The sequence below is a fragment of the Heterodontus francisci genome, chromosome 20 (genome assembly GCF_036365525.1).
Source record: "Heterodontus francisci isolate sHetFra1 chromosome 20, sHetFra1.hap1, whole genome shotgun sequence".
NCBI lineage: Eukaryota > Metazoa > Chordata > Chondrichthyes > Heterodontiformes > Heterodontidae > Heterodontus > Heterodontus francisci.
Window position 1 is genome coordinate 59363051 of NC_090390.1, and position 72089 is coordinate 59435139.

The 72089-nt window shown below is 44.6% G+C and overlaps 1 long non-coding RNA gene across 1 annotated transcript; it reads left to right on the forward strand.

The window, feature by feature from the left end:
* Positions 1-9851: 9851 nt before the first annotated feature.
* On the forward strand, positions 9852-39749 carry LOC137380950 (uncharacterized). Its single transcript, XR_010977095.1, has 3 exons — positions 9852-10577; positions 38357-38471; positions 39560-39749. It is a non-coding gene; the product is annotated as an uncharacterized lncRNA (long non-coding RNA).
* Positions 39750-72089: the final 32340 nt, after the last annotated feature.

Here is a 72089-nt window from a genome sequence, read left to right on the forward strand (position 1 = left end):
CATTATGTACCAGAGTGGATCCAATCCTTCCACTTTGTTTCACAGGTTCTATAAATTAATTACACGCAACACATGAGAAAATTGAGTCCACAGCTATATATTTCAATGTATAACATTTCCATCACAGTTCTGAATGTTAGACCTTACTTATTCTGTAAGTAGGACAGTGCTGATTTTCCTTGGCATTACACCTAACTATTTTCAGTGTGTAATGCAGAGGAAAATGGAGTGGAGACCAAATGCTCAGAGACCATGAAACTACTGGATTGTTATAAAAACCCATCTGGTTCACTAATGTCCTTTAGGAAAGGAATTCTGCCATCCTTACTGTTATATATTGTTATACTATCTGTAAATTGCTAGGAACTAGTTGTTAGGTGTAAGTGTTCCAGTGGGGCCACATTCATGGCTGCACTGGAGAGTCAGGGGATATGTAACACAAAACCAGTTTCACCAGTCCTACAGCAGGCAGCATGGTGGATGAATGATTAAACAAAGACTCCGGCCTTTCCAAGTTTAAAGTGTAATTATTTCCAACATCTGGGAACCAGAAAACAAGAAGACATAATATGGTGGCAGCGAGTGTCTGTGAGTAAACCTAGAACATTTTAAAAGAGCCAGATTGGGAAAATTGACCCAAATTAGTGCCAGAGAGAGACGAAGAAAAACTGAGTTACTTGTGTGTAAACAAAATTCAGCCGGGACAGGAATTAATGCATAGCTACAGCCCATAATGAATTGGGAAGCTGATGATGTCGTAGAGGCATTTGAGAAGTTTAAACAAAAGTGCAGATTGATATTCAGTAGTTTCCTAAAAGGCACTAGTAAAGAGGAGAGGGTCAGCGATATCCTTCTGTGGGCTGGAGATGAAGATTAAATGTATTTAACAGCTGGGACCTTAGTGAAGAGGACAGAGAATCCCAGACAAAATTTTTGAAAGATTCAGCACCCATCTGCAGCCAAAATCAAATTATCGGATATACCAATATGAATTTCAAGGCCTCAGACAGGAACTAAGTGAGCCTATTGACAATTTTGTAACCCTAAGGTCATACATCATTGAGACTGAAGCCGGTAACTAAATGAGAAGGAACAGAATTCATATTCGACCTACACCTGAGCTGGAACAACAGAAAAGACCATCAACAACACCAGTAACATCACTATCCAGCGAGACAACATTAACAACATCACCAGCAAGTGACACAACATCGCCTGTGCAGTGTGCCAACTCACCACTGAGAGCAACAAATGCCAAATCTACAAGATGGAGGTACATCTTACCGCCCAAGCGATACCGTAAATAATTTTTAAAAAAAAAGTAAACACGCTATTAAAGACTCAAAGAAGGGGTTCAGATTATTTCCAAAAGTCGGTTGATAATCTTTAGTTATATTGACAGTTATATTGATATAGGAGCATTATGTTTTAAAGAAAGAAGGATGCTATATATTGTTATACGATCTGTAAAGTGCTAGAAACTAATTAGCTAGGAACTAGTTGTTAGGTGTAAGTATTCCAGCGGGGCCATATTCACAGCTGCACTAGAGAGTCAGGGGATATGTAACACAAAACCAGTTTCACCAGTCCTACAGCAGGCAGCATGGTAGGTGAATGATTAAACAAAGACTCCAGCCTTTCCAAGTTTAAAGTGTGATTATTTCCAACATCTGGGAAGCAGAAAACAACAAGAAGACTTAAGACTTACCCAGATCTCTGCTCCATTTGCACTACACATACATTTCTGGTCACACGTTGAACAGAGAAGGAGTAACTGCACTTGAAATAAGTTTTACTATTTGAATGAAATTTTAAAAGGCTGCAAATGACATTATTTGGGCCTGCTACCCGACCTGAACCCGAAGGGACCCGACGACAGGTGTCGGGTTCGGGTCGGGTCAGGTCAGGTCGCTCCTCCAGGTCTGGCTTTTGGGCTCGGGTAAAGTCCGGGTCGGACACACACAGGAAGTCTTGCATTTTGCTCTGCTGGAGTGGGGAGTGTAAAAGTTGAAAAACGTATCTGAGCTACGAGACCGGGACGTCAAGGAGGGAAACTCTGAGTCTGCGTAGTGAGCGAGTGAGCGTCTCAATGACATCATCACGCTCATGCTGCAGCTTCCTTAATCCAAAAGTGGTACAGTGAGTGAATGCACTATGGAATCAAGGTAGGTAACTATTCCGGCAGTCGGGCCGGGTCGGGTCGGGCTCCAGTCGGGTCAGGCGCGGGAAAACGTGGAAGGACTTGGGCTCGGGTCGGGCTCGGGTCCGACGTGGTTCTGTCAGTTTGGGTTGGGTTTTTATTTCCTGACCTGAGCAGGCCTTTAGTGCAAGCACACCGATATAAACCATCCATTTTAGTTATCAATGTCGCACTTGAAATACTCAGTAATTTAAAGAGAAAAGAACCAGCTTCTATGCAAAGTGCAAAATCATTTTTTGGGCACTGAAGTGAGAACATTTCTAAAGGTTGCTATTGCTGCAGAGCTGCACTGATGATAGGACTTTCCAAGGAAATCTGGGGAGTTCTGTGCTTCCACCATGAATATACCACTTGGAGACCATCTGTACATATATGCTTCCTGTAGGAGAAGGAGGAAGAAGTGTATTTGAATGGCAAGAATTGAAGCTACTTTGTAGGAGGAAGGTTCCTATTCGCCAAATAAAATGGCCCAGCAAGAAATATCTGAACCTTTTAGAGGAGCAATGCCTTCAGAGTGTAGGACTCATCAAGGAGGCAGTGATAGAGCTGTACACTATTGTCATGCAGACCCCCACCTGCCAAGAATGAGGCATATTAATTTTGTCATTTGAACATTGATTTTAAACTGTTGCTGGAGCGAGGAAATGACTTGTTAAACAGATCTGCCGTTACTGGAAAAAACATTTACATACTAACAGACAGTGCTTCTGGAGACTAAGGACCATTCCCTGACACATTCAACCCACAATGGACTTTGATCACCAGACATTGAAGGTGACGAAGCTCACATTCCAGGATGACTGCTAAGATGGCCGAATCCACAAACAGACGTGGTCAAACCAGCTAGTCACATGACTAACCTGCTGGGCAACCTGAGTTTTTTTGAATTGTACGAACAGTTTGAGAGAGAGAGACTGTTTGCTCATGGACTGAGAAGACCTCTCCTGTCTACTCCCATCTATTTCTCACAAGCCTCTGGACCCACTGAGGTCATGTGACCCTCGAGAGAGAAGTCTCCTACATTGAACAAAGTTTAAGACGGATTCTGGGCCCCAACGAAAAGCAAGACCTACCTACAATCAAGGACTCTACAGTGAGCTCGAAGAACAGTAACCAAAACCATCTTCAGATATTGCCTCAAACTTTTCCACTTTATTTCTTCTGCTCTTTTATGTGTCTATCTGCATGTGTGTATTGCGTATGCATGCCAGTGTGGGCGCGTCGCATATCCGAAGGGTTAACCGAATTAGAGTTTCAGTTTAATAAAGTTCAACCTTTCTTCTTTAAACCTAAGGAAACCTGTTTGGCTGGTTTCTTTGCCTTACAACTGGAAAGCAGTGAACAAGGATTCACAACAAGGGGGATCTAAAAACATGGTGTCTTTAAAATTAAACCCAGTTACGGTAAGACCAGGTGAAGGTTGAGAGGGAACCCTAGACCCGTTTCTCACCAGGTTGTAACACTACGCTGCTGCCTGATTTGCAGCTCATCTTTAGGCAGCAACAGCAGTGGCAGTGAAGATGACTGCACATGATCCTTTGTGCCTTGGGATCTTACAAGGGGACCAGTCAATAACTTGAGTCAGTTTGTAATACATCACTGCATAAAGCAGATCAATAAGGTCTTGTTTGGCAGAACATGCCAGTCTATAATATTCCCCAGGGGATAACAGAGAGCAACAGGAAAGCATGAGAAGTTTTATTGAAAGGCAGGATTTCTAAAGTCCAGGATGTCATTGATGGGATCAATTCAGCTCTACGTGATGGGTCCCAGAGATCTGTACCTCAAATGTGGATGGAGGTGACCTCACCCTCCAGCCAGGTGCTTTCTACTCCTCGTGGGCCACCTCCACCTGCTCTGGCACACACATGTCCAGTGAATCATCTGGTGTGCACACCTGCAAACCAACTTTCTAAATTTCCTTGGTAAATGGAGCTGTGCTGGAAGATGTGAGGTTACGTGATGACTTGTCAGTTGAGATGCCGTGAGAATATAAGTATGAAAGTCCTGAACCAACTTATTCTGCTAGACCTGCAGAGATGGAAAGAGAAAACATGTTAGGCATGCCCTTATAATTTTATTGACAAGCAGTTTAGGTCAAACAGCTGGCATTTCGCAGCTGATCCATGCAAGTTTGTTTATTGGTGATTGTGTGACTGGATAAGATGGGGTGCATAGAAAGGTTAAATGTAATATTACCTTGGTTTGGGATAGTCCTTCTTGTTTCTCCATCTCCTGCTTCCTTCTCTCCAAGTCCCAACTATGAGTTTAGCTCATTGGCTGAGGTCAGAGATTACCAGATTGTTGTCAGCACCTTGCAGATCCCAGCCTCCACCCTTGGGTTGCCAACAGGTCTTTTGATGAGCTGCCTCCTCTTACAGAAGCAGAGGTAGGCATTGTTTATGTGGTATTGATAACACGGCATCTCCCACTCTCATGTCTGAAGGTGGCCTCTGTAGCTATTATGAAGACAGGAAGATGTAGCATGAAGGAGTTGGCAGTGGCATGTGCTGAAAGAGATGGACCTAGGTAAAGGGGATCCTGGAAAGCGCGCAGTGCAATGTCATGGACACCCATGGGAAGATGGAGAGAATGCATTGATTAGGATGAAAAGCTCAGGATTGTCATCATTTATACAGGCCATTATTAGGAGCTGATGTTGCTGGTATCTTCCCTCTCCTACTAAGGTTGTTGACTGTTTACTGACACTGCAGCAACAGTCCCTGAACAATACAGCTGGCAGTATTGCTGTCCATCACCTCCTGCCATGTTCCTTGACCTGCAGCTTTAGAGACCTAATGGCTAGAACTAGTGTATACAAATGAACTGAATCTGGTAATACAGATAGCTTCAGGTCCTTAGCCAGTTGAGTAATGCTAGGGTGGACGGATGCAGAGAAATCAAACCAGTTTGGCTGAATTTAGTGGGTCCACCGCAGGTCCCGGCAGTGGACCTGGAAGTCGGTGCCATTTCCGCTAGTCATGTGGGCAGCTGGCCCATCCAATCATGTGGCAGGGGCGGGATGCAAGTCCGACAGATGACTCTGGAGCAGGTGCTGGTGCTATATTTAAAGTCCTGCCATCCCTGTTTGCATAGCTTTTTTGCGCTCATTTGCTGCTAGCTCGTCTAAACTGAGACCGGTGTTGCAGTGACTCTGAACCTCCCCACAAACCCCCGAGGAGGACCCTGCAGAGGCAAGACACAGGGTGGCCCCACAGTTTAGTGATGCCTCCCTCCAGATGCTCCATCAGGCTGCAAGGGAAAGGCAGGAGGTCCTCTTCCCCAGTGATGGCAACAAGAGGTTCTCCCGACTGGCAAGGCAACCTGGATGGAGATGCGCTGAGAAGGTCAGCAGCTGTGGGGTCACCCCCTGGACATGGGTTCAGTGCCTCAAGAGGGTCAAAGACTTCCTGCGTTCTGCCAAGGTGAGTTCTCCATAACTCTCTTCTTTTAAGTGATTGCAATTGCCTATGCAGGAGAAAGTGGGAGGGAAGCACCATAACAGTGATGGCAGAGGAAGTTAGGCATCAACTCATCCTGACAGATGCATGGCTGCATCTCGGCCACAGACTACCTTCTTTCACAACTCAACCTCATTAACACCCCTGAGAGTGGACGGGAGCATGAGCTATATAGGATACCCCAGGACGAGGAGCTGACACTTGCAGAACTGTCATGTTGATCTCTGTGCGAAGTATGACTATCTCCCTCTTTCCACTTGCAGAACAAGAGGGCCCATAACAGGAGGCATCCCAGATCTTCGGCCTCTCTCCACAGCAGAGGAGGAGGCACTAGAATTGACAGGGACCCAGAGCAGCCGCTCCATATCAGATGGAGAGACTGGAATCTCTGTGCAAGAGAGTGAGGATTGGCTTCCATCGACATACAGTTCACTTCTGGAGACCCACATCACGTATGGTTGGCATGCATAGCATAACCCACACGTGTTTGTGTTCTGTCATGCAGGTCGGCGTCCGCAGGAGACTCAACTAGAAAGGGGACAGCCGTTCAGTTCTGAGGAGGAGGAGCACTCAGAGAATGCATCATCCCATGACTCTCCTGCACCTTTCACCAGCACAGATACTTTCACCTCGGTGGGTTTCGCTCTGCTGTAGAGTCAGGGTTACAAGCTGGAGAGAGCACTGCACATGCACCCAAGCAGCTGGCTGGGGCTGAGACAGCTGAGGCCTTTGACATTTGGAGGACTGTGGGGGGGGCAGGCCCATGCTGAGTCCCAGGCTGATGATGAGCCTCTTGTGTTGACAGCACAATACATGCTGGAGTTCCAGAGAAGGGGTAAGGCAACATGTGGTGGAGATGCCAGAGGCAATGCGCAGTCATGAACAGACGATGAAGGAGTTCATTCATGCTATGAGTGCTACTATGTCTCAGGCATATGAGTGCATGCCTTCCTCCATTGAGAGACTGTTGACCCTCATGGAGAGCCAGATCCCACAGATGTGCGCAGACCTACACATCATTGCCTTGGCCATGAGTGACCTCAGTGTAGCATTGGCAAGGCAAGAGCAGGACGAAGCCCCTGGAGTCTTCTCCTGCTCCTCGTATGGTCAGCAGGGTGGTTCAACTGAGACTTGAAAGGGAGGAGATGTTGGCCTCCAAAACTGGGGGCTCCTCAGAGTGCACCAAGTGTGGACACCGGCTCCTCAGTCCCTCCATCAGTGAGCCAAGCTCCAGTAGCTGCGACACCTGAGGAGAGTCCTGCACCTGTGCAGGAAACCCTTTGGCAGCCGGGGTCTTTCAGGCCTTAGGCAGCTAGAGGATGGCCACTGAAGTCATCACGGGCCAAGGGGCAGTCTGATCAGGAGCCTGTCTCCAACCCAGCTGTTAGAGCGTAGAAACACTGGCAAATGTATAAAGAAAACCACCGAGAGACACCTGGGGGTTCACAGGTGTTTGAAATTTGACATGTGCTGCTATATAAAGTTATTTTGTTCAAGCCATTAACCTTCATTGTGTAAAAGTTATTATTCAATCATGCATTAATTGTGAGCTGTTTTTTTTTATTCTTTCATGGGATGTGGGTGTCGCAGGCCAGGCCAGCATTTATTGCCCATCCCTAATTGCCCTTGAACTGAGTGGCTTGCTAGGCCATTTCAAGGGCATGTAAGAGTCAACCACATTGCTGTGGATCTGGAGTCACATGTAGGCCAGACCAGGTAAGGACAGCAGATTTCCTTCCCTAAAGGACATTAGTGAACCAGATGGGTTTTTACAACAATCGACAATGGTTTCATGGCCATCATTAGACTAGCTTCACCCTTCCCACTTAGTGGAATGCCAATGTAGGCACAGTCCTCATTTGAATATGATCTGCCATGGGCACGAGAGCATTTTTCAGCTGGGCACTAGGCATGGAACACAAATAAAAAGGAAGCGACAGACTGCTTGTTTTGAGGTGAGTCTGTATTGTTTTCTCTGACTGGACATCAGGGCAGCTAGAAGTGGGTAAGTAGAGATTGTCTCCTGCCTCCTTGGCCTGTTGCTCAATCTGCCTGGCCTTTGGTGCAAAGGCTTCAACATCCAGTGCTGCTTGCTCATATCCCTTCTCCACGTCCTCCTCGTCAGTGGAGGAGAGTTGCTCAGACATGTCAGCATCATGCAAGGCCTCCCCCCTCTGCAGTGCTGGATTGTGCAGGGCAGACTACAAGGATACGCGAAACCCTCATTGGGGCATACTGCAGGACTCCACTGCATCGATCTAGGCAACAGAATCTCATTTTCACCCCTGCTGATAGCCGACCCTCTCATCCAGCAGTATGGACAGCCAAACATCTCGCCCAACAGTTTGGTCATGCGATACAGCCACCCAAACCCAAGCCCCCAAGACCCCGAGCCCCCCCCACCCCGCACCGCCCTTGCAGAACGCACAGTGACAATGGCCTCCGTACCCATCCCACCACCCCCCCCCCCCCCCTTTCCCCTATGCAGTGCTGGACATGGCTGCCTATCTGTCGCTGCACTGAAGCCTCGCTCGAGTCAGAAGGCACGTGAGGGCCGCCTGTCGTCAGCTTAATCCCAAGCTCCCCATTTAATCATGATGAATTAGATGCAAATGTATTAAAGTAAATGTTCAGCCAGTTAAAGTACATTCCCATTGCATCGGGGTGGCAGTGTCGCCTTGGTGCTTCCCGCCGCTGACTAAATCTGGAACTGACGTCACAACGCTGGATTTCTGAGCGGACGCTTCCGACGAGATTTTCTGTTCCCCACACACCACCATTCCTTCTCCAAATGGCTTCACTTAATATCAGCCTGTCGGGCAGAATTTTATGGGCCCCGCCCCCAGAGATGGGCTAGGAGGTGGGGTGGACCCATAGAATAATGGCAGGAGGTGGGGGCAGAGGGCCCATTGCCTTCCCATCACACTGTAATTTAGTTGGGGGCGGGATAGACCAAAGATGGCCTTCTCACGCAGAGGCCATCTTTGGCCCTTAAGAAGTCTATTAACAGCAACTTAAGGGCCTCTTCCCCCACCGCCGCTGCCGCTGGCATTCCACATGGGACGGTCACCCAGTAAAACGAAGCAACGTCCCTGCAATCTGTGGCCCACGGAGAGCCCCCCCCCACCAGCCAACAACCCACTTGCATGGACACCCCTCCCCTTGTACTCAATGCCGACCCTCCCCCATCCCCCCCATCGCCAGGGCCTGCCAGACTGGCTCCAGCGACCCCGTTTCACTTACCTCAGGTCCCAGTCTCCAGCATTGGACTTGGATCCAAGGCCTGGTGCAGTACCGGCAGTGGCCACTGCTCCTGATGACATTGCAGAAGCTACTGAGCTGCCAGCCCTGTGATTGGCCGGCAGCTCTTGGAGGTGGGATTTCTGTCTTTAAAGGGACAGGGATCTCAGTGCCGGGCTGTTAATTGGCCTGGTGCCATAGAATCGCACTCATGGGGCCTCCAAATGGCCAAAGTGGGTTGCCCACCCCCCCACCCCGCCTTTTCGGCCTGTCGCCACAAAATTCAGCCCATTTAGAAAACAAAATAAAACTGTTTTTGAGCCATGAGGTGGTAATAGAGGGCCAAAATGCCCTATAATTTTAAGAATACATCTTTGGTTGGTTTGCTCTGCTTAGCCAGCTGGATGGAGATGCAGCCTTTATTTCTATGTGATAGTTTACAAGAGAAAGCCACATGTAATTGAGGGTGCAGTTTCAGATTCTGCTTTTTTTCCCTTCCACATCAGCTGTGGGACAGAGTCCAGAGTTTTGTTACTCAAGCTGCCAATAGCCCACGGCTTAGTCCTGGCACCTGGCCCATTGGTCACAGGGAAAATAGCTGCCTGTCATCCTGAACTTTTGTTGAGCTTCTATAACAAAACAGTATTATCTACCAGTAACTTGGGATGAACTGTGTTAGAAATATTTATTTGATTCAAATTGCCTTGCTTAACTCTGTAACAGAGCGAGAGACAGGAGCACAGCGGGAGCAGAGCTTAAAAAAGCACGCCAAAAGCCCAGAGTCGGAGACGGGAGACAGAGACAGAGCGAGTGACAGAGGAGCACAGCAGGAGTGGAGAGAGAGGGAGGAGCAAAGTGGGAGTGGAGAGAGAGGGAGGAGCACGGCGAGAGCAGAGCTTAAAAAAGCACGCCAAAAGCCCAGAGTCGGAGACCAGAGACAGAGACAGAGCGAGTGACAGAGGAGCACAGTGGGAGTGGAGAGAGACAGAGGAGCACGGCGGGAGTGGAGAGAGACAGAGGAGCATGGCGGGAGTGGAGAGAGAAGGAGGAGCACTGTGGGAGCGGAGAGAGACAGAGGAGCACGGCGGGAGTGGAGAGAGAGAGAGGAGCACGGCGGGAGTGGAGAGAGAGCGAGGAGCACGGCGGGAGCAGAGAGAGAGAGGAGCACGGCGGGAGTGGAGAGAGAGGGAGGAGCACAGTGGGAGCGGAGAGAGACAGAGGAGCACGGTGGGAGTGGAGAGAGACAGAGGAGCACGGAGGGAGTGGAGAGAGAGGGAGGAGCACAGTGGGAGCGGAGAGAGACAGAAGAGCACGGCGGGAGCGGAGAGAGAGAGGAGCACGGCAGGAGCAGAGAGCGAGAGGGAGGAGCACAGTGCGAGCGGAGAGAGACAGAAGAGCACGGCGGGAGCGGAGAGAAAGAGGAGCACGGCGGGAGCAGAGAGAGAGAGGGAGGAGCACGGCGGGAGCGGAGAGAAAGAGGAGCACGGTGGGAGCAGAGAGAGAGAGGAGCATGGCGGGAGCGGAGAGAAAGAGGAGCACGGCGGGAGCGGAGAGAAAGAGGAGCACGGCGAGAGCAGCAGGAGCGGAGCAGGGAAAAATTGAAAAGTGACATCAGAATGACGTCACAATCAACAATGACAGCAGGGAAACAGAGTGCCGCCGGGGTGAGTACACAGGTAAGATTTTAACTTAATTTAATTTAAATCAAACATAGCATCAAACATCACAGGCAAGCAGGTAGGTGATTGGTTTGGGAAGAAGCTACCTGTTTGGTGAGTATCTGGTAAGTGATTAAGGTCCATTCTAATCCTAACGTTTAAAATAGTAAAGGAACAAGTGGTAAGCTTAATAAATATTAAAAAAAAGGAAAATAAAATAAATAATTGAATAAAACAATTAAGTAGTTAATTAAAACACATTAAGGATGGCAGGACAGGTGATGCGTCACGGCTGCAGCATGTGGGAACTCCTCGATGCCAGTGTGATCCAGGGCAAACACGTCTGCAGTAAGTGTTTGCGGCTCAAAGAGCATCGGCTCAGAGTCATTGAACTGGAGTCCGAGCTGCAGACACTGTGACACATCAGGGAGGGGGAAAGTTACCTGGATATTTTGTACCAGGAGGCAGTCACGCCCCTTAGGATAGGGTCTTCTGATTTGGTCAGTGGTCAGGGACAGGAGAGTGTGGCTGCAGCTGAGGCAGATAAGGGGACCCAGAGGGCAGGAGTGCAGGAGCCTCAGCCTTTGTGATTGTCCAACAGGTTTGAGGTTCTTTCAGCTTGTTTGGATGAGAGTGGGGGCTGCAGGGTGGATGAGCAACCTGACCATGGCACCATGGTACAGGAAGCCATTCAACTGGAAGGAGAAAAAAGGAATGCAGTGGTAGTAGAGGACAGTATAGTTAGGGGGATTGACACTGTTTCTGCAGCAAAGAGCGAGAGTCCAGATGGCTGTGTTGCCTGCCCGGTGCCAGGGTTTGGGACATTTGCTTAGGGCTGGAGAGGAACTTACAGTGGGAGGGGGAGGATCCAGTTGTCGTGGTCCATGTAGGTATCAATGACATAGGCAGGACAAGGAAAGAAGTTCTGCATAGTCAGTATGAGGAACTAGGCACCAAATTAAGAAGCAGAACCTCAAAGGTTATAATCTCTGGATTATTACATGAGCCATGTGCAAATTGGCATAGGGCAAATAAGATGAAAGAAATTAATGTGTGGCTCAAAGACTGGTGTGGGAGAAGTGGGTTCCGGTTCGTGGGGCACTGGCACCAGAACTGGGGATAATAGTGGCTGTACTGTTGGGACGGTCTACACCTGAACCATGCTGGGGCCGGTGTTCTAACATGGGGCATAACTAGGGAAGTAGAGAGGGTTTTAAACTTAATATTGGGGACAAGGGATCAAATTTGGGAAGATATGGTAAATCAAGGAGTAGAGACAAGGTAAGAGAGAAAGGTATTAATATGGGAAATGATAAGTAGACTGTGACAGGAAGGGACAGAGCGTACAAATCTAAGAGTAAATCAACAGATAAGGCTATAGGTTACAAAAATAATAAAAGGACAAAACTAAAGGCTCTGTATCTGAATGCACGTAGCATTCGAAACAAAACAGATGAACTGAGAGCACAAATAGAAATAAATAAGTACGATCTGATAGCCATTACAGAGACATGGCTGCAGGACGACATAGATGGGGACCTGAATATTGAAGGGTACATGGCATTTAGGAAGGACAGGAAGCTAGGAAAAGGTGGAGGGATAGCTCTGTTAATTAATGATGTTATTAACGCAATAGAGAGGGATGACCTAAGTTCAGGAGGCCAAGGTGTAGAAGAGGTTTGGGTAGAGATGAGATATGATAAAGGCAAGAAGTCACTTGTGGGAGTGGTGTACAGGCCACCTAACATTAACCTCACTGCAAGACGGGGTATAAAGGAAGAAATAATGGCAGCTTGTCAGAAAGGCAGAGCGATAATTATGGGGGATTTTAACGTACATATTGACTGGAAAAATCAGATGGGCAGAGGTAGCCTAGATGAGGAGTACATAGAATGTTTTCGGGATAATTTCTTGCAACAATACGTTCTGGAGCCAACCGGAGAGCAGGCTATACTAGACTTGGTCTTGTGCAACGAGATAGGATTAATTAATGACCTCATAGTTAAGGCGCCCCTAGGTAGTAGCGATCATAACATGATTGAATTTTACATTCAGTTTGAGGGAGAGAAGAGTGGGTCCAAGACCAGTATTTTAAACTTAAATAAGGGCAATTATGAGGGCATGAAAGCAGAGCTAGCTAAAGTGAACTGGCAAATCAGGTTGGGGTAGGGCAATAGAGATGCAGTGGCAGACATTTAAGGGGATATTTCAGAATACACAGAATAGATACATTTCAACGAGAAAGAAAAATTCCAAGGTGGGACCCACCATCTGTGATGAACTAAAAACGGTTAAAGATAGTATCAAACTTAAAGAAAAAGCCTATAATTGCACAAAGATGGGAGGCAGGTCAGAGGATTGGACAGAATATAAGAACAGCAAAGAATGACTAAAAGATTAATAAGGAAGATAAAATTAGAGTGCAAGCAAAAGCTAGCTAGAAATATAAAGATAGTAAGAGTTTCTATAGATATTTAAAAAAGAAAAGAGTTAACAAAGTGAGCACTGGTCCAATAGAAAGTAAGTCTGGGGAATTAATAATGGATAATAAGAAGATGGCAGATGAATTGAACAGATATTTTGCATCGATCTTCACTATTGAGGACACAAGTAAAATCCCAGTATTAACTGTAAGTCAGGAAATGGAAGGGAGGGAGGAACTCAAGAAAATTACAATCACCAGGGAAGTGGTACTGAACAAATTGTTGGAGCTGCGGGCTGACAAGTTCCTGGGTCCTGATGGACTTCATCCTAGGATGTTAAAAGAAGTGGCTAGTGAGATAATTGATGCGTTAGTTTTAATTTTCCAAAATCCCCTAGATTCGGGGAAAGTTCAGTTAGATTGGAAAATAGCGAATGTAACTCCTTTATTCAAAAAGGGAGGGAGACAGAAAGCAGGAAACTACCAGGCTAGTTAGCTTAACATCTGTCTTAGGGAAAATGTTAGAAGCTATTATTAAAGATGTTACTGCATGGCATTACGAAAAATCCAAAGTAATCAGGCAGAGTCGACATAGATTTGTGAAAGGGAAATCATGTTTAACCAATTCAGTGGAGTTCTTTGAGGGAGTTACATGTGCTGTGGATGAAGGGGAACCAGTAGATGTATTGTACTTAAATTTCCAGAAGTCATTTGATAAGGTGCCACATCAAAGATTATTGCAAAAAATAAAAGCTCATGGTGTAGGGGGTAATATATTGGCATGGATAGAAGATTGGCTCGCGCACAGGAAACAGAGAGTAGGCATAAATGGGTCCTTTTCTGGTTGGCAAGATGTAACAAGTGGTGTGCCATAGGGATCTGTGCTGGGGCCTCGACTTTTTACAATTTATATAAATGACTTAGATGAAGGGACCGAAGGTTTGGTTGCTAAATTTGCTGATGACACAAAGATAGGTAGGAAAGTAACTTGTGAAGAGTACATAAGGGAGCTACAAAATAAAGGCCTGCTACCCGACCCGAACCCGATGGGACCCGACGACATGCGTCGGGTTAGGGTCGGATCAGGTTGCTCCTCCAGGTCCGGCTTTCGGGCTCGGGTCAGGTGGGGCCAGAGCCAGGTTGGGCCGGGTCGGGTTGGGTCAGGGCCGGACATACACAGGAAGTCTTGCAATTTGCTGTACTGGAGTGGGGAGTGTAAATGTTGAAAAACTTACGTGAGCTGGAGTCCGGGGCGTCAAGGAGGGAAACTCTGAGTCTGCGCAGTGAACGAGTGAGCGTCTCAATGATGTCATCACGCTCATGCTGCAGCTTCCTTAATCCAAAAGTGGTACAGTGAGTGAATGCACTATGGAATCAAGGTAGGTAACCATTCTGGTGGTCGGGTCGGGCTCGGGTCGGGTCAGGCGCGGGAACAAGCGGAGGGACTCGGGCTCAGGTTGGGCTCGGCTCCGATGTGGTTCTGTCGGGTTCGGGTTGGGACTTTACTACAAAGGGATATAGATAGGTTAAGTGAGTGGGAAAAGACTTGGAAAATGGAGTATAATGTGGGAAAGTGTGAAATTGTCCACTTTGGACAAGAAGAATAAAAAAGAAGCATATTATCTAAATGGTGAGAGATTGCAGAGCTCTGAGATGCGGAGGAATCTGGGTGTCCTAGTGAATGAATCGCAAAAAGGTTAGTATGCAGGTCTTTTTTTTCTTTCTTTGGCCTCCTTGTCTCGAGAGACAATGGGTAAGCACCTAGAGGTGGTCAGTGGCTTGTGGAGCAGTGCCTGGAGTGGCTATAATAGCCAATTCTAGTGTGACAGACTCTTCCACAGGCGCTGCAGATAAAATTGGTTGGCGGGGCTGTTACACAGTTGGCTCTCTCCTTACACTTCTGTCTTTTTTCCTGCCAACTGCTAAGTCTCTTCGACTCGCCACTCTTTAGCCCCGCCTTTATGGCTGTCCGCCAGCTCTGGCGATCACTGGCAACTGACTCCCACGACTTGTGGTTAATGTCACAGGACTTCATGTTACGTTTGCAGATGTCTTTAAAGTGGAGACATGGACGGCCAGTAGGTCTGATACCAGTGACGAGCTCGCTGTACAATGCATCCTTGGGGATCCTGCCATCTTCCATGCGGCTCACATGGCCAAGCCATCTCAAGTGCCGCTGGCTCAGTAGGGTGTATATGCTGGGGATGTTGGCCGCCTCGAGGACTTCTGCATTGGAGATACAGTCCAGCCACCTGATGCCAAGGATTCTCCGGAGGCAGCGAAGATGGAATGAGTTGAGACGTCGCTCTTGGCTGACATACATTTTCCAGGCCTCGCTGCCATAGAGCAAGGTACTGAGGACACAGGCTTGAAACACTTGGACTTTTGTGTTCCGTGTCAGTGCACCATTTTCCCACACCTTCTTGGCCAGTCTGGACATAGCAGCAGACGCCTTTCCCATGCGCTTGTTGATTTCTGCATCGAGAGGCAGGTTATTGTTGATAGTTGAGCCTAGTTAGGTGAACGCTTGAACCACTTCCAGAGCGTGGTCGCCGATATTGATGGATGGAGCATTTCTGACGTCCTGTCCCACGATGTTCATTTTCTTGAGGCTGATGGTTAGTCCAAATTCGCTGCAGGCAGCCGCAATCCTGTCGATGAGTCTCTGCAGATACTCTTCCGTGTGGGATGTTAATGCAGCATTGTCAGCAAAGAAGAGTTCCCTGATGAGGACTTTCCGTACTTTGGTCTCTGGTCTTAGACGGGCAAGGTTGAACAACCTGCCATCTGATCTTGTGTGGAGGAAAATCCTTCTTCTGAAGGCTTGAACACATGTCAGAGCAGCAGGGAGAAGAAGATCCCAAACAGTGTGGGTGCGAGAACACAGCCCTGTTTCACGCTACTCAGGATAGGAAAGGGGACTGATGAGGCACCGCTATGCTGAATTGTGCCTTTCATATTGTCATGGAATGAGGTGATGATACTTAGTAGCTTTGGTGGACAGCCGATCTTTGCTAGTAGTTTGAAGAGACCACATCTGCTGACAAGGTCAAAGGCTTTGGTGAGATCTATGAAAGCAACGTAGAGGGACATCTGTTGTTCACGGCATTTCTCCTGTAGCTGGCGAAAGGAGAACAGCATGTCAATGGTGTATCTCTCTGCTCGAAAGCCGCATTGTGCCTCAGGGTAGACACGCTCAGCCAGCTTCTGGAATCTGTTTAAAAGGACACGAGCAAAGACTTTCCCCACTATGCTGAGCAGGGAGATTCCATGGGAGTTGTTGCAGTCAACGCGGTCACCCTTGTTCTTATAGAGGGTGATGATATTGGCATCGTGCATGTCCTTGGGTACTGCTCCCTCATCTCAGCACAGGCAAAGCAGTTCGTGGAGTGCTGAGAGTATAGCAGGCTTGGCACTCTTGATTATTTCAGGGGTAATGCCATCCTTTCCAGAGGCTTTTCCATTGACTAGAGAATCAATGGCATCACTGAGTTCCGATTTTGTTGGCTGTTCGTCCATGACTGACAGAGACTTGGCTGCATTGAGGGCGGTATCAGTGACAACAGTTTCCCTGGAGTACAGTTCTGGTAGTGCTCCACCCAGCGGTCCATTTGCTTGAGTTGGTCAGTGATCATTTCCCCTGATTTAGACTTGAGGGGGGGCGATCTTCTTGATGGTTGGTCCAAAAGCTCTCTTAATGCCATCATACATTCCTCTGATGTTTCCGGTGTCGGAGGCCAGCTGAATACGACTGCATAGGTGTTGCTAGTAGTCATTTGCACAGTGCCTGGCTGTTCTTTGTGCAGCACATCTGGTTACTTTAAATGCTACGGATGTGAACTCGCTGGGGGCATTCTTGTAGTTCAACAGTGCAGTGCGCTTAGCGGCTATGTAGTTCCAGCTCTTCACAGTGAGATTGAAACCAGTCTGCATGCTGCTTCTCACGTTTGCCAAAGGTGGTCATTGCTGAGTCAGAGATGGCATCTCTGATGTGGGCCCACTTTGTCTCTGCATCCCCTGCAGGAGTGTTTTGAAGGGCTTTTTCAAGTGAATTTAGAAACTTATGTAACAGCTATGGATAAGAAATTCTGTTCGTGTTGATGCGCGGGCGGCCCTTCTGCTTGAAGTGATGTAGCTTCTTTGGTTTGAGTCTAACTTTGCTGTATACCAGGGAGTGGTTGGTGTCACATTCTGCACTGTGGAAGCTGCGTGTGATTTGGACACTGTTTATAGAGGCTCTCCTTGTGACGATGAGGTCCAGCTGGTGCCAACGACGTAATCTTGGGTACCTCCAAGAAACCTGGTGACAGGGTTTAGTGTGAAAGAACGAGTTGGTGATGCAGAGGTTGTGATAGGTACACAACTATAGCAGTCTCTGTCTATTCTCATTCATCCTTCCAATGCCATAGCACCCAAGGCAGGAGGGCCATGAGTCATGGTCGGCCCCAACCCTGGCATTAAAGTCCCACAGCAGGAACAAATGTTCGGTATTAGGAATGTTCCTTGTAAAACTGGTCTTTAACTTCAGGTGGGGAGCAGCGTGTTGGAGCATAGATGCTGAGTAGGTATACTGGACCAGAGGCGGTGAGCAGTCGGATGGACAGTATGCGTTCCGAGCCATTTGAAGGTGGCTCTATCATGCTGAGCAAAGAGTTTCTGATGGCAAAGCCCACTCCATGCTGTCTTGGTTCTTCAAGATCCCTACCCTGCCAGTAGAAGATGTAGTCTTGCTCTCTTAGAGATCCGCTCGCAGGGAGGCGTGTCTCCTGAAGTGCTGCAATGTCCACATTGAGTCTACTGAGCTCATTGTTAATGATGGTGGTCTTCCGAGAGTCGTTGATTCGTGTAAGGTCTTCCGACAGGTCAGGACACATAGTTCTGATGTTCCAGCTTGCAAAATGAAGGGCTGGTACCTTTTTCCCTTTTTTTGTCATGCTGTTTGGTGCGGTGTTACAGTCCACTTGTCAGGCAATGACTCTGAGCTCCAAGCACCCATTGAAGCAGGTGGACTGTGGCAGGACAGAACCTTTCTGACCGGGGGCTGCCCGGTTTGAGGCGGGCGGTAGCTGACCTCTCCCACCAACAAAGGCAACCCATGCCACCCAATCTCTACGCCAATTGAGCTGGACTTATAACCCGTAACTGCTGCCTTCTGTGTTGTTTTGGTTGCTGTGAGGCGACCTCTCCATGGCGCATGCCTGGGCAGAATGTATGGAAGTTGTGAGTTGTCCAAGCATCAAAACCCCCCCTCGTGGCCTTCCTAGTGGGGTCCAAAGGAGTGCAGAGCACGACGTTTGGCACCGGTATGGCTGCAGGAACTGCTGGAAACATAACCGCCTTAGGGGTTCCGCTCTAGATTTTCTGTTAGGTTTTACTCCCTTAGCCTTCGTCTCTCCCAAGACACCCACAAGGCAGTGGGGTTGTTAGCTCCTATCCCTGAGCAGTATGCAGACACAGCACGGCACGTAATTAGGAAAGCTAATGGAATGTTATCGTTTATTGCAAGGGGAATTGAATACAAAAGTAGGGAGGTTATGCTTCAGCTATACAGGGCATTGGTGAGATCACATCTGGAGTATTGTGTACAGTACTGGTCTTCTTATTTAAAGAAGGATGTAAATCCATTGGAGGAAGTACAGAGTAGGTTTACTCGATGAATACCTGGAATGGGCAGGCTGTCTTACGACTCTATGACTATGACTCTTGCGAGGAAAGATTGGACAGGCTAGGCTTGTATCCGCTGGAATTTAGACTTGATTGAAACCTATAAGATCCTGAGGGGTCTTGACAGGGTGAATGTGGAAAGGATGTTTCCCCTTGTGGGAGAATCTCGAACTAGGGGTCACTGTTTAAAAATAAGGGGTCGCCCATTTAAGACAGAGATGAGGAGAAATGTTTTCTCTCAGAGGGTCATGAGTCTTTGGAATTCTCTTCCTCAAAAGGCAGTGGAAGCAGAGTCTTTGAATATTTTTAAGGCAGAGGTAGATAGATTCTTGATAAGCAAGGGGGTGGAAGGTTATTGGGGTAGGTTGAAATATAGAGTAATCAGTTCAGCCATGAACTTATTGAATGGCGGAGAAGGCTCGAAGGGCCGAGTGGTCTACTCCTGCTCCTAATTTGTATGTTCGTATAATGAGTGAAGCTTGCTAAAACTGCTCTGATCAAGTATATTGTTGAAATTATTTCCATCACCATCTGTCAGATGAATCTGTAGCATAGCATGTAGCCTGGACTATACTGAATGATAACCTGCTTTCACTGCACTTCAATAAATTGCTTCTTTTTAAATCTTATTTCTGTCTAGTACTGGAACTTAGTTAAAGACTGGAGGCAGAATTTTTGCCGCAGAACAAAAGTGGCCAGGCATATAATTTTACGACACTGGCTAGTGCGCTAGTTTGTCAGCACCATCCTACTGCCAGGTTATTTCCCCGGAGGCGAGATAGGGGGTGGAAGGGCTACCTACTGGAAGTAGCAGGTAGCCAATTTATATAAGTTCATGGCCATTGAGGCCAATTATCAGAGGTCGACTGGAATTTACTAGTCGGCGTGTCAACCCCCTACGACATTGGGAACAGGCCAGCTGCTTGGAGGCGGCCACCCTGCAAACTTGGAGGGCCAGCGCTTTAGGTAGGCTTTGAGGCCTTTCCTGCCTATCTGGCCCAGCAGCTGTGGCCATTTTTTACTTCAAAAGTTTTAAAAATTGCTGACAAGGCACCTCAAGACAGAGGTGCCTTCTCCCTTCATTCCTTGCAACGACAGGCTGCAGTTTCTTCCATGCTGGAGGGCCTCCTGTTGACCCTCCAGCTTCAAGAGCTTTCCCGCCGTCCTTAATTGGATGGAAAGTCACTAATTGGCCAATTCAGGAACAATCACTGCCGGGTGACTGTTTCCGACACAGTGCGGGATTGGGACCCTCATTTGACCTCGACATCGGGGTCCCAACCCAAAACCCAAAATCCTTCCTTGGGAATCAGAGCTTATCTTGGCCCAGTTAGTAAAAAAAAATCATTATTAACCAACAATCATTGGGAGCTTTGTGGTAGTTAGTTATTAAAAATCAAGCTAGTATACTTTATTAAGAAAGACAATAACCTATTAGGAATTTGCCCTTATTTTTACTTTGTTCAGAGATAAATATATGGATCTTTTTGATTTGCTTTAGCAAAGTCATTAATATTTTATCGTTAATATCATTAATATCTTCTGACATTATTCGAGAACTTTTTGAGCCTTTGGTGTTGTACGGATTTTAACAGGGTACAGGATGCCTCAGAAGTTCTCCCGAATAGCCATTGCGACTTTTGCAGAAAATCGGCAGAGACCCTGATATCACAGTGCATCGGGTGTTTTTGCTGAAGTTATGGTGGCCGATCGTGAGAAACCCTCTGGCGTTTATTCAGTGAATGTGATGCTGTTTAACTGTTGAACACAATTACCTTTGTCCAGGTGTCATGTTCATATCTTCAAACCTAACCTGGGCCATCAAGAGCAGCCCCACAACTGCCATTGAGGATGCTGGTAGGTCTCTTCCCACTGGACGGCCGTGCCTGCAACTTTTCTTTATTTGTTCGGGAGATGTGGGCGGCGCTGGCTCGACCAGCATTTACTGTCCATCCCTAATTGCCCTTGAGAAGGTGGTGGTGAGCTGCCTTCTTGAACTGCTGCAGTCCTTGGGGTGTAGGTACACCAACAATGCTGCTAGGAAGGGAGTTCCAGGATGTTGACCCAGCGACAGTGAAGGAACAGTGATATAGTTCCAAGTCAGGATGGTGTGTGGCTTGGAGGGAAACTTGCAGGTGGCGGTGTTCCCATGCATCTGCTGCCCTTGTCCTTCTAGGTGGTAGAGGCCGAGGGTTTGGAAGGTGCTGTCGAAGGAGCCTTGGTGAGTTGCTGCAGTGCATCTTATAGATGATACACACTGCTACCAATTTGCATTAGTGGAGGAGGGAGTGAATGTTGGAGGTGGTGGATGGGATGCCAATCAAGAGGGCTGCTTTGTCCTGGATGGTGTCGAGCTTCTTGAGTGTTGTTGCAGCTGCACCCATCCAGGCAAGTGGAGAGTATTCCAGCACACTCTTAACTTGTGCCTTGTAGATGTTGGACAGGCATTGGGGAGACGAGAGGTGAGTTACTCGCTGCAGACTTCCCAGCCTCTATCCTGCTCTTGTAGCCACAGTATGTATGTGGCTGGTCCAGTTCAGTTTCTGGTCAATGGTGACACAAGGATGTTGACAGTGGGATTTCATCGATGGTAATGCCATTGAACATCAAGGGGAGCTGGTTTAAATTCTCTCTTGTTTGAGATGGTCATTGCCTGGCACTTGTGTGGTGCGAATGTTACTTGCCACTTATCAGCCTGGATGTTGTCCAGATCTTGTTGCATATGGACATGGGCTGCTTCAATATCTGAGGAGTTGTGAATGGTGCTGAACATTATGCCATCATTAGCGAACATCCCCACATCTGACCTTATGATGGAGGGAAAGTCATTGATGAAGCTGCTGAAGATGGTTGGGCCTCGGACATGACCCTGAGGAACTCCTACTGTGATATCTTGGGACTGAGATGATTGATCTCCAACAACCACAAACATCTTTCTTTGTGCTCGGTATGACTCCAACCGGCAGAGAGTTTTGCCCCTGATTCCCACTGACTCCAGTTTTGCTCGGGCTCTTTGATGCCGTACTCGGTCAAATGCTGCCTTATGTCAAGGGCAGTCACTCTCACCGCACCTCTGGAGTTCAGCTCTTTTGCCCATGTTTGGTCCAAGGCTGTAATGAGGTCAGGAGCTGAGTGACCCTGGCAGAACCCAAACTGAGCATCAGTGAGCAGGTTTTTGCTGAACACTGTCGATGACCCTTTCCATCACTTTGCTGATGATCGGGAGTAGACGAAGGGGGCGGTAATTGGCTGGGTTGGATTTGTCCGGCTTTTTGTGCACAAGACATACCTGAGCAATTTTCCACATTGCAGGATAGATGCCAGTGTTGCAGCTGGACAGGAACAGCTTGGCTAGGGGCGTGGCTAGTTCTGGAGCACAACTGTTCAGTACTATTGCTGGAATGTTGACAGGGCTAATAGCATTTGCAGTATCCAGTGCTTTCAGCTATTTCTTTGATATCAGGTGGAGTGAATTGGATTGGCTGAAGACTGGCATCTGTGATGTTGGGGACCTCAGGAGGAGGCCGAGACAGATCATCCACTCGGCACTTCTGGCTGAAGATGGATGCAAATACTTCAGCCTTGTCTTTTGCATTGATGTGCTGGGCTCCCCCATCATTGATGATGGAGATTTTTGTGGAGCCTCCTCCTCCTGTCATTTGTTTAATTGTGTACTACCATTCACGACTGGATGTGGCAGGACTGCAGAGCTTGGATCTGATCCGTTAGTTGTGGGATCTCTTAGCTGTCTGTTGCATGTTGCTTCCGCTGTTTGGCATGCAAGTAGTCCTGTGTTGTAGCTTCACCAGGCTGACACCTCATTTTTATGTATGCCTGTGCTGCTCCTGGCATGCCCTCCTGCACTCTTCATTGAATCGGAGGCCCTCAGCTCTGGAATTCCCTCCCTAAATCTCTCCACCTTCTTTTCCTCCTTTAAGACTCTCCTTAGTCTTCTTTGAATAAACTTTCTGTCATTTGTCCTAATATCTTCTTATGTGGCTTGGTGTCAAATTTTGTTTGATAACTTTCCTGTGAAGCAGTTTGTGACTATTAAAGGTGCTATATAAATACAAGTTGTTGTTTTAGCATATTGGTTTTCAAAGACGTGCTGACTTTCTCCTGGGCCTAGATTGCAAGGACTTTTAACATTGGGAGTTTCCACCCACAGTCCCTACACTTGCCACATAGCCAGCCTTGTAAGGGGTGCTGGGGGCTCTGCTCCTTACAAGGCCCTGCCGCAACTCCCATTGCAGGCCCAGACCTGGCCTATTTTGCCACTCTTCTGCCAAACTCTTGCCGGAGAACTTTTGAACGGTGTGCCTGCATGTCTGCTGAGGTATTGTTACTTCCTTTTGAAGTGTAAGCTTCATTTCCACTATCGGAAACTACTTTCTAAGCCATGACACGGGCAAGCATAGATTTCTTTTAAAAGTAAAGGCTACTGTTTTCAATAAACTCACACAAAAGTACATATTGTATTAAGGCAAAGATCTAACTCAAAGGTTGGCACTTGCAAAATGCGATATATCAACAAAAATTCTTTTGAGTGCATTGTCTGCAAAAAATTAGCAGTTCTTGGGGCTATACCATATACATTGCTCATAGCTTCTGCAGACTTACTTGGGATTGCCAAACCACATATTTACTGTACCGTAATGACACAGGTCATATAGAAGTAGGAGGAACCCAGCCAAGTAAGGAGAACTGTTTTCTTGGTAACTCCAGCAAGAGTCCAGCAAAACCTTATACCCCAGAATTTTAGCCCCAACTATAATTTAGCTCAGGAAAACATTAAGATAGCTTTTTGTGGACAACCATAAACTCCATGGTTACAGTGTAGTCATTGCATCATAATAACGCCAGTGTACAATAATAGCATGAAGTCCCAGTTCTGGTGGTTGTAATGGGAATGAAACTGTCAGCATTCACTATCATTACAACTGTGAAACTAACAGCAACATTTGATGTTCGCACATGTGTGTTTTAAACACAGAAATCCAGAAATTGCAATCAGTGATCCTCTGCTCCTCCAGCATGCACTTTTGAAGTCCTTGCAAATCTTCTCAAATCACTTAAACTGACGTGACTTGCACTTTTTATGCTATTAGTCTTGCTGTAAGATCCCTTGATGAAGTTATACCTTGTTGAATGAGATGCAACAGTGATTTTTAACAGCATATAAAATTCATAATTACTGCTGAACTTCTCTGGCCCTGTAAAACTAACCTGATATTTCTGGAATGTCAAATTCTTCCACTCCACAGATTTTTAAAATAATTTGATTATGACATTTCAGCTTCTACCTTAATCCCGTATGTATTTGCCAATCTTATTTCACTGCTTGTAAAATGATTGAAGATTGAAGGATCATCAGTGGTTTTTACTTCCTGGTTTGCTGTCTGTGAGAATTACTCAATGTGATTGGCTGCTTAGCCTGCTTGATGGCATCACTGTTGTTGGATGCCTGGAGGTCCCCTTGAGCTGACACTGGAATCAAAGCAACCATTGACTATGAAATCTGGGTGAATATAACATGAGTTTGATTAGTTGAAGTACTGACTATAACATAATTCAGAATTCCCAATTTCAGCTTTGCCCTCATGGCTCATGCCATATATGAATCTCTTATTGCACATCAGCTTTGTAACAAATTCCAATCCAACTATTATTCAGTGTATACTTTATTATTCATTGCTGATTTTTATTATAATTAAAGAGGTTGAAAGAACATATGACCTTTTCCCCCAAAAAATTCATCTAGCACAGATTTTTTTCCGTATTTTTTTCTGTGGCAAAATCTCATTTTTATGCTTATTTTTGTATCTCAATTCAACACTTGTGATCTGTTCGCCAAACAACATTGCACGGTACACTTTCTGACAGGTGTCTCCTTTCTCTCTTTCTCTTGTGCTTCTGTTTTTTTCTTGTATTCTTTTCTCCCACAGCATAATTAAGTAAGATTCATGAAACTGAGCATGGGATGGTGAAATGTAAAGGGAACTTAATGGAACCCCTGCTATAAGTAATTTAGTGTTTACATTTAAATCGCGAGAACATGCTTCTGGTCTGAAGCATTTTGTGAGGGAAACTAATCTATTTTGATTGATTTGATAATAGTGAAAAGTTATGGACCTCATCAAACTACCCCTGTTAGTGATTAATATCTTTACCTGCCTTCAATATGTTTTTCCCCACACTATGAAGGAGGACAAGGTTAAAGCATAAATTATTCTTGCCTTTTAATATTGCTATGCCACTGCTGCCATAGGAGGAAGTTTGACATAAATAAGCCTGAATTTTATTTCATGCAAGCAACCAATAGAATGAGATTTTTATTATCTTTCCATGACGATATCTTATGATAACTAACACAACAGAAACCCTTATGCACATCAATCTAAATTTCACACTGAATTATTTATATTACCATCAATAGCTTTCTTTACACTATTTAGTCAGCTTTGCCAAAGTTTGTTGAGAATGGTTAAGAATTTGTTGAAAAAAATGGGACCAAAATAGTTTTTGAAGGTGATCGCTTGATAGCTAGGATGGAGAGCCTTCACTTAGCTCAGGGTTTGCTACATTACCTTTCAGTGTTTGTGATAGAAATTGGTGGGAGGAGGGGTGGAACATGGTACAATATATTGAAGCTCCAACATACTGTTCTGTGGAGTTACTTCTTAACGTGGTGAATTCCTAATCTGAATCATGTCATAGTGGCAAAACTACAAGCTACAAAATTACAAAAGGAGAATACAGAAGTCCTGTCACAGTATGGCATTTGCTCACCCTCCAGGGCAGCTGATTATACAGTCATAATAGTAAAGGCCCTCTCATCCAAGGCGTTTGTGTCTTCGGGATACTTCATAGGAAAGGCAAGAGGAAAGACAATGAAGTAACATCTCAAAAATAATTTCTAGCACTTTGAAAATCATGTTCAGAAAATCAATTGACAGATGAACTTAGAAGCAAAAAAGAAATCAGAGGGAGCAGATAAATTGATTGGAAACACAGAAAGTATAAAGGTTCCATGTTTTCCCCTGAGCAATTCAAAGGGTGATTTAAAGCAAAATGAGAAAGACATATTGCCAGCAGCTTTTCGTTTATTGTTAATTGTGTATCTGAGAACTGCACACTCCCGGCAAATAATTCAAAGCTGGCAGTTATATGTATCAGACTTAGAAATAGTTGAGAACTAGAGCAACAGCAGTCTGCTAGAGGTCAGGAGAGCAGCTGTGCTTTAAGGACTCAGCAGTTGAAGATAGTGGTGTCAGATCAACAAAGAAAGCTGGACTCCCACAAAAACATGGCCCAGAGTAAAAACAACATCAGGCTGGATGGATTTTCAGAAGGAATGGAAGATTGGGATTCCTTTAGATTCATTATTGAGAAACTGTGGGATTTGCTTGAATTACTGCCAAGTATAGGGACAAAACATGTTTAATATGTCTCTTGCCTCATGCCAGGCCCAAGTGAAGACTCTTGGGCTATTCCTATGAAATGTTTGAGATTTGTAGATAAACATGCCAATTTGGAAATGAAAATGGATATTGAGTGGAGCAAAGAAAATGTTTCCACATGCCTTGCCAATGAAGTTCAGTATGGAGTTTACAATGCTAAGCACACTTTGCACATAGAGAATGCTAAATGTTCCATGTTAGTGATAGTCCATGGAAAATAAAGCTGACTTCATTCAAATAATGATCCAGATAACCTAACCCTGTCATGGGTTGGTTTTGTGTCTGAGATTGAAAAATCTTCAAGTTTGCCTTTATTTCTAAAGGCTATGATGGAGATAGGGTGATGAAACTCACCGCTAATGTGTTATTTTTCAGCTGGTTTCTCCCTAGAATGGCTAATACTTTTATTTCAGAGGGTATTGTGGCCAATTGAAAAAACAAATATATTTAATTGTAACTGATCCTTTTGAGTGAACAGGAATTATTTGAGACAGAGGTTTAGGTGTGTTGTGCAATCAGTAGGGCAAGTATTTTGGCATGGCGTGACATTAGAGCATTTGCTGCTTGCCTACTGCAGTTTTACACAAGTCCTGAGGCAGTTAAAATGCTAGTTATACAACATTTGTACCTATGTTTAAGTATGTTTAAATAGCATACATTCCTACTTGGACAGTTGGAGTTGGCTCGTGTTTCAATCTCAATCAATTGCAGCTAATAAACATTGAGCATCAGAGATAAATACATTCATGTGCAAGTCTTCTTAAGTCTACTTCCAATGTGGAACTGTGATTAATCAAAGCAGATCTATTTAATACCGAATTGTAGGAAAATTCTGTAGGCTATTGTTGGAGATGGGAAAAAGAGCTTTGTGGCATTATCATATTCATTATGACAATGTCACTGAGCCATTGCATTATGATGCCATGCAGTAGCTTTCCTTAGAAGGAGGCTTTGGTCTTAATCGAATGAAAAATGGTGGGCAATGAAATTTGAGAAGATGATATCTGGGATCCTTATGCAACATTGCGACTTCTAGAGCATAGGGAAAGAGTTGAGAAATACAGGGAAAGAGCAATGAACTGGGATTCGAGCAGATAGTTCTTCATCTGAAGCTATCACCAGCACTGGTGCATCTACTTAGCATCAGTTTACTCTTTGATTCAATTGTTCGAATGTTTAAACTCATTCTCTTTTCTTCATCTGGTATTCTGTAGTTTCCAATTCATGCTGACTCATGCTGAGGAATGGTTGCATGTGTTCCAATCAATCCTTATTATGTAAGTGCCATGCTTCATGTGCGAGCCTAGATAATGATAGCAAGACTGTATTATTTTCCCCAGTGCCACCTGAAACAAGCAGCAAATTAGCTACATTCAAGCTGCAAAGCTTACCCCTACTTTCCGACCTGATCTTAATTTCTCTCCCTCTGCTCCTGCCAGCAACATTATTTGTTGCCCTTTCCCCACCTGCCACAAGCAAACATTAGTGGGGAGATGGGGTGGAACCAGCTTCCCATAATATTTTCCTGCCATTGTTTCCTTTAACTGCTGCTCCCTGGGACAGTCAGAAAAAGCCTTGTAGTAGTCCCAGAAGTGTCATGATAGAGGGAGTTGTGCTCTCCTCTCCCTTTATTTCAGCCCCAAACACTTGTCAAGGGCTACCAAAATTTTACCTAAATTAGCTATAGAATGTGTCTGTCCCCATAAGTGGCCTCCCTGCCTCATCTGCTGCTGCAGTGGAAGTTCTACTACTACCCTACTGGAAAGAAGGAAATCCTGTTCCAACTGTAAGGTTACTGAACTAGAGTGGAATCAAAGCAATGTTCTCAGCAAAGTCCTTGCATTTGCAGATTCTAGAAAGTCAGTAGGTAGTGACTGGTAGCAGGAACTCTGGCTGAATTTATCCCAAGGCTAATTGTGAAATTCAAATTGCTGCCTGACTGTGACTTTCTGGCTTATATGCCATATAGCCCAAAGCAGCTCTCCGCCATACTGGTCAGGGGGCCATACCCACCAGGCTATCAGAGGAGCCTGTTCTTTATGACCTAATGGAGTTCAGTAATGACATTAGGTGGAGAACGTAGCCTTGAATATTTTACTACTTTATTTATAGGGATGGCATCTGATTATATGTAAATGTGAAATGAAATATTACTTTTACTCAGCAATAATGCCTCTGCGCACAACTTTAGTGCCAGCATAATTTTATTAGCCTTTAATTTGTGTGCCTGCCTATAGCTTCTTACCACAATGCTTTCCCTTGGTGCCAATGTGTAAAGAAGGAACTCTTAACCCTAATCTATTGCTTCTCCTAAGTACCACCAGAGCAGCAGGACTTGTGTTAATATGAGCCTCTCAGGGTTGAGATGACCCTCATCTCATGGTAGTTATATCCAGCATTTGAATCCTGCAGCATCTTGCTCTTTCCTGTCCCCACGCTTCCAGCAGGAGGCACTTTCAATACGTGCGACGCATCATCATTACTCAAATTATGTTAACCCTAGAAACTGTGGCGAGGTCAGAGTCTATGATGTCAGGTGGGCCTACCACACTTCTGGAAAGATTTCATCTCAAATCGATTTTGATTATTGAATCAAAAGAATGACCTGAGTGAATAATCTATTGTATGGCCCTTCGAAGATGAAAGACTTGCATTTTTATAGCACTTCTCATGAACACCAGCTATCTCAAAGTGCTTTACAGCCAATGAAGTTACTTTTGAAATGTAGTCAGTGTTGTAGGAAACATGGCAGCCAATTTTCACACAGCAAGCTCCCACAAACAGCAATGTGATAATGATCAGATAATCTGTTTTTGATTGAAAGATAAATATTGTCCAGGACACCTCCCCTTCTTTGAAATAGTGCCATGGGACCGTTTGCTTCCACCCAAGAGGACAATTAGGGCCTCAGTTTAATGTCTCATCAGAGAAACAGCACCTTCAACAGTGCAGCACTCCCTCAGGGCTGCACTGGAGTGTCAGCCTTGAATTTTATACACAATCTCTGGAGGGGGACTTGAACCAAGAACCTTATAATTTAGAGACAAGAGTGCTACCAACTGAGCCACAGCTCAAATGGTGTTTGATAATAAATGGTTAAAATTAATGTGACAACTTTTGTTTTTTTTAGTCCAGCAGTGACAGATGCCTCTCAAAGTAAAATAAGAATGGTGCTACTTAAGATAATTTACCAGTTTAATAATTGCAATCAGTCAAATTACAAAACTCACTGAGGCAACAGCAGACATCAATCATGTGTCTCCAGATGGGATTTCACGATTATATTTGTTATGCCATATTTTAATTAATTACTTGTGAGGAAAAAAAACCTATGTACCAGAACTACATAATATCACTAAAAATAATTTATTTCAATTTGTTATCTGTATACAATTGTGATGAATGGTTCAATAAATGATAAAACATATCCATAAAATAAATATAGCTACAAGCATGGTCTCGCAGCTTTCTACAGCTGTCACCCGTTGTTTCTAAGTACATTAGAGCTGATGTTGCTCTTCAGTGAACACCTAGTTTACTATGAAATGATCATAACATTCCTTAGTATGCTCGCTATTATATATGGTGTGATTGTAACTATCCTGTGCATATAGATGTTCTGTTTTACATTTAAGGGTTCATGCACTTTCATAATGTAGGATAATAGCACTGGAAAATAGCACAATTTTCTTCCATTTTTTACAGCTTAAAAAATAGCCAGTTTAAGCTGTGCCATTATTACCGCTCCCCAAGGAACCCCCCCCGACTGCCTCAAAATTGTTACAAGCAAGCTGCAATATGGATGAAGCATTAGGGTACTATTTCTCACTCATGATTATTATTTTTAATAATACAACTACTGAAAACATCTATAAAGAGTACTTTTTTGTTATGTTGCACTTTCTCTTTGTAATTAACGTTTCATTTACTGTCTCTATTAGCTACACATGCACAAACAGCTCGATAAGTATGGCATATTGCACCTCTAGAGACATAAATATAGCAGATTAAGCATTAGGATAGCAATCTATTGCTTAATACCTTTGGTGTCTGTTTTAGAAGAATGTGTTTAGGTGCTTGATGGCCAGCGCAGACATGATGGGCTGAAGGGCCTGTTTCTGTGCTGTATAACTCTATGACTCCATGTGGTATTAAGATTCTTTACGTAATTGCCTGTCAGTAAACTGCCCCACATACAGAAATACCAGATTGCCAATAAACAGAAGTTTAACATAATTCTGGCAATAAACTGCCACCCAATCAGCTGAGATAATCATAATTTAGCATATTAACAAGCAGGAAATGAACTTTGTGACCGCTAGAAATTACCATGTAAGGAGTATACTGAACTGCAACTGGGAAAAGTGCAACTTAATATTACAGAAAACAAAATGGCATGTTTTACTGAAGTTGAGGGAGCTTTACTGTAGAGTAGGAATTACTGAGGAGGGCAATGATCTTCCATATGGAAAATCTATCATTCATACTACAAGAGGTAGGCCTGGGAGAAAATAACTAAAGTAGTAGCACACTGTTTTTGCTGAGAATAAGACTTGGTAGAGGGCACTTCAGTTCCATTGCCTGTAGAACTGCTCAGAGTCTGCATGCCTGTTATGACCAAAAATGACCTATGTTGTCAATAGGACCTCACTTTCCATATGCTTTGGAGACCTGATGGTAGATCCCTTTGAAAATAGAGCCAGTGTGTCGTTAATGTAAATAAGGCTACCGTCCCTTTTTTAGGTCAATAGCAGTAAAAGTTAACCCCTCTATCTCCAAACACGAACTCACCTCTAGTTTAAGCTTTTGAAGCTAAGCTAGTTGTGACTGTTAAAATGCTTTTGCATAAACTATAATAAAAACAGAAAATGCTGGAAATACTCAGCAAGCCTGGCAGCATCTATGGAGAGAGAAGCAGAGTTAACGATTGAACTTTCCCGGCACACTAGAGGCGGGCCGATAGGCAGGAGGGGTCAATATTGGGTCGGAAGGCGTCGGAAGGGAAACCCAACGTCTTTATGTTGGGTCCAGATATTGCGAAGGGCAGCTGGCATGGCGGGAGGACCTCGCACCTGCACGTGGTGGACAGGTAATTAACCAATCTTACAAGGGTTTTTGGATTTTTCTACAAGTGCCGTAAACCATGGGGTTTCAGAGTCTTGCCAGGTATAAGGAGGTGGTGAGCTAGGAGTCCGTTCGGGCTCCAAATGGCTGCTATTGTGCCTAGGCAGGGAGGGTGGAACAGTGCAGGCATTGGTATGGACAGTGGGAAGGAGGGGAAAAGGCGTCAGAGCTGTGGGGGCATATCGCCAGAGTGGCATATCGAAGCTGGCATTTGTTTGGTTAAAGGTAGGGTGGAAAGAGTCCCCGGAGACTGAGTGAATCTACATGTCATAGGCTTCGTTCACTCAGGTTTCAGTTCCTCCAGTGAGGAGGAGTATCAGAGAGGGAGACAGCTGCAGCCACAGGCAGTGATCCAGCAGCAACCAGAGGAGCACCAGGAGTGCTAGCCTTGGAGGGGGGAATGGACGAGGAGGGCACAGAGGGACACATGACCAGTCTCTTGTGCTGCGAAGAGGTGACCCACCAGAGACAGTCTTCATCCCAAGGCTCAGCTACCTTCAGCTGTCGGAGCAGCAGTGTCACTGAAGACTCTGCCTCTCCAGGGAGGTGGTCATAGAGTTGTATGCCCTGATGGAGCCTCATGGAAAATGGTGGCCACCCAATGCCAATGGCATTGAAGGTCACCGTGGTGCTGAATTTCTATGTCTCAGGATCTTTCCAGGGACCCACTGGAGATATGTGTGAGATCTCCCAGCCTGCAGCACATCGCTGCATCAAGATGGTCAGCAATGCCATGTTCAAGAGGGCTAGACAGTACGTGCACTTTCGCATCAATTCGGACAGTCAGGCTGAGAGAGCCATAGGGTTCGGAGCCATTGCTGGATTTCCCCACGTACTGCATGCATGTGGCCCACAGACCAGCCTGCAGTCTTCATCAAAAGGTTGGGTGTCCGCTTGCTCAATGTACAACTGGTTTACGGCCACTGCAAGCGCTTCCTGCAGGTGCGTGCATGGTTCTCAGGAAACAACCACAATGCCTACATACTAAGGCAGTCCCAGATGCCAGACCTTTTTAGGTCCCCCATGCGCCTTCAAGGATGAAGAGACAAGGGCTACCCACTGAAGATGTGGCTAGTGACGACTCTGAGAAATCCTAGCACTGCTGCAGAGGAGAGGTACAACAGTTGCCGTGGCACAACTTGAGCAACCATCGAGCAGGCCGTAGGGCTTCTGAAGATGCGATTCAGATGCCTAGATTTATATGGTGGAGCCAATTAGTATGCCTTAGCAAGGGTCTTGGGTATTGTGATCTGTCATGCCCTCCACAACCTGGCACTACAGAGGGGAGAGCAATTGAACAATGAAGATATCGTGAAGCATGATACCAAAGAGGAGGAGATGGAGGAAGATGATAACCAGGCGCAGGATGATGCAGAGCCCCAGGGATCACAGGCAACATGCCATGAGAGACATGCAAGGGATGCCCAAGATGCCCTAATGCAGGTGCGCTTCACATGATCCTTAGTAACAGATGCATACAATTCAATAAGCTTCAGCACCCAATAGCCTTGTTGCCACCTCCTACATTAACCTTGCCAATTACCTGCACCTATTTAGACATTGCACTGTGACATGTGGAATGCCCCAGCTTCACATGGTGTGTACCCACTCATCAAACGCATTGACGGAGCCAGGGTTTTGCTGAAGTCCCAGCGGCCCACAGGAAATGCAAGGAGACTTGCCACATCTGTCATTTGATGTGGTACAAAAAATTGCAAGTCTCCATGACTCTAAAAAAAAAGTAACCCATGAAACCTGAGTACAATCAGGTGCTCTTCTGAAATCTCTTCCATGTGCTGCTACGTGGTCTTCCTGTGCTATCAGCTGAGGCAGAGGCAAGCTGCTGACTTTGCTGTCCTGCGGCTTGGGATGTCCTTGGCTGTCGTCCTTTAGCTACCTGAGAGCTGGAGGGACCCGGCACATTGAGGGTCTCCTGCACAAGTGCAGGTGCCTCCTCTGTCATTGCGGCTGAGTGAGGCGCTGGTGTAACTGACAGAGGGGCTGAGGGGCTGTTGCCCACACCAGGAGCGCCCTGAGAGGAGCCCCCAGATGCATCAGGCAGCTGTGCCTCTGCCTTTTAAGGCAGACCTGTACCTCCCTGCTCACCTGAGGAGTGCGAGGACCTGGCAATGAGTCCAGATGCCTCACTCCACCTCTCGCCCAGCGATTGTTGCACAAAGCTCATGGAGTTGGCGATAACATGTAGGTCCGCGTGCATCTCTGCTATTCACTGAGTGATTTGCTGGATATGGCTCTCCATGAGGGCGACCAATCTCTCAACAGCGGAAGGCAAGTGCATACACTCCAGAGACATGGCGGCACTCATGGCCTGGATGGACTCTTCCAACATCCATGCCAGGGTGCGCATACCCTCTGAAAGCTCCGCCAGATGTTCCATCACCCTACGTTGTGGGTCCTGCATCTGCTGCTTGCTGATGACTACAGAGAGGCATGTCATCAGCCTGAGGCTCAGCATCACCGGCCCTCCAATGCTCCTACGAGTGTCAGTGGCCTCAGCTGTCACAGCCTCCATCAGCTGGTCATGGTGGGTCTGTAGTGTGCTTACCAGATTGTGATCCCAGCTCTATTCATGAACGGATACCCATTGATGTGAGAGTATCTGCACTGGTGGAAGGTGCAGGGGAACGATGTGATGGTACATCCTCTGAGGCCTTCTCCTCCTTCTCAGAGGTCAATAGCTGTCCCACGTCTCTGGAGCTGTCTGCTCTTCTCTTTGACCTGCATGAGAAAGAAAAATAATTAGAGGATAACACACATTCCATCATGTCCTTCAATCCACTCCTAGTGTGGAGCTCCATGTGATTGGTGGTGGACACATGAGCACTATGCCTCATATTCACCAAAGGCTTTCTTGTGTTCATCTATTAGGCCACTCACTCTCTCATGTCTCCATGCACTCCTGTCTCATCATCTGCGATGGAACGGCCCCCATACTGTCCTCTAAGAACCAGTGCCTCCTCCTCCATGGAGGTCACGATTGCAAGGTACGGGACACCACATCCGGTCTTCGGACTTTCCCTCACATTGTGGGCTGTCTTTTCCTGCAAGCCCATAGATGATCATTGTTAGTCGCCCAATAAAGGCACGCACATCACTTATGCTGTTGGCCACCTGACTATTCATGATGCTGCCACATGAATGCCTCATGCAGCCACTCAGAAGCGGCAGTGCAGGAGTCAACTGAGATAGACCAGGGCCATTCACCATATGCTGCCATGCCTGCAGCAGCTAATGCTGCTGCCTGGTCCCATTGCTAGCATTTTGCCACCTGAATGTCCCTAAGGAGAGCAAAGTGTGGTGCATCTGCCTTGGCAGATTGCATGAGATCAACCACCCGCTTGTGGTACTGCAGCCAGGTTCTTGGGACGACCCCACGGCTGCTGACCTCCTCTGTGATCTCCATCCAGGCTTGCTTGGTATGGAGGGCCGGTCTCCTCCTCCCATCCCTGGGGAAGAGGACCTGCCGTTAATCCTGAGTAGCCTGGAGGAGAACCTGTAGGAAGTCATCGCTAAACTATGGCGCCACCTGGGATCTCATCTCTACCATTGCTGGACGGGCCTCCTTTTGCTGCTATTCCTCTCAGCCTTCTTTGTTGTTGGATCTAATCAAAAGAATGCTGGCAGCTGGTGCCAGCACTCCCAGCAGTGTGACCTATTAGTGCCTCCTCTGTCTACCAGCAGTTAATTAGCTGGCTGCTGCAGAATAACACTCTCTCCCCCACCCAAACGACAGTGCCTCCTGTTTCCAGTCTCAGAGGCAGGACTGCGGGCGTTGCCGAAAAATTCAGCAATCCAACGTTTCAAGTCAATGACCTATCATCAGAACTGGAAAATGCCCATGTTTGTACCAAGGCTGTAATGAGGTCCTAAGCCAAGTGTTCCTGGCAGAACCCAAACTGCCTCAACATAGTGTGCAATCCAAAGCTGCAAGCAACATTCCAACTGTGAAATTTCTAAGCTTTTATATATATTTACTAGTCTGACAGGTTGTGATGTAAGTGCTCCTTTGCTTTATACCAGTCAATAGAATGGTTATTCCTGTATGGAAGGAGGGCTTTATGGGTTCGCACAAACCATACCCTGAGAGGAAGAGGGTGTGGGGTGGAAGCGCGGTTTGACCCTGCACCTTTTGGCGGGAAGGTGGGAATGCTAATGGAAATATTTCTCTTTCCCTAAGGTGCCTTTTTTTTTGCCAGCACACCTGGACAACTCACTAGTCAAAGAAATCGTGTTTGACTCTTGCCACACTGCTGCTATAAGCATTGTTGCTCGGTGCTATGAGGCCACCCATCTTATAGATTGGATTGACTATCTCAGTGCTTGGACTGGGCATCAGGTTTAATGAGTTCGGGAGTCAAAACCTGGTTTATGGTTTTTGTCAACTGTCATACAAAATAAATTAAACCAATGTCTGAGAAGAAATTGCTGCCAAAGTCATCCTTCATCTTGTATTGAATTTGTAATTCAGAAGGGGAACCGAAGCAATACCTCACAGGATAAAAGGAAATAATCTATCTAATTTATAACTGTATTCAGATTACTAGAAACAGCCAAAGAATGAGTAAATCACCCAGTATCTAAGAATAGCACTAGACTGCATTACGTGCCAATAATGATGATTGACAGTCAGGGGTTCATTTTAGACTTGCCAGCTTGGATGGCACAGCCTTACAGAGGCTTATTCTAGCAGTGTAATGTTTCACACAGCTCAGCAGGAGACACACTGGATTAGACCCTGAATCCTTTGCTTTAAGGGCCATTTAGTGTTACATCACTTTTGTTGTACACTGTTTAATTTCTAAACTTCTAAACTTAATTGCTACAATTCTGAAAGGGGTTGATTTTAACCAACCTGACCTGGTAGGATTGGAGTGGTGGGAGTGGGGAGGGGGTGAGTGTAGGGGACCTCTAATATGGTGCGTTCAGTTTTACCACTCCAGTCCTGTTGGAATCCTGGTAGTCACTTGGGTGGCTGAGGCGTCTGCTGGCAACAGGCAGAAACTTCATAAGTTGATGCATGTTGGGCTCTATTATGTCAATTAGACCCTTGTTGCATTTTAACCTGGGCCTGAGGCACGAAGCCGCTGTGGCTTTCCTGCAAGGTGAAGGCAGGTCGGCAGCTGCTCGGAAAGAAAGAAGAGGTCCTCCAGGGTAAGTGGAAAATTCTCCTTTGTGGGGCCAGGGGCAGCAGGAGTATTCCTCGTTGGGCCACAAGGAAAGTCACGGCCTACACTGCCCCAGAGTGCCCTTCACCTTCTTTCCTATGGGAACGTCCCAAAACTCTCCTTCTACCCACCAACCCCAATCCCTGCCAACTTACCTGTTTGCTGTGCCACCTTCTTTAGTGCCAGCTGGTAGCCCCTGGCTGCCAGGACTTCATCTCCTGCCCGCCAGCCAGCTGCCAGTTTCAGGTGGGCAGCCCACCGAGGACCAGGAATTAAGATACCTACATCTCAAACTTAGACCTGTGAGTGCATTGTGCATTTTCCCAACCCTTCGATCATCTGAAACCTGCTGGGAGATTAAAATTGACCGCAAGTATTTCGATACTTTATGCATTATAACGTCCCCTTTGCTGCCACCATGTTCCTGCTTCCAAGATAAGCCTCTTTCTCTTTCCTCTATTACTTCAATTTTTGTGAAACTAGAGCTAGGTTGTGATTTTCCTTTTGATGCCATTTTCCATCCTTTGTCAACGGGGCAGTGGAAGTATTTATTTGTACAGGTTACATAACTGGTTTCAACTGCTCAAGCAGTTAATTTAACTTATTTCAACCAACTACACATCAGATGGCAGTGAACCTGAGCAGTGGGCATTGCTGGTTGAGTATTCACAATACTTACCATTTAAAGAGTCTACACACCTGTAAATCTGAATACAAGGCCTTGTGTTTATTTCCTTTCATTTTTATGAGATGAATGAGGAAAACATAAAACTATTCACATCTTTGAGAAACTATTTGAAATAAAAATAAAGGGCTGCATTTTGTTGTCCTGCTGCCAGGAGTGGCGGTGGGTGCAGAAAATGGCGGCTGCCCCACACGGGACCCATGCCACTACGCCACTGTGCTTATGTGGCAGGTGGCCACTAACATATTGACAGTAGCTGCCTCCCCACCCCCCCCAATCACGTGGCAGGGGCGGGCATTGGCGACACCGTTCACAGCGTCACCTGATGCAGGAGCATGTGCTGGCGCCAATCCCCATACAAATCATGCACAGTTGACTTCTTCCCCACCTCGGTGCCGCCAGTTTCTCCTGGACAGGAGAGTGAAGGCACGTGAGTGCTGCACAACGTGCTCAGGATTGGAAACTGAAGGTAAAATCATGGGGAATTAAATTTAAATTTATGCAGATAGCTATTTTAAATATTTAAAGTTGGGTCCCCTAGCAGATCGGAGGAGGTGCCACCATGGACCCTCGCCGCTGCCGGGAAGATCTGCCTGGCATTCCCGGCGTCGGGTTCCATGGTGGCCGCTGCCACTCCAATTCTCCGGCCCACCCCTGCCATGGTACCCGACATCGGGCTGAGAACAAAATCCATCCCCAAGTTTGGCTGGCTGGCATTCTTGTCACAAATGGGACACTTTCCAGTGGATTTGTGATTATTTAGCTGTTGCAAGCACTGTGTATACTGATAGGTTGCTTTAGAAAGTAATCAAGCACGAAGTTCACCCTTTAACCCTATTAATCGATCAAATCATTCTGTGGTTTCTTAATCCTCTTACACTTAAAAAGTGACGGCTCCTGCACATTGAAAAGTAGGTCTCTTTGATGCTGTCCATCCCGTGATATTTCCGTTGGTTGTAAACAGTAATTTTACTCTTTCTAGAGAGGATTAGAAGACTGACCTTTTACAACTGATGTATCAGTAATTCTTCCTGATGTTGTAAACGTTGCTGAGTTCATTTGACATGTATAGACTGCATTGTTTTAATTGCTTCATCAGATTAAATAAAGAGGTTTATTGTTCGTTGAAACCTGATGCACACTGCATTAGCGTGAATACTTATTGGCTGTTCTTTAGCATTGAGATTCTAATTACAAATGTCAAATAATGGTGTTTAAAGAAGTGACAACGATGTCAAATTTGTGTGACATTTCAGGAAGAAGATCCCTTGATTACAACTTGTTTGAACATTCCCAGGAGCAATCCCATGTTCTGATTGTTTTTTGACCAACATTTCAGCATTGACTGAAGATACTTCAGCATAATTAAAGGTACCTTATGTAAAACATTCCTAGCCTGGGGTGAAACTATTGCCATTTCATACATAAAGATACGGCTGGTTTCTTCATCAAATGAGAACATTGCTTCAGTATTTTGAGGCAATAATAAATAGCAAAAATATAGCTTTTTCATGCACAAACTTGGCAACTGAGGGCTGACCAACTGATTAACCACATGAGTACAATAAGCGTGTGTGTGCTAAATTGTGTCCGTGCCCTGCTTAATAAGAATACAATACTACCATAATTGCAAACAATTCAAAGTGAACTTTAAAAAGTTGGAATTGGAGGGAACTGTTCACCCTTTATATTTAACCTTTTTCATTTTGTTAAAGGGACAACTATTTGCATGGCACTTCCGAACATTAAGAGTTTAGCTAGCATTTCTTTTCAAATTAATCAACTTAGAATTGCTCTCAGCTTCAAGCAAAGGCAGTCTGACAGCAATACAATTTTGGTCCTGTCATGTTGGTTGAAAGCAGCGTTGCTGCTGGGACTTCTATCAATGTGCGTTTTTCATCCTACTCCACATTTTACTGATCCTGAAAAGTGACTTAGTTCTGTTTTCAACCATTCTGGAACTGGTTAAAGTGGGTTCTCATTCTGTTTGAAGTGAATCAAGTCCCATCCAACCCCAATGACTTGCTGTTGCATTATGGGATTCTTTTTGTTAGAAGTGTGCTAATAAGGGAACCAATGAAAATAAATCCACAAACACACAGACATCAAGATTTTTTATACATTGACTGAGATTTATTTTTAGTTGCTCTTGCAAGAACTTTTATGCCAAATTAATAAATTGGTCATGTTATTAAAAATGAAATGGGATAAGGCTGGAAGTTGGACTGTTAATTTAACCTCAGATAAACCTTTGATGGCAATATTACTATAGAAACAGAATGCTGGTCTATTAGTATGTCACAAATATTGCCAAAAAAAGATACAAATGCCCATTTATAAGCTTGAGCCAACTGTTTTCCAAATGAACTGATAGTGCCTTAAACAACTTCAGGGGTAGAATTTCTCTGGACCCCATGTGTAGTGGAATTGTAAACATTTTTTTCTCTTATGCATTTAAGAAGTCCTGGAAGGCCTGGACAACGTATGCCAGCCAAGAGCGACGTCTCAATTCATTCCATCTTCGCTGCCTTCGGAGAATACTTGGCATCAGGTGGCAGGACTATATCTCCAACACAGAAGTCCTTGAAGCGGCCAACATCCCCAGCTTATACACACTACTGAGTCAGCGGCGCTTGAGATGGCTTGGCCATGTGAGCCGCATGGAAGATGGCAGGATCCCCAAAGACACATTGTACAGCGAGCTCGCCACTGGTATCAGACCCACCGGCCGTCCATGTCTCCGTTATAAAGACGTCTGCAAACGCGACATGAAATCGTGTGACATTGATCACAAGTCGTGGGAGTCAGTTGCCAGCATTCGCCAGAGCTGGCGGGCAGCCATAAAGACAGGGCTAAATTGTGGCGAGTCGAAGAGACTTAGTAGTTGGCAGGAAAAAAGACAGAGGCGCAAGGGGAGAGCCAACTGTGCAACAGCCCCAACAAACAAATTTCTCTGCAGCACCTGTGGAAGAGCCTGTCACTCCAGAATTGGCCTTTATAGCCACTCCAGGCGCTGCTTCACAAACCACTGACCACCTCCAGGCGCGTATCCATTGTCTCTCGAGATAAGGAGGCCCAAAAGAAAAAAAGATTTAAGAAGTCACTACACATAGAAATCAAAATAATTCTTGGAAGATCATTGAGCTGGATTCTGCTCTGAGTGCCTGTTGGCTAGGCTAATACATGTCCATAAACTTTCTGTTAGGTTTAGCATGGCAAGGTCCTGTCAGACAACTATCCAAAAAGTGCAGCACCCCCTCTGGAGCACCTGGGATCTGCATGAACAGGACAAGCAACTGTGTGTCTCCTTAACCAATCAGATTGAAGAATCGTTAATGAGCAGCACAGTGTTTGAACCAGGAAGTGTCAATTAGAATATTGATTCAATGTCATCAGGCGCAGAAAGTGAAATAAAGAGCGGGAAAGAAAGATTCGATTGAGAGTGAGAGAAATAAGAGACAGAAAGAAAAACTGTATGTAATTTTTAAAAAAATCTCCAACAATAGTTAAAAGATGAATACATGAGAGTCCACACTTGCAAATGTTAATTTTCAGTGCCAGAGATATTGTTTGGTAGTAATTAAGAATAACATTCCATTAAAAGGGTACTTACACTGGAATGGACAAGCCCTAACTTTTTTGGTGAGTTTAATTCATATCTATGAGATAAGCACAGGAATTTCATGCTGCTTAATGTATTTGAATGGGGAGCCAGGTGGCAAGATGCTATTTTCAAATATCTTATGGAGGAGCAGCAACATCCGAATTCCCACATTTACCTGTGCTGTGCTGTCACTGGTAGCTGCTGACTGATTTCCATGTAAATATCAATGTACACTCTTAGCCTCACCATTCATTATACAGTAAAATCAGGTACGTTGAGATTGTTCCTCTATCAAGTTAAGATATATCGGCAATTTTTTCTTTTGCATGTACATACTCATGATCTAAGTCATAGGATGCTGATCAGCTCAGTGTTATTAGAACACTCCAGGTTATCTGCATAATCAGCCATTTTGTCCCACCACAGCTTTCAACAGAGATGGCTTCAACCTTTCCTATCATGTGCAAACTGCTCAGTTGCTCTGGTGCCTTTCTCCATAGCTAAACACATTTTGTTGAATGAAACCAGCTTCTCCTTGTTTCCTCTGAGATTCACATCAGTGATTATTTGGAAAGTGTTTCCATCTCCTGCTATATATGTCAAAACCATTTTATTCTCAACTTCTAGATCACAACTAATATGTTTCTGATTCAACATTGCTGGTGTTTTTTTAAAAATATGGGACAAGAATTAGTTCTGAAAGAGATCCAAAGGAAAGAGAAAAGGTTTAATCTTTCCAGTGATCATTAAATTTTTTTTAAAGATTGATGGGACTTTGTAAACATGATGTAGTTTTTCAGTAATTATGGCTTCCATTCCAATATATGTGATCATATAGAGAAAACAGGTGTTTTCAAAACATTAACCCTGATTTTAACTGCTGGTGGGGGTTGTGCAGGTAGGGATTCAAGCGGACGGATGACCGACCCTCTGCAACGTGAAGCCTGTGAGATTTTAACTCCTGGGCCTTATCGGTATGGGGCCCATTAGTTTCCCGCCTGAACCCAGCTGGAAGCACTATCTGACCAATGGCCGGGAGCAAAATTTTTGTGTGGCAGGAGACCACCCTGTATCCAGGCGATGAGTTTGGCAATGAATGAACTTTACCAGTGTGTAATGTTAACAGACGGCAGGTCAGGGTGCACTATCTGCTTTCTCGTGAAAAGCATTTTTAAAATGCAGCTTCACACAGGGCTAAAGTCATATTGGGAACTTGACTCCCGAATTATCTAGACATTTTCTTTTCTCATGCATAGGTGAAACTGATTTGTGTCAATTAGAAAGGGCAATATAATTGGACCTTCAGTTTGTAAACCAGCTGCATCTATCACTTGCATTATGATTTGAGATATGTAGAGTATGAAACTGTTCTATGTAAAGTATCCCAACTGCCCAATGACTTACTTCTTTCAAAGAAAATGCTATACCTCAAGCAAACTTGCTTGTATCTCAGTCACCTCTTATGTTTATCTTGTTTGTCTTTAAACTGTTAAATTGTGATATCCTAGGAACAAACATAAGGGCGAGTCCAGCACCAGCCTTGGGTAGGAGCTCCACTGGCAGCAGCCACCGCCTCTGCGGGGGCACTGCTCAGTGAAAGAGATGCCTCTGATTGGCCGGCTGCTCTCTGAGGGCGGGATCTCCATCACTAGGGTCCTTGATCCTGTGGAAGGCCCTCCGCTGTCCACTTAAGTGCCTGATTGGCACTAGATGTGGCGGGTCTCCCACAGAAGAGGTGACGCGAGGTTCTCGGCAGAGATTTTCCCAGACATCGAGACCCCATCGCCAGGATAAAATCCTGGCCATTGTGAGCAGCTATGTAAATCATGAAATTCCATTTCAGTACCATGAATGGGGAACGCTGCCTATGGCCCATTGCCCACCATTCATGGACTCACTTTACTTAATCCTAGCTGGCCCCAATAGATCTGTTCAAGATGTGAATTTTCTTTGTGCACTCATATAAATGACTAAAATCAAAGCATTTTTACAGTTAAGTCAGTCAGATGGGGTATAACAGCTAATTTTGTGATATGACCTTGCTTGACATGACTATACATCAAAGGACTCAAACAATGTGAATCACCCCCATTGACCGACAAAGCTGATTTTGCAATCTATGTACCTGTCAGGCTAGGCTCCATGCTGAAGCTCAGCATTGCAACATTTATCTTGTCGTGTCAAACCAGGAGCTACTTGTAAAGAATTGGGCTTTCTGCAAAGTCAATGTGCTGGTGAGTTTGAAGCAAACAGCTATTTACCTTCAGCAAAAGCATGCACTGCTGATCCTGAGATGTTTTCTGGGGTCAGCAAATTTGAATATTGACTATTGACTGGGAGATTCCTGATCCTGTCAGGCATTAACCAGAAGCACAGTATGAATGGTGGGGCTGGTGATGGAGAAGTGAGTAAGTGGGGAAAGGAGAGGGAAGGAATTCATAATTAGATTGATGACTACTTAACTGTTTATGGACACAAGAGCAAATTCTGGCAAAGCAACCAAATGGACAAGATGGCAGGACACATCAGATTCCAGGACACATCAGGCTTCTGCAACCATTTCAAACTGGGATTGTTAAATTGGTTTGCCTCAATTGAAATTTACTCTTCTCTCCTTTGATTCATGCCACAGGATCATTTGTGTCTACAGAACATGGAAGACAGGGCCTCATCCAAAAAGCAGCATCTCCAAAACTGCTCATATCTATGGAATAGAACTTAAAGCCAAGTATTATTTCTCCTGGTTTTTTCTGGTTGCCATATGCTAGAAATAATCACACTTTAGACTTGGAAAGGCTAGAGTCTTTGTTTATTCCATTCAATTTCCATGCTCCCCGGTATAGGACTGGCCAGGCTAGTGGTCCTGTTACATGTCATGTGACTTTCCAGTGCAGCCGTGAATATGGCCCTCCTGGAACACTTGCACATAACAATTAGTTCCTAGCCAATTATTTCCTAGTACTTTACAGATAGTATAACAATATATATAACATCCTTCTTTCTTTAAAAGCATAATGCCCCTATATCAATATAATTGGCCCAGTCGTTAACTTTTCTTTAAGCTAAAGGAGATTTTCAACCAACTTTTGCAAATAATCTGAACCCTTTTTAGCATGTGTTCTTTTCTAAAAATATTATTCACGGTATCGCTTAGGTGGTAAGATGTTGTGCCTCCATCTTGTAGATTTGTTATTTGTTGCTCTCAATGGTGATTTGGCATTTGTTGCTCTCAGTGGTGAGTTGGCACGCTGTACATGTGATTGTGTGACACTTGCTGGTGATGTTGTTAATGTTGTCTCGCTGGATAGTAATGTTTCTGGTGTTGTTGATGGTCTTTTCTGTTTTTCCAGGTGTAGGTCAAATATGGATTCTGTTCCTTCTAATTTGGTTACTGGTTTCTGTCTCAATGATATATGACCTTGGAGTCTCAGCTTCACTAACAACCTTTGCTGGGCTCCAGGTTTTCATAATTGGATCCTGTACATATACAGTTTGTCCTTTCAATCGCTCGGGCAAGGATTTAGCATACTTGTTTAAGTGTTGCTCTCCTCTTACCTGTGCTTCAGTGAGTTGTCATCTCATTTCCTCTTGGTCACTTGGAGGATGTATTTTGCTCGGCAGTGTAGTCTTATGTTCTCTTCCATTCAACAGCTCTGCCGGTGATTTCATGTCAGCCTTGAGAGATGTGGATCGGAGTGACAATAAAGCTAGGTTTGGGTCTTCCTTTGTCTCTTAGCATTTCGCAAGGGGTCTTTTGATTGTCTGGATGTGTCTTTCTATAAACCCGTGTCCCCATGGGTAGTGGAGTGATGAGGTGATGGTGTTGAACCCATACTGGTCAGCAAATTCCTTAAACTCTCTGGATGTGAGTTGGGTGCCATTGTCACAAATTAATCTTTCAGGAATCCCTTGCTCAGCGAATAGAACTCATACTGCTGAGATTATTGTTGTGGCTGTCAGGTCTTTCACCTTCCGGATAAAAGGGAACTTTGAGTAGTAGTCTGTGACTATGAGATACCATTCTTGATTATGTGCGAATAAATCAGCTCCTACTGTATACCATGGTCTGGGTGATACTTCAGTAGCTAACATCCCCTCTTTAGAGAGATAGAGAGATACAGCACTGAAACAGGCCCTTCAGCCCACTGAGTCCACTCTGACCATCAACCTACCATCTATACTAATCCTACATTAATCCCATTTTCCCTCCCACATCCCCACTTTCCCTCAATTCTCCTACCACCTACCTACAATTTTTTTTTTTTACAATGGCCAATTTACCTATCAACCCACAAGTCTTTGGCATGTGGGAGGAAACCAGAGCACCCAGAGGAAACTCATGCAGTCACAGGGAGAGTGTGCAAACTCTGTATAGGCAGCACCCAGAACTGAACCCAGGCCACTGGAACTGTGAGGCTGCAGTGCTAGCCACTGCGCCATCCTTTCTATTTCTGTACTTCTGGCATACATTGCATGCAGACACCATATTTCGGTATCTTTGTATATGCCTACCCTGTACACAGCTGATCTGACACTTCTCCAATCCCATGTGGTCTTCATGTATCTTTTGGAGAAGTTCTTCCTGCATTGTTTTAGTTTTAGTTTTTAGTTTTAGAGATACAGCACTGAAACAGGCCCTTCGGCCCACCGAATCTGTGCCGACCATCAACCACCCATTTATACTAATCCTACACTAATTCCATATTCCTATCACATCCCCACCTGGCCTTTTATTTCCCTACCACCTACCTATACTAGGGGCAATTGCTAACGGCCAATTTACCTATCAACCTGCAAGTCTTTGGCATGTGGGAGGAAACTGGAGCACCCGGAGGAAACCCATGCAGAGACAGGGAGAACTTGCAAACTCCACACAGGCAGTACCCAGAATTGAACCCGAGTCGCTGGAGCAGTGAGGCTGCGGTGCTAACCACTGCGCCACTGTGCAGGGTATGATTATTCTGGATCCGGCCAGCAGAACACCATCTTCTAGTGAGATGTCATCTCTGATAGAGCAGGACTGCCGTATTGCTGGCTGTGTTTTTTTTTTATTCATTCATGGGATGTGGGCGGTGCTGGCCAGGCCAGTATTTATTGCCCATCCCTAATAGTCCTTGAGAAGGTGGTGGTGAGCTGCCTTCTTGAACTGCTGCAGTCCATGTGGGGCAGGTACACCCACAGTGCTGTTAGGAAGGAAGTTCAAGAATTTTGACCCAGCGACAGTGAAGGAACAACGATATAGTTCCAAGTCAGAATGGTATGTGACTTGGAGGGGAACTTGCAGGTGGTGGTGTTCCCATGCATTTGCTGCCCTTGTCCTTCTAGTTGGTAGAGGTTGCGGGTTCGGAAGGTGCTGTCTAAGGAGCCTTGGTGCGTTGCTGCAGTGCATCTTGTAGATGGTACACACTGCTGCCACTGTGCGTCGGTGGTGGAGGGAGTGAATGTTTGTAGATGGGGTGCCAATCAAGCGAGCTGCTTTGTCCTGGATGGTGTCAAGTTTCTTGAGTGTTGTTGGAGCTGCACTCATCCAGGCAAGTGGAGAGTATTCCATCACACTCCTGACTTGTGCCTTGTAGATGGTGGGCAGGCTTTGGGGAGCCAGGAGGTGAGTTGGTGGCCTCAGGATTCCTAGCCTCTCACCTGCTCTTGCAGCCACGGTATTTATATGACTACTCCAGTTCAGTTTCTGGTCAATGGTAAACGCCAGGATGTTGATAGTGGGGGATTCAGCGATGGTAATGCCATTGAATGTCAAGGGGAGATGCTTAGATTTTCTCTTGTTGGAGATGGTCATTGCCTGGCACTTGTGTGGCGTGAATGTTACTTGCCACTTATCAGCCCAAGTCTGGCTATTGTCCAAGTGTTTGCTGTATCCTATCAGGCCATCCCTGGATCACTTGCTGAGAGAGCATCTGTAGCTCCTCGTCTTTGCTGGTCTCATCTCTAATATGACTAAATTTCGGTGGTGTTACATTCTCTGGGTGATGAACCTAGATCTTCTATAATAAAAGCAAAATACTGCGGATGCTGGAAATCTGAAATAAAAACAAGAAATGCTGGAACCACTCAGCAGGTCTGGCAGCATCTGTGGAAAGAGAAGCAGAGTTAACGTTTCGGGTCAGTGACCCTTCTTCGGAACCCTAGATCTTCTTGTGTTTCTCCTGTGGTGACAACCATGATAGGGTATCTGCCAGCACCATTGCATTTCCTGGCTTGTATTTCAGAGTGAAATCGTAACTCTGAAGCCTCAGAGTAACCTCTGCGGTCTTGCTGTTGTTTTACATAGATTTTTCTTGTATATCTGCTCCAGTGGACGATGATCACTCTTCACTATGAACTTTCTTTCTTAGAGATATGTGTGGGACTTCTCACATCCCTACACGACTGCGAAAGGCTCTCTTTCTATGTTCGCATATCTTGTCTCAGCTGATCTTAGAGCTTTGGATGCAAATGCTATTGGCTTTCCCTCTTGTACCAGGGCTGCTTCCAGTCCTTTTGTGGAAGCATCGACTTGCAGAATGACAGGTTTCCTTCTGTTTTAGTATGACAGACTTGTCTCCTTGCGTACTACTGTTTTGAGTTTGTTGAAACTCCTGTCATGTGACTCTGACCACTGGTTCTCGACATCTTCTTTCATCAGCTCCCACAAGTTTGCTGTGTGTTCCAACATCTGCGGTATGAAGGAGCTCATTTATTGAATCAAGCCAAGGAAACTTCTTAACTCTCCCTTTCTCTTTTGGCCTTCAATCCCAGAGATGGCTGAGATTCTTTCAGGACTCGGCTTGACTCCGTCAGGTGTGTACACCATTCTAAAGAACTGGCATTCTGTCACTTTCACTATTCATTTGTCTGCGTTTAGCTTAATCCCAGATTTCCTGGTTCTCTCCATGGCTTCATGTAGATGTCATCATGAGCCTTGCCATCTACATCAAATATCTGGATATCATCTGCTATGCTGACTGCTCCTTTGCATCCCCTGTATGTCTCATCTACTTTCTGCTGGAACATCCTGGCTCACTTTAAGGCCGAAAGGTAGACGCAGGAATTTGTACCATCCAAAGGGTGTGTTGAATATTGTCTACAGTGAAGATTCTGCGTCTAGCTTCGCATTCCAGTAGCCATTTCTGGCATCAAGCTTGCTGAAAACTTTTGCCCCTGCCAGTGCTGGTGTGATCTCTTCCAGTGTTGGAATAGGGTAGTGATCCCTCTTTATTGCTTGGTTAAGATCTTTGTGAGCTAGGTAAATTCTTAGCTGTCTGTTTGGCTTCTCTCTCACCACAATAGTATTTACCCAATCTGTAGGCTCTGTGACTCTGGCAATCACCTTCTTTTCTTCCATTTTTTGGAGTTCTTTTTCAAGCTTTCCTTTTAGCTCTATTGGTTCTTTATGTGGGGGACGAATCACTGGTTTCATCGCTGGGTCAATAGTGATGTAATACTCAAAATCTTCAAAGCATCCAACTGTCTCATCAAAACACTCTGGTTACATTTGTACCGGATCTTCTTTGCTTCTGACTGGAGGGTGCATTTCAATGGATGTACTGTCTTCAACCCTCAGTGTCGCCTCCTTCACCTCATGGTTTACTGAGATAATCTATAGCTCTTTGCAACTGCTCAACCCCAGAATAGCAGGACCATCTGTTTCTGTAACGTAGAACATACAGTTAACATCTTTTCCTTTATGTGTCCCTCTGATTTGGGTTGTTCCTAGCTGTCGAATCTTAGTTCCCCCATATGCTGTTAGCATGACGTTGTTTGGTTTCAGAACACCTTTCCTTGGATAACCATTTTCCTCCAAATTTTCAGGAAAGTTCTTCTGTTATAGTCTGTGTGGAATGATGTTACTCTGTGCTACGATATCAATCTTCACCTTCAGATTTATTGTTGTGGGCTTATTTCTCACCCTCTTCCTGATCTGAATTTCTTTTCTCTGGGAACTGTTGCATCCAGACATTTCTTGTAATTGTTTGGTTCCTATGCCTATCGTGTTGTCAAATCCATAATTATCTTCCAGGGTATGGATGTTTTGGTTTCTTTCACTACTCATTCACCCTGTTATTCTGGTTCTGGTGACTCGTCTGCCACTTTCTTCCCTTGTTCCTCACGTCTTTTCCCAGTGATTGGTCTTTCCGCAAGCTCTGCAGATTGATCCATATGTGGGACATTTCCTTCAGTCTGTCAATTCATGTGGTCGTCCACAGCTCCTGCCTGTCTTCCTCTCTGTTTGGTGTACATTCTTTCGTTTTTGTTTCACTGCATCAACCCTGCTGCCTTTTTCTTGGTTTAACTGAATGCTAGCTGCTTGGGTAGTGAGCGTCTTCATCTGTCTCCTCGTGGCTTCATGTGCTCTGGTAGTGTTTACAGCCTCTGATATTCTGAGATCGTCTTTTCCAATTAGAGCTTTCTATACTTCAGGATGTGCAGAACCCCAGATGAGCTGATCTATCAGCCTTTTGTCTGTGTCCTTAAATTTACATTTTCTGGCTGCACTTTTCAATCTTGTTACAAAATTGTCAATAGGCTCACTTAGTTCCTGTCTGAGGCCTTGAAATTCATGTCGGTATATCTGATGATTTGATTTTGGCTGGAGGTAGGTGCTGAATCTTTCAAAAATGTTGTCTGGGTTTCTGCTGTCCTCTTCACTCAGGTCCCAGCTGTTAAATAAATGTAATCCTTTATCTCCTGGCCACAGAAGGATATAGCTGACCCTCTCCTCTTCACTAGTGCTTTTTAGGAAACTACTGAATACCAATTTGCACTTTTGTTTAAACTTCTCTATGACATCATCAGCTTTCCAATTCATTATGGGCTGTAGCTGTGCATTCATTCCTGTCCCGGCCGACTTTTCGGGTTTTGTTTTCTCACGGGTAACTCAGTTTTTCTTTCTCTCTGGCATAAATTGGGTCAATTTTTCCCAATCTAATTCTTCTAAAATGTTTTATGTTTACTCACAGACACTCGCTGCCACCATATTAGAATCATAGAACATTTACAGCACAGGAAGAGGCCACTTGGCCCATTGTGTCTGTGCCAGCCAAAAAACAATCCTTCCAGTCTAATTCCACCTTCCAGCATTTGGTCCGTAGCCCTGCGGATTACTGCCCAGGCTGCTGTCCTGTTTCATGTCACGTGACATTCCAGTGCAGCTGTGAATGTGGCCCCCTGGAACACTTACACATAAAAATTAGTTCCTTGCTAATTATTTCCTAGCACTTTTCAGATGTATAACAATATATATATACAACACCATGACTTCTGACTCAGAGGTTAAAGAGCTCCCACTGAAATAAGGCTGAAACATAATCTGCCATTTTGCCAGGAGATAACGTGGTTAATGGGGTGGAGGAACGGACAGCATGATGCTGAGTTGCACCATGATGGTGCAAGATATGTATGTATAGAACTAGGATTCCAATTGCCATCCAACGTTGTGCAGGGGCTGGGGAAGAGGACTGAAGCCACTACGAATGCTTCATTTCCATCCCTGTGACATTGAATGGGCAAGAGCTTCTCTGTCATAGCAGAAATAAGGGAAGAAACCCAAAGTGCTGCATCTGGGCACTTCTCCAAGGCTGCACACTTCTACTTTGATTTGTGCACCTTCCCACTCCCTTTCACTGCTACTCCAGCATGAGACGAGTAGAAGGCTCAGGCCGTGACCGCCACTGCATGTTTAAACCTGAATGGGTACAGATTTAAAAAGAATAAAAAAATATTGCTTTTCAAAGTCTCAACCTCATCAGTCTCACCTCTTTTCAGACTGATCAGCTCATTCATGGAACAGACTTGTACACAAACAGTGCTCTGGCTGTGCGGATTTTGAGGACAGACACCTGGTGCCCATTAGTGTTTCAAACTCCAAATCTGCCAAAATGAGTTCATGTGCGATTTTAGCCAGTTTCTGCCTGCAGCAAGTTTTTTGCCTAAGTGGGTAGAGTTAAGAGATGAACCAGGGTCACAATAGTGAAAGGTATCCACCTTAGGCTATTCAAAATACAGAAACAATTAAGCTGGCAGGTGCAGTCTAGCTAACAGTGATGAATAGAGAACTATTCTGTAAAATACAAAGCCCTGACAAACATAACAAAACATCTGCTGCAAAAATGTTCAATCCATCACTGTTTTAATTACTTCAAAACTGTCTTACACAAAGCAAAGAAAATACAACAAATATAACCAGTTGTGAAATGGTTAAAGAGTCAGTAGCTGAAATTATACGCCACCCCCAGGAGCGGGCTGGGTGGGGTCGTAAAATCGAGTTGGGGGAGCGGTGCCGTACCGGTCGCCTATCTGCCCCCACTGCTGTTTTACCAGTGGTGGGGGAGATGGCAAACGTCCCGCCCACCCCAGGCCAATTGAGGCCCTTAAGTGGCCAATTAATTGGACTTGGGCGGGACTTGCACTGCTCTGGGAACCGTGGCACTGGGACTGCAGCCAGTCAGCAGCAGCAGACGTCGGCCCCGGAAGACAGCTAAGTTTTGGGCCTCGCTGGGGACAATCGACCAGGCCTCGGTGAGGCAAGGGGGGTCGTTTGGGTGGGGGGGGGTCTTTATTTCAGTGGGGGCGGTTGCGGCTTTGGGAGAGCCCTTCATGGGGCACAGGGTGTCCGATCAGGAAGGCTCCCCCCCCCAACCCAGTCAGCAAGCAGACTTCCAGGTTTAACTTGGCGGCATTCTAGGGGGCCTGAGGCACCCGCTGGCCGCTAGTAAAGTACCAATGGTGGTGGGTGGAGGCCCTTAAGTGTCATTTAATTGGCCACTTAAGGGCCTTGATCGACCTGGAGGGCCCTGGTAAAATTGCAGTGGGGGCGGGAAGGCATTGGGAACGGCACCTCCCACTTCCCATTCAATTTTACGGCCCTCGCCCGTCCCGGGGTGGGAGCTTATCAGGGGTAGGTGGAAATGTGGAGTAATCAGTTCAGCCATGAACTTATTGAATGGCGGAACAGGTTTGAAGGGCCGAGTGGCCTACTCCTGCTCCTAATTCGTATGTTTGTATGTTCACCAGCCCACTCCTGTGCGGGTGGGGTGGTGTGGGGGGTGCGGGGAGGGGTATAAAATTCGGGCCAATGTAAATAAAATGCAGAGTTACATTTATGAATTCAAATATTTTGCATGTGGACATGGTACAGTTTGGTGGACACTGTATTTGCTAGTCACACACAGGAAATGAATAGGAAACATTCGATATTGAAATTGTGATGATTAGTTATATGCTTCTATACTGGACAGATGCAATGTCAATGGGCCTCAGAATGTGCTCCCACTTAAAATGACTGATGAAAGGAGCAGAAGATAGACTGACATGGGGATGTTGTCCTAATAAATAACCTGCTTTGGTTTTTACAGAAATTAAAAACCTTGGATAGACCACAGTTGGAATGTGGTGCATAGTTTTGGACATTTCCTTAGAGGATAGATATGGAAAAAAAAACAAAATGGGTGCAGTAGAGATTCACTAGGATGCTATTCGGGATGATATATTACAATTCTGAAGAATGACTTGAGAAATTAGGGTTTTTTCACTGGAACTGAGGAGGTGGAAGGGTGAATTGTAGAGATTGCCAAGAACTATGAGTGTGAGTATTGATGAATTGTTTTCATTGGGCAGCAATACAGTAAAGAGAGGGCTCAAAGTTAAGATAATGACAAAAAGAATTTTTTAAAATTATTTATATCGGGTAGTTAGAATATTTAAAATTGATTAAAGTATAAGATAACTACATCAAAAGTGCATTGTAGTAATTTATCCTGTAGCAAGTATAGCTCTTGTTGTATAAACTTCGCTGGTGGTCTGAGTGTGAATCCGAGTTCACAGGATGCTGCTGTTGCCTGTTCAGTGAATCGAGGCTGTTTCCAAATGATAACGATAATTTAATTTAGAGATACCGCACTGAAACAGGCCCTTCGGCCCACCGAGTCTGTGCCGACCAACAACCACCCATTGAAACTAACCCTGCAGTAATCCCATATTCCCTATCACCTACCTATACTAGGGGCAATTTACAATGGCCAATTTACCTAGCAACCTGCAAGTCTTTGGCTGTGGGAGGAAACTGGAGCACCCGGCGAAAACCCACACAATCACAAGGAGAACTTGCAAACTCCACACAGGCAGTACCCGGAATCGAACTCAGGTCCCTGGAGCTGTGAGGCTGCAGTGCTAACCACTACGCCACTGTGCCGATAATGATGATGCTTTAATGCTGAAGAACTGAAATGGTTAAGCAGACCTTTTTGATAATGAGGACTAATTGCTTGGCATTGCAAATCAATGGATCAAACACTTGTAGCCTACGATGTTGGCTGGAGACCGAATGCAATCTTTGAAGAGAGAAATGGACAATGACCATTGCACAGTGGAATAACCCTATATTAAAGGAAGAGCTACACAAACTTTTAGTGCAAAGGGCTTTTTCTTCATCCATCTAACTGTGAAGGAGACTGATCATGTCCCTTCTCACGCCAGATATGTCCAAGGTGATCCTCATCAGTGAAACATTGATAACAGGTCATTGATGGTGAGTTTAAAGGGAACAGTGCAAATCTAGCATAGTTGAAAAGTTTATTTTTAATTTTTAATGTGATGCCAATTTGCATGGAGCTGGCAGGGTATCCAATAGTCTCCTGTGATTTGGCCATGTGTGCTGGTTGTTGCAGCAAATTTCCTGGTTTCTGGTGACCTTGAAACATACACCATATTCAGTGGATCTCAGACACATTCATTGCACAATAGACAAAATCTCCGAAATTCTACAGGATGTTTTAGCGACAGGAACTGGCTCCATGGTAAAAGGAAGTTATTTTTCAAATTTGTATCAGTATTGTTTATTACTTAATTGCTTATTTTTCTACTTGATATGTTATGAATTGTGTCTTTTGTTTCGGTTAAGCTTCTTCCTGAATTGTCATTAATCTTTGTCAGACGTGCAAGAATGCAGTGATAGATGCCGATTTACATGAATAGAAAGGAACACAAATTAAGTCCGTGTTTGTTTTGGAACATTGACCCTTTGAAAACTGCAGTACTCCTCCTGCAACAAGACTACTAGGAATTTGTGTTAGGATTTTCCAGATGCTGGTGCCTTATTGCAATGGTTTTACCTAGTTGAAAGAGTCATTGCTTAGTAAAACAATTTGCCTGGCACAGACCACAGGGACAGCCACCACATGGATGGATTTGAGCAATTAAAGGGTTGGCTGGCAGAGATAGCAGCCAAACATTTGTAATTGTTTATTAATCACAGATATTCGGAGCACGAATTTTCTTTAAAAAAGTAATAGTTCTTATCTCCTAGTTGCAGTTGAAAATATGTCTTCAATAGGTCAAACTCCTGCAGTGCTCTTTTATACCATTTTGATGTTGAGGTGCTGAAGAAGAAAAATGTTTTCCACCAGCGATGGGTCAGATGCTACTCTTCCATTTCTTCATTTCATTTATTAAACTGGTGTTGAGAAAGTTCAGTTCTTCAAAAACTGCCATTCCACTGGCAGTGAAAAGCAACTGTGCCAGATAGTGGAACTGAGTTCTAATGATAGCAAGCCTTTATCATTTGCTCACTGTGATACCCAACCAGTGAAGTCTACTTTGTCTACATTTGACACTATTACATTAACCTGGGGGGCAATGTTAAACTCACGGCTGCCTGTTTTGCACCTGAGAAACAGGCGGGCAGCAGTTGGAAATTGGAGGAAGGGGAGCAGGCAGGGCATCTTCGCTGCCTCATTGACTGTTAAAGGCCTTTCAACAGAAATGCCCAGGAAATTTTGATTTTATTTTTGTGGGCCCAGGAAAAGCAGGAATACTCCTCCTGTGCCCACAAAGAATCTCCAGCCCAGTACATATCCTTCCTAGGATTGCTTCACCCACGCTGCTCAGACCCAATCTGTCAACTGGCTCAGCAATTGAGACAGATGATTTCCTGCCCTCCCAACTGGCAAGCTGCAGATGCCAAACAGGCAGTATTTAAATGAGCCCTGAACTTGGCAGAAACTGATATGTGAAACTATTGTCCCAAGGACTTCATGCTGGTTTTGGGTGCAGGTCAAGATTCCCCCATTTTCCTGTTGGTCTTATGAAAAGAAACATATGCATTATTTATTTTTTTAAATTTAGAGATACAGCACTGAAACAGGCCCTTCGGCCCACCAAGTCTGTGCCGACCAACAACCACCCATTTATACTAACCCTACAGTAATCCCATATTCCCTACCACCTACCTACACTAGGGGAAATTTACAACGGCCAATTTACCTATTACCTGCAAATCTTTGGCTGTGGGACGAAACCAGATCACCCGGCGAAAACCCACGCAGTCACAGGGAAAACTTGCAAACTCTGCACAGGCAGTACCCAGAATTGAACCCAGGTCCCTGGAGCTGTGAGTCTGCGGTGCTAAACACTGCGCCACTAAACATTGCGCCACTGTGCATTATGAAAACTAAAAAGATTTTTCAAAATTCCTAAGCATTTACTCATCAAGTATTTTCATCTAACTTATATATTGACTAGAGATAATATATGGCATTAAGTCCAGGGAAAATAACTTTCTTTTACAGAAGATTATGGGCGTGTCTGAAGCCACAGTCTTTCTTTGTTAATCATGAACACATCCGAATACAACTAGCCCATTACAGTTTACACTATTACCAGCTAAATAGATGGTTTCAGGAGTCATTCTGAGAAACAGTTCCATTTCCTTACCAATTCGCGGCAAAGATCTTTGTATTAATTAAAGGTAACATGATACTGGAAATCCACAGATCCTTTGGTCACCTTCATAATTTATAACCTGTAATTTACTGCATTTTAATTTTAATTTGTTATTTACTTTAAAGTATCATGGCAAAAATTTTATGTTGGTGGGAGGCCCCGCCCACTGGCCAAAAAGTTGGGGGTGAGCTTGCCTCCGCTGGGTCTGGGGAGCCACGCCAGGATTTTACACTCCCCAGGCCCTTAATTGGCCTTGGGCGGGACTTCCACCTCTCTGAGGCAGGATGTCCCGCCTCCAAGAGCTGCCAGCCAATTAGCGGGCCAGCAGCTCAGTCCCAGCAGCACCACTGGGACTGCAACCAGGCACAGCAGCAAGAGGGACGACGACCCCGGAAGCAAGGTAAATATTTGGGGCCTCGCCGGGGACAATTGGCTGGGCCCTGGTGTAGCAAGGGGTGTTGTTTGAGGGGGGGATCTTTATTTCAGTGGGGGCAGTTGGGACTTTGGGCGGGTGTGCCCTCAATGGGGCACAGGTTGCCCGATCAGGAGGGCCCCCCCCCCCACCCCCAGCCATGGCCTTCTGGGGTCTTGAGCCACCCACCTGCTGCTGGTAAAATACCAGTGGCAGCGGGAGGAGGACCTTAAGTGCAGTTAATTGACCACCTAAGGGCCCTGAATGGCCTGGGACGGGTGGGCGGGCTGTTCCTCGTCACTGCTGCCCCTGGTAAAGTTTCAGTGGGGGCGGGAAGTTATCAGGAATGGCACCCCCCAACAGCCCGCTCCTGTGGGTGGGGGCATAAAATTTCTGCCCATAGGACCTAGTTTGTTATTCAATGGCGCTAGCATTGTGTTTCGTGCCAACTCAGCTGACTTTGTGGTTGACTTTATTGTGGCATCAAATTGGTATTATAAGTGTTTTGGCAAACTCCATGCTAAGTAGAAGTATCTTGCACCACAACAAAACAGTTGTCAATTTACTCAAAGTGAGTACACAAGTGAAATAACCACACTAACTGAGCTACTCTCCTGGAATGAATTTACTTATTTGCACAACTTTTAAAATAAATGTTTCAGTGTCTATCACACTCAATCTTCCCTTTCTGATTTCACTGACTGATTCACCTGTTGCTCTGGAAAGTGTGGCATCCACCAAATCTGCTATGATCAAACAAGAATCTATTTTTTAAAGGCATAAACATTCAATTATGCTAATCACTAGCACATCACATAGAAAAATACTGATTAACATGTATATTAGTGGAGCAAATCAATGACAGATATATCATATAGTGCACTCAGTCTTGCCCCAGGAGATGGGCTTACATAGTTTTAGTTGAGTTGGATACTTCTTGAAAAAGCCATTTGTTGCTCCTGGATTAGAAAGACTGTCTTTCCCTCCTAACTATGGAGGGACATGTGAATATGGGGTGAAAAAGAGAGGAGAAAACAGGGCATTATAAGAGTACTGAATAATAGAAAGCAAATCTAAGATAGGCCAGTAATATAATGCAGAATCTTTGATCTTGTTTAAACATTGTTTTGCTTAACTGTGTAAATGTGAAGATGGTTAATTTTACAATCATTTCATAAACAATAAATCATGTATTATAGAAATGATTCCGGGTAATGGATCACATCTTGAATTGAGTAGGACATTGAAATGTTTTTTGGTGTTCAGCATGGAAATTTCAGCCATCTCAGAGTGGTAGATGATATTAACAAGATTTGATTAATGCGGGATTTTATTTTCAAGAAGAGATGAATCACACTTTGCACTATTCATCAAAGAGACAGTTCTCCAATAATTTTATTCATTGAAGGATATATTTGCTGACTTGTAAAGATCCCTAAAATGAAGTTTGTGGTCCATTTGTACCTTGATACGTTGATCAGTTCAAAACTAATAATAATTAATAATCAATTCAAATCCATTGTTTAGTTTTATTTTCTAAACTGGCATGACTAACATTGAATAAAGAAAGAGCATTTGCGATAGTTTCTCTTTTAACTTAGCCGAAGATTTCAGCTTCACATTTTTCTTTCTCAAAACTTGTTTTCTCCCATTTCATAAGTCGTTCTTTGCCATCCTTCACCCCCAGTAGTAGGCAGTTTATTGGCATACCTGTAACAATTTTGTTTGGCAGTTCGTCAGGAGAGAGATGTCCAGAGCAACTTAGCTGCCAAATGGATGGTGGCTCATACATTCCTATGGGATGTGCCAAATTTCTGTCCAGTGCCTCCCTAACTGAGACTGGGAACACACAATTTGGTGATTCAGAAGCTCAGATTCACACTCTACCAGTCCAGGAGCTAACACATTACAGCACTAATGCACTGTACTGAATCCCCTATAAACTCTATCTGTTCAGTTGCCAGGTATATAACCCTTATATTAATACAGACAAAATGCAACGTTTCTTGGGAAGCCATATTAAAAAGGCACATTATAAAGAGGCCATGCTTATACTTTAATATTTAGACTGCCACAGCATTTGTTAGATGAGCAGCTGAAATTAGAAAATGTTCAGACGAAGTTAAAAAAAAATACAGAAGCCATTCTAAACAATATGAGTGACTAGGTCATAAATAGAATAGATGTTTTAATTCAGTTAATTCAACACAGTCTGCTTATTTAAAATGAACTAGCATATCTCCTGTGGTGGTGTTCACAGTAAATTGGAGGATTCCCTGCTTTATTACGATAAGGGTGCTTATGCCATATAGATGGATAATGGCAATGCCACTGATTTACAGTCACTAAATAAATTATTCCATTTTTATTAATTGGTATTTCTGTGTTTTTTGTTGATGGTTAAGCTGTCAAATTCAACAACTCTGTTATTATTGGAGAAAGGAAATAAGTGGGTCATATATATATGATACGTATTCTTCTTCTTCTTCTTCTCTTCTTCTTCTTTGGCCTCCTTGTCTCGAGAGACAATGGATAAGCACCTGGAGGTGGTCAGTGGTTTGTGGAGCAGCACCTGGAGTGGCTATAAAGGCCAATTCTAGAGTGACAGACTTTTCCACCGGTGCTGCAGATAAAATTGGTTGTCAGGGCTGTTACACAGTTGGCTCTCTCCTTGCGCTTCTGTCTTTTTTCCTGCCAACTGCTAAGTCTCTTCGACTCGCCACGCTTTAGCCCCGCCTTTATGGTTGCCTGCCAGCTCTGGCAATCGCTGGCAACTGACTCCCACGACTTGTGATCAATGTCACAGGACTTCATGTCGCGTTTGCAGACGTCTTTAATACGTATTATATTCTCTAATTTAAGGGGTGATTTTCTGCTCCTCTGCTATAACTTCAGTAAACCAATAAATGAAAGACTTGCATTTATATAGTGCCTTTCATGACTACTGGCCATCCCAAAGCACTTTAAAGCCAATGAAGTATTTTTTTGAAGTGTAGTCGCTGTTGTAATACAGGAAACATGGCAGCCAATTTGGGCACAGAAAACTCCCATGAACAGCAATGCGATAATGACCAGATAATCTGGTTTTGTGATGTTGACCGTGGAATAAATATTGTCCAGGACACCGGGGATAACTCACCTGCTGTTATTCAAAATAGTGCCATGGGATCTTTTACGTCCACCTGAGAGAGCAGATGGGGCCTTGGTTTAACATCTTATCCAAAAGATGGCACATCTGACAGTGCAGCACTCCCTCAGTACTGCACTGGAGTGTCGGCCTAGATTGTTGTGCCGAAGTCCTGGAGTGGAACTTGAACCCACAACCACAGTACATAAGAGGTGCCCAAATCAGCTAACAAGGCACCAACTAGGTATTACACATTATTTGACCAACGGTTGATGATCTTAAATGGGAGGTCATCCTTTTCCTGGGCTGGGTTACCGATCAAAAAATTACCAGCCATCCAGTTATTAGCTAGTAGGGAATGTCAACTCTTACTGATATAATTCGTGGTTTTCCACCACCTCCCCTTTGTATGTGTTTTGTGAGTGGGACTGCATTCTCTGAGATAAAAAAGAAATAGCTTGTACCTGTACAGTACCTTATCACTTCTCAGTCTTCCAAAGTAGTTTACATAGAATGAATTATGTTGTGCAGTGGGTAAACGGCAATTTTGCACATGGCTGCTAAGTGCTTTCATCCTACAAACAGCAATAAATTGAATGATTAGTTAATTTCATTGGTTGAGGGGGCAATGTTAGCCAGAGAGATCTTACCCTTCTTCAAGTAGTGCAGTAGGATCTTTGTCCACCTGAAGCACTAAATAATAATAAAAAAAATTGACTTTCTTTCCTGTCCCCAACATTTATCTGATTATCTCAAGTCCCTTTCAAGATACCTGACAAGGTTCCTGACAAGCATAATTTTTAAATGCCTGGTCCTAGAATGCCACATCATCACACAAAGAGTATGATTTTCAGCTTGCTGACCTATTTTAAACAGACCTTTCAGACAGGTGCATGGATTAATTCAATGATAGATTATCTGCATTCATTATGCAATCACTCATCTAATTTACTGGCTAAAACACTGAATTCCTAGGAGATTACATTAAGGAAGCATGACAAATTACTGGTCATCCACTTGGCCCTCTACTGGTCCATTTAATTAATGTTCTTTGTCATAACTGTGGCTGAGATCCCAACTCTGCATCATAGATCCATAAAATCAAACGTAAATATCAGGAAATTGAGAGCACAAAAGAATGATCTTAAGATCTGTACAGAAATTACCCTCTATTTTTACAGTTGATATTTATCGAAGATAAATGCTCATTATACATTTCAAGAGCCAATGGATCACCTATGCTCTATATAGGAATTATATTGCAATCAGCACTGTTCTCATCCAAACTCCTGTCTGGGATCTTGTTTATTTTAAATGGGTAAACATGCATTCAAATACCACAGAAAGGAATTTGACAAGTGGATGCAAATTATGAACAACACAGTTCATAATTTCCACCATCATGTTATAATTTGCTATCTCATCCACTGACATGTTGAAGGAGATAATTGGTTGAGACCTCAACACTTGCTGTAAACATCTCATAAGAAAGAAAGACGAGGATTTATGTAGCAACCTCAGAATGTCTTAAAGTGCTTTACCATAAATGAAGCACTTTTGGCGTATAGTTACTGTTGTAATCTAGGGAAATATAGCAGCCAATTTACTCACAGCAAGGGCCCACACCAGCACTCAGATAAGTGATCCGATAACTTATTTGAGTGGTGTTGGTTATAAGATAAATGTTCTTCAAATAGTCCCTTGGGTTCTTTCACATCCACTTGTGAAGGCAGACAGGCCCTCAATTTAATAATCTCATCTGAAAGGCAGTGTCTCAGTACTGTGCTAAAGTGTCAACCTAGCTCATATGCTCAAGTCCTGAAGAAGGGCTTGTACCATAACCTAACTCCGAAAGAAGAGGAACACCACTGAACCAATGATGATACTGAAGCATTTTATAGGCATATCTTTAATTGAGTATGACTGTGTACAGTAAAGTTTGAATGTGTAGTTTGCAAACAAGCAAAATGTTGCATTTTTCAACATTATTTATTGCATCTCATTTATGTCTGTAATATGTCCAGTGTACTTAAAAGAAAACTTTAAGTTTCACATGAGCTACTGTAGTTTTGGGAATATTAATATTGAAAGGGACCATTCAGAACAAATGATTGTATCCAGTGTCTATGCCATGCACAGCAACCTTCCTTTATAGAACCCCATTGTTAATTCAAACGCAGTTAGCAAGCTTCTGCCATTCTGATGATCATTGTACACATTCATGCATTGACTTGACTTCTGCTTACTTTTGGTCAGGTGCTATCCTCATAGCTTTTAGAAAAACAAATTTTGAAACAGTTAGGCAGATTTTCATCTTCACCATTTGGGCAGTAATATGGGAAGAACACATGCCCTTTATAGAAACTGTGTTACTTTCTTTCCATCACGATTGTGAGAATTCCCCAGAGGGAGAACGCCATGGAAATTCATTCCCTTCATGTCAATATAAAATGTACTTTTGTTTGGCAATTTAAGATAGCAAAGTAAAATTGTGCCATCATATTATCATATTTAATGGTTTAACAGATAAATATTAATGAAAACAGAATCTAGGACTGCCACAGTATTTCTGCACTGAACATCCAGAATTCTTTTCATTATGGTCAAGCTACAATGCAATGGAATCTACTTAATTTAAATTACTGTAGTGTAAGGAGAATTGAGAAAATTACGTCTTAGAATTTTTCTTGCTGTTTTGAGTATCTTATTTTTTAGTACTTCATTTCTGGTGCATTCATGCTTATTTTGTAGGTGATTCCTCAATCGCTGTTTTTTTTATTCATTCATGGAATGCAGGTGGCGCTAGCTAGGCTAGCATTTATTGCCCATTCCTAATTGACCTTGAGAAGGTAGTGGTGAGCTGCCTTCTTGAACCGCTGCAGTCCATGTGGGGTAGGTACACCCACAATGCTGTGAGGAAGGGAGTTCCAAGATTTTGACCCAGTGACAGTGAAGGAACAGCGATATAGTTCCAAGTCAGGATGGTGTGTGGCTTAGAGGGGAACTTGCAAGTGATGGTGTTCCCATTCATTTGCTGTCTTTGTCCTTCTAGATGGTAGAGGTCGTGGGTTTGGAAGGTGCTGTGGAATGAGCCTTGGTGAGTTGCTACAGTGCATCTTGTAGATGATACACACTGCTGCCACTGTGCGCCGGTGGTGGAGGGAGTGAATGTTTGTGGATGGGTTGCCAATCCAGCTGGCTGCTTTGTCCTGGATGATGTCGAGCTTCTTGAGTGTTATTGGAGCTGCACTCATCCAGGCAAGTGGAGAGTATTCCATAACACACCTGACTTGTGCCTTGTAGATGGTTGACAGGTTTTGGGGAGTCGGGAGGTGAGTTACTCGCCTCAGGATTCCTAGCCTCTGACCTGCTCTTGTAGCCATGGTATTTATATGGCTACTCTGGTTCAGTTTCTGGTCAATGGTAACCCCCAGGATGTTGATAGTGGGAGATTCAGTGATCGTAATGCCATTGAATGTCAAGGGGAGATGGTTAGATTCTCTCTTGTTGGAGATGGCCATTGCCTGGCACTTGTGTGGTGCGAATGTTACTTGCCACTTATCAGCCCAAGCCTGGATATTGGCCAGGACTTGCTGCATTTCTACATGGACTGCTTCAGTATCTGAAGAGTCGTGAATGATGCTGAACATTGTGCAATCATCAGTAAACATCGGCATTTCTGACCTTATGATTGAAGGAAAGTCATTGATGAAGTAGCTGAAGATGGTTGGGCCTAGGACACTACCCTGAGGAACTCCTGCAGTGATGTCCTGGAGCTGAGATGATTGACCTTCAACAACCACAATCATCTTCCTTTGCACTCGGTATGACTCCATCCAGCAGAGAGTTTTCCCCCCAATTCCCATTGACTCCAGTTTTGCTAGGGATCCTTGATTCTATACTCAGTCAAATGCTACCTTGATGACAAGGGCAGTCACTCTCACCTCACCTCTTGAGTTCAGCTCTTTTGTCCATGTTTGAAGTGCTGTTTGATGGCACTGTTGACGACACTTTCCATCACTTTACTGATGATTGAGAATAGACTGATGGGGCGGTAATTGGCTGGGTTGGACTTGTCCTGCTTTTTGTGTACAGAACATACCTGGGCAATTTTCCACATTGCCGGGTAGATGCCAGTGTTGTAGTTGTACTGGAACAGCTTGGCTAGGGGCACAGCAAGTTCTGGAGCACAGGTCTAATGCCGGAATAAAAACTGTGAGACCACTGTTGCTTCACATGTTAGATGGAGGCAGATGTACATTATCCCATTGATGTCACGATGTTACAGTTTTATGAAAGTAAAATCATATTTGACAAATCTATTAGAATTTTTTGGGGGTGTCACTATCATGGTAAGATAGGAAGAACCTGTGGTAAGTGAAAAGTGGTGCTTTTATCCCACAAACAGCAATGAAATCTGTCATATATTTGGATTTTCAGAAGACAAGGGACCACACAAGAGGTTGTTACCCAAAATTAGGGCTCATGGAGGCTATACATGGATTTAGGATTGTTTAACAGACAGAAAACACACTAGGAATAAACAGGTCATGTTCTGGATGGACGGGTGTAAATAGTGGAGTGCCGCAAGAATCAGTGCTTGGGCCTCAGCTATTTACAATCTATATCAATGACTTAGATGAGGGGACCAAGTGTAATATATCCAAGCTTGCTGACAATACAACGTTAGGTGGGAAAGTAAGCTGTGAGGCAGATGCATAGAGGCTCTAAAGGGGTATAGATCAGTTAAGTGATTGGACAAAGAGGTGGCAGCTGGAGTTTAATGTGGAGAAGTGTAAAATTATCCACTTTGATAGGAGGAATGGAAAAATAGAATACTTTAGGGCAGCACAGTGGCGCAGTGGTTAGCACCGCAGCCTCCCAGCTCCAGTGACCAGGGCTCAATTCTGGGTACTGCCTGTGCGGAGTTTGCAAGTTCTCCCTGTAACCGTGTGGGTTTTCGCCGGGTGCTCTGGTTTCCTCCCACAGCCAAAGACTTGCAGGTTGATAGGTAAATTGGCCATTATAAATTGCCCCTAGTATAGGTAGGTGATGTGGGGATGTGGTAGGAATGTAGGATTAGTATAAATGGGTGGTTGATGGTCGGCACAGACTCGAAGGGCCTGTTTCAGTGCTGTATCTCTAAATATAAAATATTTTTAAAAGGTGAGAGACTAGTAAATGTTGATGTTCAGAGGGATCTGGGTGTCCTTGTACACAAAATACAGAAAGTTAACATGCAGGTACAGCACAAGGCAAATGGCATGTTAGCCTTTATTACAAGTATAAGGTTAAATTGCTGCAATTATATCGGGCTTTGTTGAGAACATACCCAGAGCACTGTGTTCAGTTTTGCCCTTCTTACCTGAGGAAGGATATACTTGCCTTAGAGGGTGTGTAGTGAAGATTCACTAGATTTATTCCTGGGATCAGAGGGTTATCCTATGTGGAGATATTGAGTAGATTGGGTCAATATTCTCCAGAGTGTAAAGATATAACATTCTTAAAGGTCATGACAGGGTAGTTGCTGCAAGGCTGTTTCGCCTGGCTGGTGTGCCTAGAACTAGGGGTCATAGACTCAGGATAAGGAGTAGGTCATTGTACTCTGGGTGGGGAACATCAAAGTCCATCATCAAGAGTGGCTCGGTAGCACCACTACTGACCTAGCTGGCTGAGTCCTAAAGGACATAGCTGCTAGACTGGGTCTGCAGCAGGTGGAGAGGGAATCAACAAGAGGGAAAAACTTACTCGACCTCATCCTCATCAATCTACTTACCACAGATGCATCTGTCCACAGCAGTATTGGTAAGAGTGACCACCATACAGCCTTTGTGGAGACAAAGTCCTATCTACACATTGAAGGTACCCACCATTATGTTGTGTGGCATGACTACCATGCTAAAGGGGATAGATTTCGAACAGATCTAGCAATTCAAAACTGGGCATCCATGAGGCACTGTGGGCCATCAGCAGCAGCAGAATTGTATTTAACCACAATCTGTAACTTCATGTTTTGGCATATCCCCCACTTTACCATTACCATCAAGCCAGGGAACCAACTCTTGTTCATGAAGAGTGTAGGGGGGCATGCCAGGAGCAGCACCAGGCGTACCTAAAAATGAAGTATTAGCCTGGTGAAGTTACAACCCAGGACTACTTGCATGCCAAACAGCAGAAGCATCATGCAATCGACAGGGCTAAGCGATTCCACAAGCAACGGATCAGCTCTAAGCTCTGCAGTCCTGCCACATCCAGTCGTAAATTAGAATTAGAACATTACAGCGCAGTACAGGCCCTTCGGCCCTCGATGTTGCGCCGACCTGTGAAACCATCTGACCTACACTATTCCATTTTCATCCATATGTCTATCCAATGACCACTTAAATGCCCTTAAAGTTGGCGAGTCTACTACTGTTGCAGGCAGGGCGTTCCACGCCCCTACTACTCTCTGAGTAAAGAAACTACCTCTAACATCTGTCCTATATCTATCACCCCTCAACTTAAAGCTATGTCCCCTCGTGCTTGCCATCACCATCCGAGGAAAAAGACTCTCACTATCCACCCATCTAACCCTCTGATTATCTTATATGTCTCTATTAAGTCACCTCTCCTGGTCCTTCTCTCCAACGAAAACAACCTCAAGTCCCTCAGCCTTTCCTCGTAAGACCTTCCCTCCATACCAGGCAACATCCTAGTAAATCTCCTCTGCACCCTTTCCAAAGCTTCCACATCCTTCCTATAATGCGGTGACCAGAACTGCACGCAATACTCCAGGTGCGGCCTCACCAGAGTTTTGTACAGCTGCAGCATGACCTCGTGGCTCCGAAACCCGATCCCCCTACTAATAAAAGCTAACACACCATATGCCTTCTTAACAGCCCTATTAACCTGGGTAGAAACTTTCAGGGATTTATGTACCTGGACACCAAGATCTCTGCTCATCTACACGACCAAGAATCTTCCCATTAGCCCAGTACTCTGCATTCCTGTTACTCCTTCCAAAGTGAATCACCTCACACTTTTCCGCATTAAACTCCATTTGCCATCTCTCAGCCCAGCTCTGCAGCCTATCTATGTCCCTCTGTACCCTACAACATCCTTCGGCACTATCCACAACTCCACCGACCTTCGTGTCATCCGCAAATTTACTAACCCACCCTTCTACACCCTCCAGGTGTAAATGGTGGTGGATAATTAAACAACTGACAGAAGGAGCAGAGGAGGCTCCACAAATGCACCATCCTCAATGATGGTGGAGCCCAGCACATCAGTGCAAAAGACAAGGCTGAGGCATTTGCATCCATCTTCAGCCAGAAGTGCCGAGTGGATGATCAGTCTTGGCCTCCTCCTGAGATCCCCAACATCACAGATGCCAATCCGATTCACTCCAGGTGATATCAAGAAACGGCTGAAGGTACTGGATACTGCAAAGGCTATGGGCCCTGACAACATTCCGGCAATAGCACTGAAGACATGCTCCAGAACTAGCCATGCCCCTAACTAAGCTGTTCCAGTACAGCTACAACACTGGCATCCATCCGACAATGTGGAAAATTGCCCAGGTATGTCTTGTACACAAAAAGCAGGACAAATCCAACCTGGTCGATTACTGCCCCATCAGCCTACTCTCGATCATCAGTAAAGTGATGGAAGGGGTTGTTGACAGTGCTATCAAGCAGCACTTACTCAGCAATAACCTGCTTCCTGATGCTCAGTTTGGGTTCTGCCAGGGCCACCCACCTCCTGACTTCATTACAGCCTTGGTCCAAACATGGACAAAAGAGTTGAACTCAAGAGGTGAGGTGAGAGTGACTGTCCTTGACATCAAGGCAGCATTTGACTGAGAATGGCATCAAGGAGCCCTAGAAAAACTGGAGTCAATAGGAATCAGGGTGGAAACTCTCCACTGTTTGGAGTCATACCTAGTACAAAGGAAGATGGTTGTAGTTGTTGGAGGTCAATCGTCTCAGTCCCAGGACAGCCTGCAGGAGTTCCTCAGGGTAGTGTCCTAGGCCCACCATCTTCAGCTGCTTCATCAATGACCTTCCTTCAATCATAAGGTCAGCGACGGTGATGTTTGCTGATAATTGCATAATGTCCAGCACCATTTGCGATTCCTCAGATACTGAAGCAGCCCATGTCCATATGTAGCAAGACCTGGACAACATCCAGGCTTGGGCTGATAAGTGGCAAGTAACATTCATGCCATACAAGTGCCAGGCAATGACCATCTCAAACAAGAGAGAATCAAACCATCTCCCCTTGACGTTCAATGACATTACCATCACTGAATCCACCACTATCAACATCCTAGGGGTCACCATTGACCAGAAACTGAACTGGACCAACCACATAAATGCTGTGGCTACAAGAGCAGGTCAGAGGCTGGGAATCCTATGGCGAGTAACTCACGTCCTGTCTCCCGAATGCCTGTCCACCATCTACAAGGCACAGGTCAGGAGTGTGATGGAATACTCTCCATTTGCCTGGATGGGTGCAGTTCCAACAACACTCAACAAGCTCGACATCATCCAGGACAAAGCTTGATTGGCACCCCATCCACCACCTTCAAGATTCACTCCCTCCACCACTGACGCACAGTGGTAGCAGTTTGTACCATCTACAAGATGCACTGCAGCAACGCACCAAGATTCCTTCAACAGCACCTTCCAAACCCGCAATCTCTAGCAGATGGGTGGGAACACCAGCACCTGCAGAGTTCTCCTCCAAGCCAAACACCATCCTAACTTGGAAATATATCGCTGTTCTTTCACTGTCACTGGGTCAAAATCCTGGAACTTCCTTCCTAACAGCACTGTTGATGTACCTACATCTCAAAGACTCCAGCAGTGAAGAAGGCAGCTCACCACTACCATCTCAAGGGCAATTAGGGTGGGCAATAAATGCTGGCCTAGCCAGCGATGCTCACATCCCATGAACGAATAAAAACTTAAGACTGAGATGCTCAGTTGATGAGTGTATTCATGTCGGTAATCAAAATGGCAGTCATGGTCTGAAGTTGTTGAACTCAGTGTTGAGTCCAGAGGGCTGTAGAGTGCCTCATTTTAAGATGAGGTGCTGTTCCTTGAGCTTGCTTTGAGCTTCACTGGAACACTGCAGCAGGTCAAGGACAGAAATGTGAGCGGGAGAGCAGGGTGGTGAATTAAAACCGCAAGCAAACGGAAGCTTGGGATCATGCTTGCGGACTGAGTGGAGGTGTTCTGCAAAGAGGTCACCCAATCTGCATTTGATCTCCCCAATGTAGAGGAGACCACATTGTGAGTAGCGAATGCAGTATACTAAATTGAAAGAAGTACAAGTAAATTGCTGCTTCACCTGGAAGGAGTGTTTGGGGCTTTGGATGGTGAGGAGAGAGGAGGTGTTACACCTCCTGCGATTTGCATGGGAATGTGGCATGGGAAGGGGGTGGGTGTCGGGGTGATGGAAGAGTGGACCAGGGTGTTGCAGAAGGAATGGCCCCTTTGGAATGCTGACAGGGGAGGGGAGGGGAAGATGTGTTTGATGGTGGCGTCATGCTGGAGGTGGTGGAAATGGCAGAGGATGATCCTTTGGATTTGGAGGCTGGTGGGGTGGGAAGTGAGGACAAGGGGAACCGTGTCGCAGTTCTGGGAGGGAGGGGATGGGATGAAGGCAGAAGTGCGGGAAATGGGTCATACACGGTTGAGGGTCCTGTTAACCATAGTGGGGGGGAATCCTCGATTGAGGAAAAAGGAAGACATATCAGAAGTGCTGTTGTGGAAGGTTGTATCATCAGAACACATGCGAAGGAAACGGTGAAACTGGGAGAATGAAATAAAGTCCTTTCAGGAGGCAGGGTGTGAGGAAGTGTTGTCATGGTAGCTGTGAGAGTAGGTGGGCTTATAATGAATATTAGTAGACATTAGTGGACATTATAAGCTGTTTTTCCTTTTTCCTCAACCAAGGATTCCCTACTTTTAAAATTGAAAATGCCATTGACCATTTTATGGCTTTATCTACCTACTCTCAGTTTTTGGGAGTTATGAACCCCCTTCATGTATTTGCCCCTCCACAGCATACACATTCAGTTTTTGCTCCCATTCCTTCTGTTATAATCTGTGGGCGGCATAGTGGCGCAGTAGTTAGCACCACAGCCTCACAGCTCCAGCGACCCGGGTTCAATTCTGGGTACTGCCTGTGTCGAGTTTGCAAGTTCTCCCTGTGTCTGGTTTTCTCCGGGTGCTCCGGTTTCCTCCCACAGCCAAAAGACTTGCAGGTTGGTAGGTAAATTGGCCATTATAAATTGCCCCTAGTATAGGTAGGTGGTAGGGAATTATAGGGACAGGTGGGGATGTAGTAGGAATATGGGATTAGTATAAATGTACAGAGTGTAAGATTAGTATAAATGGGTGGTTGATGGTCGGCACAGACTCGGTGGGCTGAAGAGCCTGTTTCAGTGCTGTATCTCAAACTAAACTAAACATCCCAAGTAACTGTATTCCACAAGGTATAGTCATACAAAACATACACTAGTCTTAGTATTGGCTGATTTCACAACTATCATCGTTGATACTCAGTATATTGTAAAAATGCAGTGGTAATGACAGCACAACTGTCAGCATTTGCCATCATTACTTCACTGAAATTAACAGCAACTAACGGGAAATGACTCTATAACTTCAGGAGTTTGCACACATGAAGAATAATGTGGAAATCCAGATGTTGCAGTCGGTGATTCTACATTCCTCTAAAGGGTGCACTGTTGAAGTACCCCCAGTGTGCCATCCCTAAGCAATCAGTAAATTGATGAAAACTTCCATTTTCATGCTATTAGTCTCATTGTAAAACTCTTGAAAAAAAACACACCTTGTTGAATGAGGTGTATCTGGATTCATACTAACTTCATAATTGCTGCTAAACACCCTCACTGAGCCTGAAAAGCTAGTTTTATATTTCTGGAATGTCATATTTCCCCATTGTAATAAAAATAATAAAAAAGGTTAAGGTTTGTTTATATTGATATTTTGGCTTCTATCTAAATCCAATCATAATAATTTATTTTGCTATCTGAAATATTAAATTAAAAGTGAAAGATAAAGTGCTTTTAACTTCCTAGGTTGCTGCATGTGGGAATACTTCAGTGGTTACTTACCCTGCTTGCTGACATCACTGCTGCTGCATGCCTGGAGAGGCCCTTAACTTGGCATCAGACTGAAACTGCCATCGGAAAGGGGAGGACCACGCCTCAGAGATCGCTAGATCTTTATGAGCAACTTAATTCAAGGTCCGTGACGACCATTGTTGCTTCACCACTGTCTGCAAAATCTAGCCCACTATTCCAAAATAAACTTCTAATTCATTTAATTCTCAATATCTAAAATGAACATCCATTGAAAGTAGATGACGGCCATTAGAATGTCAATGTAGCTTACAGAGGTGAAAATAAGCTCAAATGTGAATGCTTTCACAAGCTTGGATCTAGATAGTGGTTTTTCCTAATTAGCAGTGAGCATGTTTATTGAAATGATACTTTTAGCTGGTCATGTTGTTTCATTGACTTTTCAAGTGCCAGATATAATTATATGTGAGATATAACATATTACAGTATGTTTGCGTTATCGCCTGTACAATTGATAACTAGCATTCTTGTAGCCATGTGGTTTACTTTTAACAGGATGCAAGTGGAAGGGCACAGAATCCAACTTTATCTTGAAAGTATTGTAGGTATCATTGCAATTACCCACTAGTCCAAGCTCCTTTCATCTTGCAAAATTACAGTACCAGATGATGAAAAAGTAAATCATGGACAAACGGAAATGATATTTCTGGCACCAGCAGGACCTAATTAGAGATAATTAATGCAAAAAGCAGTAATATTTACCAAAATTCAATTTTTATTATTAGGGATCTGATGAAAGTTTCATGACATGTTTACTCTATTACACAATGCGCATTCTGACTTTGTGCTCCATTTTTGTAAAGGCTTTCTTGAACATGGTGGGCTTAATTCAACAAATTGGGAAAGAAAACAATTCCGAGCAAAACTGTGTGGGGTCATTTTAATCTAACTCACCCAGTGGGTAAATGCTAGCATTAGAGCGCTTACCCATTTTACAACCTGCCAAAAGCAAAATTAAGCAGGATGTAAAATGGGTGACTGATCTGGTCTGATTCCCAACAGCTTCACGCTGAGGAGGGGTTAAGTTAAAATTACCCCCAATTTATTTTATGCACTTTCCTGCACGAGACAATAGGCTTGATAAGAACGACATACTAACAGTAGTACTTGTTGCTGGTTCTGTTCTTCACGCACATAATGAATAGAACTATCCTAACAACAAATATAAAGCTTCCTAATGGCTTGGTGGGTAAATGCATAACCCAGACAGGAGCTGAGTTATACAGACCAGTACAATCCCTGGTTTAATCCCCAATCCGTACCGATCTGAGCCAAGGTGTCACTAAGTTACAGAGACAAACTATGGTTCCTACTCTTGATCACTGGCAAGTGAGCTGTGGTGGAAAATATGCTTGTGTAATCATCATGAAGACACGGTCAGCTGTGATGGGTCTCCCTCTCCGGGCTCAGAATGGACAACTGGCTGAAGACTGGTATTAGATGGCTGCTCACATCTGTCAAACTATATCCTAGTACAAATTAGACCATTTCAAGAGAAAAAACTGGGGCGAGAAATAACAAAAATAAAAGCAATAAATAATTCTATTATTCTTGTCTTCTGCCATTCTTATTAGGATGTTTGAATAAATGGATAAATAGGTCAACATTGTTCCTTCTTTGTTCATTCAGTTTTATGGAACAGTTTGGTCTTAGGATTCAAAACTGTTAGGAAAGATATTGGGACAACATTTTTTATTGTAAATAACGTTAGAAGAAGTTCTGATCAATATTAATGTACCCTACCTTTTATGTATAGTGTGCGTTCCACTTGCGAACAAGGTTAAAATGACAGCTGAGAGTATGCATGTCTTATATATTACATTGATATGTTTATTTCATATTTCATTCTGGCTTGTTACACTCACTCCCAACCCCATCCCTTGATCATTATTTGAAGCTAGTTGCTGTGGATTTTCTCCAGTTTGCAGTCATGCGTAGGATACACCAGGCTCGAGGGGCTGAGTGACCTACTCCCG